This window comes from Chrysemys picta, chromosome 1, assembly GCF_011386835.1.
Source record: "Chrysemys picta bellii isolate R12L10 chromosome 1, ASM1138683v2, whole genome shotgun sequence".
Taxonomy (NCBI): Eukaryota; Metazoa; Chordata; order Testudines; family Emydidae; genus Chrysemys; species Chrysemys picta.
The window spans coordinates 355264152-355336240 of NC_088791.1; the positions used below are offsets into that span (position 1 = coordinate 355264152).

The 72089-nt window shown below is 45.1% G+C and overlaps 1 protein-coding gene and 2 pseudogenes across 1 annotated transcript; 1 reads left to right on the plus strand and 2 right to left on the minus strand.

Annotated features, from left to right (window-relative positions):
• Positions 1–9965: 9965 nt before the first annotated feature.
• LOC135972438 (olfactory receptor 52E4-like) lies at positions 9966–10964 on the minus strand (annotated as a pseudogene).
• Positions 10965–25761: 14797 nt separating this feature from the next.
• On the minus strand, positions 25762–26760 carry LOC101947914 (olfactory receptor 52R1-like; annotated as a pseudogene).
• Positions 26761–53988: 27228 nt separating this feature from the next.
• On the plus strand, positions 53989–54987 carry LOC135972440 (olfactory receptor 52E4-like). Its single transcript, XM_065550568.1, has one exon. The coding sequence runs from the start codon at positions 53989–53991 to the stop codon at positions 54985–54987; it is 999 nt and encodes a 332-aa protein (XP_065406640.1).
• The last annotated feature ends 17102 nt before the right edge of the window (positions 54988–72089 follow it).

A 72089-nucleotide genomic window follows, 5' to 3' on the forward strand; every position in this document is an offset into this window, starting at 1 on the left:
TTGTGACTTCCTTGCTGTAACCACAGTCTGTCCACCATGCCAGAAGGGAAATGGACTCCTCCTCTGGCAGGGACTGGTCATTTTGTGGGATGCACGGGAAAGGCTGGATGAGCACAGCCTGTGTCTGCACAATCCTCTCATGGTGAATCTGAGGTTTTCTGAACTTGCTGAAGTTTGTGAGCTCCCCACTCTTGGGATGGATGAACTACAGGTGTCCATTTCGGCTCCCACTCAAAGACCTGCTCACAAATCACAGTCACTGGGATTACTTCAGGTGAACAGACTTAGTAAAAGCAACACTAATTCAATGTTCCTGGGGATAGTGGCCTTGTCTTCTCCCCAAAGATGCCATGGAAAAAGAGTCAACCTATAGACAGGATGGAGACTGGATTAGTGTTTGCACTGGATTTGTTCTTGCCCTCTCTCTTCATTTCCTCCCAGCCTCTCCCCAGTGGAACTGAAATTTAATGTTTTAGGTTCAGTCAGACTTCCCAGGACTGTCCCAGCTTTGGGGCACTTTGATTCCCATAGCTGAACACTTTGCCTGCTTATCGGGTGAATCTGGGGTATTTTTCCTATACAGAGCACTTGAGCTTTTAAGTACTGGAAAGACATTGAACAAATTTTCCCATCTGTACTGAACAGGGGTGCTGTATCCACCGTCATTCAAGTTACTAACACTCTGTAGCTGGCAACCATAGTTTGACCTTCATCTGTAGCTATGGGAAAAGGGGCATAGGACCTGATTTATTTTCTGTATCAATACAGTCATAGGATTGAAGGTCAGAAGGGACCGTTAGATCATCCAGAATGACATCCTGTATAAATGCGCCATTACATTTCACCCATGTACTCCTGTATTAAGCTCCATAACTATAGTATGATTAAGACCTGGTCTACACAAGGATTTTACATCATCATCTAGTGTGACCCCTGCCAGGATGCAGGATTTTTTGCATCTAAACCATCCTAGACAGTTGACTATCCAGCTTTTTTTGAAAAGCCTCCAGTGAAGGTGCTTCTACGACCTCCCGAGGCATCTGTTCCATTGTCACCTAATTTCAATGTATAGAAACATGTTAGAAAAGTATGTATATGGTAATTGGGGCCATTCCATGTTAGGTAGTCTTCCAGTAGCTCCAATTGGCCTGGAGCAGCGAACCGAGGCCAGTGAGAGCCGCAATCGGCCAGTCTTATGGACGCAAGATGTAAACAAACCGGCCCGAACCCACCAGGGTCTTTCCCTACACGAGCGGCATCCCTATTTGGGGAACACTGGTCTAGAGCTTTGAAATGTAGACTTGTATAGTTAAAGAATTGGAAGAAGAGAGTGACTCTTGTAGTCTGCTTACATATAGTGAGATAGAGCTGAACCATGTAACCAAATGGTTCCTGTGTAAGGCTGTATTCTGTTAACTCAAAGATCAAAAGGAAATATTATTGGGTAAAAATTGGGTGTAATAATATCATTGTCTATATGTCTCTTTATAGTTGTGGCAAACTGTCTATAAACTGCTTAGTGGATAATTATGTTACGTTAATGCAGGTAGATAAATACTGGTGATGTTTAGGAAATATAATGTTACTTCAAAAGTGTATTGTTCACCTAAGGACTGTTGTGCTGCCCTGGAACTGTATAAAGGGCTCCTGGGACCATATCCTTTTTATTTCAGATCTGCTTAAGCTTCATCAGGGAAAGATAGAGACACAAGATTGTGGTCTCCAGTTACACCCTAGATCTCCCTGATATTTAATACTTTGACATTGGACAATAACCTATGGACTAAATTTAGAAGGAACTCTGTGCAACTCTGGGCACACTCTTGACTTATGTGCAGCTTCTCATCCACTGTAATCCCCAGGTTGTTTTCTGTAGAACTGCCACTTAGTTAGTTGGTTTGCAGCCTGTGGCAATGCATGCAGGACTCTGCATTGTCCTTGTTGAACTACATCAGATTTCTTTTGTCCATATCCTCCAATTTGTCTAGGTCACTCTGGATCCTATCTCTACTCCCAAGGGTATCTACCTCTCCCCCAAGATTAGTGTCATCCACAAACTTGCTGAGGGTGAAATCCATCCCATCGTCCAAATCATTAATGAATATGTTCAACAAAACAAGCCCCATCACCGACCCCGGGGGCACTCCGCTTGATAAAATCATCATCATACTTGAATCGTCTATCTTGGTGGAAACCAAAAGCTGGATTGCTGTAAGTGAACTGCATTTTGTTTTCTGTGTAATCAGTAAATCATTCTGAAAGCTGTTCTGTTGCTGGCTTGGGAAATACAAGTGTTAGAATAACCACCCATTTGGGTCAGCTCCAGTCTTTTCAGTTTGCCCTAATTGGTTAATCTCACTGTGGGCAGCCCTGGAAACCCAGGCACAGGATGTTAAAAGAATGTTTTAATTTAGAGAGCACAAGAGACACCCACATTCAGGTGACCACACCATGTCCCTCCTCAATGACCATGAGAACAATCATACTGGGTCAGACCAAAGATCTTTCTAGTTCAGTATCCTGTCTTCTGACAGTGGCCAATTCCAGGTGACACAGAGGGAAGGAAAATAACACGTAATGTTCACCAGCACCCATTCCCAGCCTCTTGCAAACAGAGGCTAGGGTCAACACCTCTGCCCATCCTGGCTACTATCCATTAATGGACCAATTCTCCATGAATATCTCTAGTTCATTTTGGAACCTCGTTATAGTCTTGGCCTTCACAACATCCTGTGGCAAAGCGCTCCAGAGACTGACTGTGAGTTGTGTGAAAAAATACTTCCATCCATTTGTTTTAAAACTGCTACCTATTAATTTCATTGGGTGACACCTAGTTCTTGTCTTATGAGAAGGACTAAATAACATTTCCTTATTTACTTTCTCCACACCAGTCATGATTTTATGGACCTCTCTCATACCCCCCTCTTAGTCATCTCTTTTCCAAGCTGACAACTCCCAGTCTTTTTCATCTCAAATCATACCGAAATTGTTTGATATCCCTAATCATTTCTCTTGCCCTTCTCTGTACCTTTTCCAATTCAAATATATCTTTTTTTGAAATGAGGCAATCAGATCTGCATGCAGTATTCAATATGTCGGCATAGCATAGGTATAGATAGAGGCAATATATTTTCCCTCCTATTATCTCTCCCTTTCCTAATGATTCCCAACATTCTGTTGGCTTTTTGGACTGCCACTGCATATTGAGTGGATGTTTTGGAGAACTATCCACAATGACTTCAAGATTTTTCTTGAATGGTAAAAGCTAATTTAGACCCCATCATTTTCTACGTTAAAAGAAGAACAGGAGTACTTGTGGCACCTTAGAGACTAACAAATTTATTAGAGCATAAGCTTTCGTGGACTACAGCCCACTTCTTCGGATGCATTCTTCTTCTACGTTGTATATCATCTGCAAATTTTGCCACCTCACTGTTTATTCTAGGGCTGTCAATTAATTTTTTTTCAACATCACCCTGGAGCATACACTGGGATATGGTCAGAGCTCTCTGGGGTGTCCAAGGGCCAACTCCTACAACCCCAGACTTCTCCTCCAGCTGGACTCTCTGCTGTAGCCATCACCCTGCTAGCAGAGTCCCCTCTCCGGCCCTTGTGCCTGTCTCCTACCCCAGCTTTCTCTGGCAGTCTCTGTGGTTTTAAAGGGCTGGACCAACACCTCCTCTCTCTCTTCCTTTTCTGGTGAAGATCCATTCCTTCCATGCCTGCCCCTCTGCAGAGAAATTTGAGAAAACTGTTTTTTATCTAGAATGCAATTACTCCCTTCTTCTGTCCAGGCGAGATCTCGTTAGGGCTGATAGACTTTAATGACTTTTTATATATATACAGATGCCTCCTGCCCCTTAGTACATAGCGATGAGGGAAGAGTCGAGGAAAATCCCAAAGAAATAAGGATACAGATGGTCGATACAATCAAATGTGAATGAATAGGGTTAAAATATCTGCTCAATGTGCAGTGGCAATCAAAAAAGCGAACAGAATATTGGTAATCATGTAGAAAGTGTAGATAAAAGACAGAAAAATATCTTATTGCCTCTATAGAAATCCATGCTATGCCCACATATTGAATATTGAATGCAGATCTGATCACCCCATCCCAAAAAAGATATGTTGGAATTGGAAAAGGTAGGAGAAGAGGTGAAACAGATTGGGACATTTCAGCTTGCAAAACAGATGACTCAGGGGGGTATGAGAGAGATTGATAAAATCATGACAGGTGTGAAGAAATATAATGTAATCCTTAACATAACACAAGAACTAGGTGTCACCCGATGAAATTAAGAAGGAGAAGATCTAAAACAAAGAAAAAGAATTATTTATTCACAGTCAACCTGTGGACCTTTTGCCAGAGGAGGTTATGAAGGCCAAAACAATAACACAGTTGCAGTAAAATTAGGTATGTTCATGGATAGGTCAATTAATGGGTATTAGCCATGATGGGCTGGGATCATGTCGCTAGGATCTGTTTGCCAGAAGCTGTGAGTGAGAGACAGGGCATGAATCACTTAATTATTACCTGTTCTGTTCATTCCCTCTGAAGCACATGGCATTGGTCACGATCAGAAGACAGGACCCTGGGCTGAATGGAATGTTGTCTTCACCCAGTAGAGCTTTCTTATATAGAAACCATATCTATCTACCCCCTGCTGTAAGCCACTGGACTCCACTCTCCCCCCAAAGCTGAGATAGAAACCAGGAAGCTTCCTGGGGTCTCTATCTCCACAGCATTAGTAATAAAGTAAGAATATACTGTGACGTTGCACTTCATATGTTTTATGGAAATATGCTTATGAATGTGAATGTGTTGTAACTGGAATATGCTTTATGCAAAACGTCTCTTGTAAGGTATCATAACAATGTTTATAAGCTACTGAATATATTCCTCCTATTTGTATGCGTGTATCATTCTTGTATCTGAAGCTAAAAATATGAAGTATAACTCTCAGGTCCTATTGTAACTCTGCAAAGTGTGGGCCATTAATGGTTGTTTAGAATCTTGATGGCTCCCAATGACCCAGACAATTGGTTGTAAATGGTTTATTTATCTGCAAACCTTCCTGTGTATGTGTGGGCCAACCCAGGAAAAATGGAGACGAAGGTCTTACAGTGGCATGTGACCATGTTACATGATAGAGGAATCCATCTTAATCCTTTTACTTTTTCATTGTTGAGGCGTGGGTGGGGACCCAGAGAGATGAAAGATTCCCACCTTGTGCCAAAGCAATAAAAGTGGGTGGAGCAGGACAAAGGAGGCAGCCAGTCAGGAGAAAACACCTGGTTACCACTGGAGATGTCTGCTGGATCTATCAAAGAATGTACCAGGGGGAAGTCTTGGCCCAGTCTAGGAAGTAGGCTGGTCTGTGAAAGAAATTTATTGGAACATCTTTGAGGGGGAGATACATCCTGTAATCAGTTTCTTAATATATTAGGCTTAGACTTGAGTGGTTTTGCTTTATTTTGTATTTTTACTTATGTAGTCCTGTCTCTTATTACTTGAAACCATTGAATACTACTTTTTATACTTAATAAAATGGATTTTGTTTATTAATATACCCAGGGTAAGTGATTAATACTTGGGGGAGCAAACAGCTTTGCACATCTCTCTATCAGTGTTATAGAGGGAGGACAATTTATGAATTTACCCTGTATAAGCATTATATATAAGAACATAAGAATGGCCATACTAGGTCAGACCAAAGGTCCATCCAGCCCAGTATCCTGTCTACCAATAGTGGCCAATGCCAGGTGCACCAGAGGGAGTGAACCTAACAAAAAATGTTCAAGTGATCTCTATCCTGCCATCCATTTCCACCCTCTGACAAACAGAGGCTAGGGACCCCATTCATTACCCATCCTGGCTAATAGCCATTAATGGACGTAACCTCCAGGAATTTATCTAGTTCTCTTTTAAACCCTGTTATAGTGCTAGCCTTTACAATCTCCTCAGGCAAAGAGTTCCACAGGTTGACTGTGCACTGTGTGAAGAACTTCCTTTTATTTCTTTTAATCCTGCTGCCCATTGATTTCATTTGGTTGCCCCTAGTTGTTACATTATGGGAACAAGTAAATAATTTTTCCTTATTCACTTTCTCCACACTACTCATGATATTAAATACCTCTATCATATCCCCCCTTAGTCTCCTCTTTTCCAAGCTGAAAAGTTCTAGCCTCTTTCATCTCTCCTCATATGGGACCAGTTCCAACCCCCTAGTCATTTTAGTTGCCCTTCTCTGAACTTTCTCTAATGCCAGTATATTTTTTTTTGAGATGAGAAAAACACATCTGTACAGAGTACTCAAGATGTGGGTGTACCATGGATTTATATAAGGGCAGTAAGATATTCTCCATCTTATTCTCTATTCCTTTGTAATGATTCCTAACATCCTGTTAGCATGCTGCGGTGGTCAAAAAAGCAGAGTGGACGTCTTCAGAGAACTATCCAAGATCTCTTTCCTGATTAGTTGTAGCTAAATTAGCCCCCATCATATTGGGTTATTTTTCCCAATGTGCATTACTTTACATTTATCCACATTAAATTTCATTTGCCATTTTGTTGCCCAATTACTTAGTTTTGTGAGATCTTTTTGAAGTTCTTCACAGTTTGCTTTGGTCTTAACTATCTTGAGCAGTTTAGTATCATCTGCAAACTTTGCCACCTCACTGTTTACCCCTTTCTTCAGATCATTTATGAATAAGTTGAATAGGGTCAGTCCTAGGACTGACCTTGGTGGAACACCACTAGTTACCCTTCTCCATTCAGAAAATTTACAATTTATTCCTATCCTTTGTTCCCTGTGTGACAGTGTACCCCATAAGGCTTTATGGGGAGGGGGTGCTTATAAATGTATGTATGACATAACTGGAATATGTTTTGTGCTGCCTGTGCCATGTAACATATCTCCGTAAGGGTTGTGATCTACTATATCTATTCATCCTATTTGTACGTATATATCATTTTCTACTCGAGCTTAAGAATATGGGCTGTATGCTTGCCTGATTTCTAAGTAAGCTTTGTGAGGCATTTGGTCAGCTTCTTTAGGAAGGAATTTGCCAGGTTAAGTACCTGATCAGGAGACACTTAGGGAACAATGCATCTTGGAATGCTCCAATCCACATGAGAAGTCTTCCTGGAGACATGCAAGATGCCATGTGGACAATGCAAAGACTGAGTCATGCAGGGGCATGTGACTTGCCCAGGTGACTCCAAAACTCCATCTTGGAGCTGGGCTTTGCAGAGGAGGGAGGTCTCCACCCACAAGAGAGAGTCTACTTAAACCTGTGGGAGACCCCTCCATTTGGTCTTCAGCTGGCTAAAGAAGGAGCCTCTCCACCCCCCCCCCCCCCCAGGATACTTGAAGGAGACTGAAACAAAGGACAGTAACTGCAGGGGGTGTGAGTGATTGCTGGACCCAGGCTAAAAGGAGATTAGCCTGTAAAAGGGAGCACTCTGGAACTGGTGAGGAAATTATCTGTATCCAGTTTGATTAGGCATAGATTTGCGCATTTTATTTTATTTTGCTTGTGACTTACTTTGTTCTGTCTGTTACTACTTTGAACCACTTAAATCCTACTGTCTGTATTTAATAAAAATCACTTTTTATTTAGTAATTTACTCAGAGTATGTATTAATACCTGGGGGAGCAAACAACTGTGCATATCTCTCTATCAGTGTTATAGAGGGCGAACAATTTATGAGTTTGCCCTGCATAAGCTTTATGTAGGGTAAAACGGATTTATCTGGGTTTAGACCCCATTGGGAGTTGAGCATCTGAGTGCTAAAGACAAGCGCACTTCTGTACGCTGTTTTCAGGTAACTTGCAGCTTTGGGACAGGAGATTCAGACCCTGGATCTGTGTGTGGAGCCAAACAGGAGTGTCTGGCTCAGCAAGACAGGGTGCTGGAGTCCTGAGCTGGCAGGGAAAACAGAAGCAGGGGTAGTCTTTGCACATCGGGTGGCAGCTCCCAAGGGGGTTTCTGTGATCCAACCCGTCACACCCTGTCTCTTAACCAGTTCTCAGTCCATGAAAGGATCTTCCCTCTTATCCCATGATGACTTATGTTATGTAAGAGCCTTTGGTCAGGGGCCTTGTCAAAGGTTTTCTGGAAATCTAAGTACACTATGCCCACTGGATCCCCCTTGTCCACATGTTTGTTGACCCCTTCAAAGAACTGTAATAGATTAGTAAGACATGATTTCCCTTTACAAAAACCATGTTGACTTTTGCCCAACAATTTATGTTCTTCTATGTGTCTGACAATTTTATTCTTTACTATTGTTTCAACTAATTTGCCCGGTACTGACGTTAGACTTACCAGTCTGTAATTGCTGGGATCACCTCTAGAGGTCTTTTTAAATATTCACATTACGTTAGCTATCTTCCAGTCATTGGGTACAGAAGCCGATTTTAAGGACAGGTTACAAACCATAGTTAATAGTTCTGCAATTTTACATTTGAGTTCTTTCAGAACTCTGGGGTGAATGCCATCTGGTCCTGGTGACTTGTTAATGTTGAGTTTATCAATTAATTCCAAAACCTCCTCTAGTGACACTTCAATCTGTGACAGTTCCTCAGTTTTTTCACCTACAAAGGATGGCTCAGGTTTGGGAATCTCCCTAACATCCTCAGCCGTGAAGACTGAAGCAAAGAATTCATTTAGTTTCTCCGCAATGACTTTATCATCTTTAAGGGCTCCTTTTCTATCCTGATTGTCCAGGGGCCCCATTGGTTGTTTAGGAGGCTTCCTGCTTCTGATGTCCTTAAAAACATTTTATTACCTTTGGAGTTTTGGGCTAACTGTTCTTTAAACTCCTTTTTGGCATTTCTTATTACATTTTTACACTTAATTTGGCAGTGTTTATCCTTCTTTCTATTTACCTCACTAAGATTTGACTTCCACTTTTTAAAAGATGTCTTTTTATCTCTCACTGCTTCTTTTACATGGGTGTTAAGCCACGGTGGCTCCTTTTTAGTTCTTTTACTTTTTTTTTTTTAATTTGGGGAATACATTTAAGTTGGGCCTATGTTATGGGGTCTTTGAAAAGTGTCCATGCCGCTTGCAGAAATTTCACTCTTGTCACTGTACCTTTTAATTTCTGTTTCACAGAGTGAAATAGATTTATTTGTGGTTTGGATCCCACTGGGAGCTCGGTGTCTGGGTGCTGGAAACAGGTAACTTGTTCAGCTGTTTTCATTTAAGGCTGCAGCGTTGGGGGCATGGCCCTGGCCTTTGGTCTACGTTGCAGAAGGCTAGCATGTCTTTCTCAACAAGACAGGGTTCTGAAAATCCCAAGCTGTCAGGGAAGACTGGCTCAGAGGTAATTTCAACACATCAGATGACAGTCCCAGGGGGATCTCTGTGACCGATCCTGTAACATATACATTAAAATTTTAATCCTAAACTGTGTTCCTTAAGTGACTTTCCACAAGTTGTCTATACGTGTTTGTATTAGAGCTGAGTGGGTTTAATATTCATTTACTTTTCTTTCTTTTATATAGAAATTATATACTTTTCTTCTGCCAGAAAATTAGAAGGTTAAAGTGGCAATGCCTAAAAAAATCTGAAATGGCTTCCATCACCTGGGGTGGGGAGAGTGGAGGAATACAGTGACTGACAAGGGGAGGGGAAGAGAGGAACAAGCAACAGAAGTGGGGCCTTTGTGAGGAAGAGGCACAACAGGGAAGGAGTCTTGTTGGAAGAGCCAGGGCAGGGGGCGGGCCTGCGGGGGTCCAGTTTTCAGTAATTAAAAAGGTTTCAAACCAGTGAATTGTACATAGACTGATTCCCCAGTTTGTCATACTGACACAGCACAATAAGGTCATAAAAGGATTTAATGTCTCTCTGACTGTCCAGGAAGTGATTCAGGAAAGGGGGCCCATCAACATGTTACCAACCATCTCTACACACCAGCCATCTCTATACAGAGCCAGGGCACCAGAATAAAACATTTAGGTCCCTTTACGAGTAAAGAGCTTGAGCAGCCTGTCCCGGATCTGTTTTGTCCTTACCCCATAGATGATGGGGTGAAGCAAGGGGGGCACCAGAAGATACACATTGGCAATGAGAACAAGGACATGTAGGGGCACTTTGTCGCCAAACCGGTGCATGAGGGAGTAGAAGAATTCTGGAAGGTAGAAAGATAATATGCAACAAAGGTGGGAGCCGCAGGTCCCAAAAGTCTTGAGCCGGGCGTCCTTTGTGGGAAGGCTGAAGATGGCTCTGAGGATCTGGATATAGGAAACGGTGATAAAAAACAGATCCAGACCTGCTACAGAGAAGAGCACAAGGAGGCCGTAGTAACTACTGATGCGCGTGTCGGCACAGGCCAGATTTACCACAGCTATGTGCTTGCAGTATGTGTGGGGGATGATGTTGGTTCTGCAATATGGCCACTGCCTCACTAGTAAGGGAAAGGGCAATGCAATTATGCCACAGCGCAGCACCACGGCTAGTCCAACCTTGGCCACAGCACAATTTGTCAGGATGGTGGAATGTCTCAGGGGATCACAGATGGCCACGTAGCGATCCAAAGCCATGGCCATGAGGATCCCAGACTCCATCATTAAGAAGAAGTGAATGAAGTACATCTGGGTGAGGCAGGCATTGAAATCTATCTCCCTGGAATTGAACCAGAAGTTACTCAGCATTTTGGGCACGGTGGCCGTGGACAGGACCAGGTCGGTGATGGCCAGCATGCAGAGGAAATAGTACATGGGCCCATGGAGGCTCTGCTCTATCTTTACGATGAACAGGATAGTGACGTTCCCCAAGATGGCTATGATGTACATGGTGCAGAAGGGGATGGAAATCCAGACATGGGATGCCTCAAGACCAGGAATGCCCTGCAGGATGAAGGTGGAGGGGTTGGTGATGTCGGTTGTGTTGGAGTCTGACATGGAGTAGGGGTGAAGGTGTCAAACTCTGAGGCACAAGGGTGTCACCTTCATGTACTGTACGTTCCCCTGACTTTCTGTACGTGCCCAGGGTCTAGGATGATGGTCGCAGTTCTAATGCCTGAATAGAGAGACGATGTTAATATAAGACAGTACATGCACTACTGGAGGCTGTTCTTATGGGTGAAGCAGATTGGTCACTCTTCACACACTGAAAAATAACATTATCATTATTTAGAGAAATGAACTATGAACAACAAACCCATCTAACGCCAATTAAATATTTTATGATACTCCATGCATCAATAATTCCTACGTTTCAGCGTGGAGTAACCTCAAGAGGCAGCAGCAGGAAACACGAGTGTGGGACTTTAAAGACATCACTTAAATAATGTGGTTGGTAAAGGTAAGGATCACCAGGAATGAGGATATTAAGTAGCTGAAGAAGAAAAGGAATTCTAGAAATAAATTAGGGCAATTCCTGTGTTTTAAATGTAAACTATTAAAAAACTGAAGGTAAAGATTAAAAAAAAGATTTGAAAGGATTAGGAAACAATGGAAAAGCTGGTATCGGATTAGTTCAAGAATAAAATTCCAAGAATATAAATAATGCTAGTCAATGACAAGGTTTATGCAAAACCGGTCTTGTGAAGAAACCTGAATCCATTCTTTTGTTAGGGTAAACATTTGGTTTGTCAATAGAACTGTGCATATGCAATACGCTTTGATTTTTCTGTCATTTTAATTTATTCAGGGAAAACGGTGAGGTAAAATAAATAACACTCTACAATATCATTGGAGCACACACAAAATGGACCAAAGACTAGCTGACAGAGAGACCTCAGAAAGCACTTGCAGTGACTGGGGCTTTTTCTAGTGGGGTTCTGCAGGGATCAGTCCTGGGCCTGATGTTTCATCACTGACCTGAAAGGAAATAGAAAATCACTGCAGATTTGGGACAACCCAAAGACTGGCAGAGTGCTGAAAATGAGGAGGACAGGTAAGGTGACCAGATAGAAAGTGTAAAAAATCAAGACTAGGTGGGGGGAAATAGGCTCCTATACAAGAAGAAGCCCCAAATATTGGGACTGTCCCTAAAAATTTGGACACCTTGTCACCCTAAGGAGATGGCAGCCTTATCAGTTGATCTGGAGCATTGGTAAGAGTATTTACATTAGTGAATGTATTAATACAGTCAAATGCAAACATATTCTCTCAGAACAGGGAATGCAGGCCTGACCCACAGTCTGGGGTACTGTATTATGCAGTGCAATGACCCTGAAAAGGATGTAGAGGTCAATGTTTAAAATCAACTCAAAAGGCCAATCCTCGGAGGCATAAAAAAGGGAGTGATGAGTTGCAGCACAAGATGGATTTTGCCTCTGTACATGGGGAAACCAAATTCATCCAGTTCTGGGATCCACATTTTAAAAGGATGTTGGAAAATTGGAGATGGTGCTGAAAGGAGCCACAAAAATGATTGGAGGCTGGAGACAATGTCGGACCATGAGAGATTTGAAGGGTTTCATCTTTTTAACTTATCAAAAAAATTATGAAGCTGACACTTTCATGGGGAGAAACCTGTGCGTGGTGATGGCCTCTGTAATCTAGAGGAGAAAGGCAAAGCAAGGTCCAATGGGTGGAAGCGGAACGTGGACAAATTCCAGCTGGAAATAGTGGCAAATGTTCAGCACTGAGGATGCTTAACAGGTTGGAACAAACTGATAGGGGAAGTGGTGGATTCTCTAGCTATCTGTGTCAGTAGATCCACACTGAATGCTTTATTGCAAAATCTGCCTGAACCCTTGTCTGAATTAAAACGCTATAGCAGCACTGCCTTAGTGCTTCTGTGTAGACACTACTTACACCACAGGCAGGGTTTCTTCCATCAGCTCCCCAAGAGGTGATATCTAGGTGAACGCAAGATTTTTTTCATCTACCTTATCATGAGAAAGATCACAAAGTGGTGAAATACAAAGCCACATGATCAAAGAAACTGGGAATGTTTGGATTGGAAAAGAGGAGATTAAGGGGGGAACATGATAGCAGTCCTCAAATACTTCAAAAGGCTGCCATAAAGAGCTGGAAGAAAGTTGTTCTGTCTTTCCACAAAGGGCAGGAGAAGAGGCAATGTGTTCAAACTCCAGCACAGCAGATTTCAATTAAATCTCATGAAAAACTTCCTAACTGTAAGAACAGGAGGACAATGGAACAGATGGCCAGGGTAATCATGGCAGCTCCTTGAATAGAGGTTTTCCAAGGAAGTATGGGCAGCCATCAATCTTCGATGACTAAGACACAACAAATCCTACATCTTGGCAGAGGGATAGACTAGCTGACCCTTGAGGTCTCTTCTAACCCTGTGGTCCTATGATTCTATGATGTAAAATCCTAGGATAGATCCGGCCTTAGTCACACACAGTCTTTGCGTCAGTATAGGGGTAGCTGGGTGAAAATTAATGGGCTTCTGTTACAGAGAAGGTATGACTGGATAATCTAGTGGTCCCATCTGACATTAAACCATATGGATCTATCAATAAAGAGAGTAGAACAGTAGAGCAGGCATTTATATTTACTGTGTCTCATAACACACGGACAAGGGAACATTCAGTTATATTTCAAGTCTAACATATAACACCAATAAAAGGAACTTGTTAATATAATGCATATTTGACCTGTGGAACTTCTTGCCACTGACATTATTGGAGCGAAGAGCTGAGCTGAATGAGATACACAAGTGGTTTGGCCATTGTACCCGGTGCTCATGGCACAACCTTTAGTTAAGACTGTCTGACACCTTCAAGAAGAAGACTGCATTTTCAGTTGCTAATAAGTTTGCCAAATTTTAGGCCTTTTGGACTGAAATTTCCCTAACTGCATGTCTGCTTTCTGCAGAATTGTTTTATGACAGTTTCCAGAATAACAGTTCAGCTGACTTCTCAAAGGAGCCTAGGAGAAAATACATCTTGCCCATGCTGAAATGTTTCTGGTTGCTCCAGTGAGGAGGCCCCCTAGCACCTCCATGCAGTCCAGCAGATAAAAGTGAGGTAACAGTTCCCCAATTAAAAGCCACAGCTCTGAAATGCAAGAGGAGGAGGTGACAGTGTCTCTGCATTAACACACAACTGGCTCCTGAGGTCTTATTACTCAGTTCTGACTCCAAGGGGAGATTTGCCTCACTGGGACCTGAACTATGTACGGGCCACGGTCTCAGAATTTGGCCTTGTACTGTACATTTACTAACACCTTTCAGCCAGAAGGATCCACCGTGCCACTGAAACGCAGTCACTTTGGAGCTGCAGGCCATGAGCCAGGATGGGATGGGGTGCACAGAGAAGAATGAAATTTTGGCCAGTGATACTGCAGGAAACTCACCACCTCTGGCAAGGACCCTAAGATGTTTAATGGCTGCACAGATTGGAAAAGACCACAGACTTACTCTCTATCCCGTCACACCCATGTTGCACTCAGTTTTTCTTGCAGACGACTTCCTGAGCAAGTGATGGGTAGCAGTGAATTCTTAAACAGAAGTCTCTTCCCTGGGAATCCCCCTCAGGTAGCCGTGTCCCACACCTATCTCACCCCAGCATCTGCAGCAGGATCCCACACCGAGAGCCAACACAGGGGTTTGCACCATTCATAATATAGTTCTATGCATTTCCCAGTGGGGTTTGCTCAGCCTCTAAGGGGGAAGAGGCAATCTGTATGTAAACAGGCTGGAGACAAGACTGTCTCCGCTTCTGTGCTAATTATCCAGCTTCAGGAGTAAACAGTAATGAAGGGACCTTCTTTGGCTCTGGGCAGAGTCAGAGGGGAATTGGCTGTTTTGTGTATTTGTGTATATTTAAAAATTATAGTTAATTAGGAAGAAAACAAGGGCTAATGCGTGGAGCGCCATAGGGTATGAAACCCTGTAAATGCTTAGTGGGGATAGATATTTAGTAGACAGACAGATCTGTAGAGAGATGACTGTGGGGGGACAAAAACATTTTCTGTAAATACACAGGGCTATTGTTTTGGTATCACCAATCAGTAATTCTCATCAGTAACTACCATTATATTGTGCAGCACCTTTCATTGAAGAATCTTGAAAACACCTAGCAAAAGAAAGTCACTTTGAACGTATCCCCGTTATACAGATAGGTAAACTGGGGCACAGGGAGTCAGGATTTGGCCAAGGTCACGCAGAGATTGAGTCTCAGGATGGCAGGCAAACCACGGAATCGTGACTTCCTTGCTGTAACCACAGTCTGTCCACCACGCCAGAAGGGAAATGGACTCCTCCTCTGGCAGGGACTGTTCATTTTGTGGGATGGAGCAGAAAGGGTCGATGAGCACCACCTGTGTCTGCACAATCCTCTCATAGTGAATCTGAGGTTTTCTGAACTTGCTGAGCTCCCCACTCTTGGGAAGATGAACTACAGGTGTCCATTTCAGCTCCCACTCAGAGACCTGCTCACAAATCACAGTCACTGGGATTACTTCAGGGGAACAGACTTAGTAAAAGCAACACTAATTAAATGTTCCTGGAGATAGTGGCCTTGTCTTCTCCCCAAAGATGCCATGGAAAAAGGGTCAACCTATAGACAGGATGGAGACTGGATTAGTGTTTGCACTTGATTTGTTCTTGCCCTCTCTCTTCATTTCCTCCCAGCCTCTCGCCAGTGGAACTGAAATTTAATGTTTTAGGTTCAGTCAGACTTCCCAGGACTGTCCCAGCTTTGGGGCACTTTGATTCCCATAGCTGAACACTTTGCCTGCTTATCGGGTGAATCTGGGGTATTTTTCCTATACAGAGCACTTGAGCTTTTAAGTACTGGAAAGACATTGAAGAAATTTTCCCATCTGTACTGAACAGGGGTGCTGTATCCACCGTCATTCAAGTTACTAACACTCTGTAGCTGGCAACCATAGTTTGACCTTCATCTGTAGCTATGGGAAAAGGGGCATAGGACCTGATTTATTTTCTGTATCAATACAGTCATAGGATTGAAGGTCAGAAGGGACCGTTAGATCATCCAGAATGACATCCTGTATAAATGCGCCATTACATTTCACCCATGTACTCCTGTATTAAGCTCCATAACTATAGTATGATTAAGACCTGGTCTACAAAAGGATTTTACATCATCATCTAGTGTGACCCCTGCCAGGATGCAGGATTTTTTGCATCTAAACCATCCTAGACAGTTGACTATCCAGCTTTTTTTGAAAAGCCTCCAGTGAAGGTGCTTCTACGACCTCCCGAGGCATCTGTTCCATTGTCACCTAATTTCAATGTATAGAAACATGTTAGAAAAATATGTATATGGTAATTGGGGCCATTCCATGTTAGGTAGTCTTCCAGCAGCTCCAATTGGCCTGGAGCAGCGAACCAAGGCCAGTGAGAGCCGCAATCGGCCAGTCTTATGGACGCAAGATGTAAACAAACCGGCCCGAACCCACCAGGGTCTTTCCCTACACGAGCGGCATCCCTATTTGGGGAACACTGGTCTAGAGCTTTGAAATGTAGACTTGTATAGTTAAAAAATTGGAAGAAGGGAGTGACTCTTGTAGTCTGCTTACATATAGTGAGATAGAGCTGAACCATGTAACCAAATGGTTCCTGTGTAAGGCTGTATTCTGTTAACTCAAAGATCAAAAGGAAATATTATTGGGTAAAAATTGGGTGTAATAATATCATTGTCTATATGTCTCTTTAAAGTTGTGGCAAACTGTCTATAAACTGCTTAGTGGATAATTATGTTACGTTAATGCAGGTAGATAAATACTGGTGATGTTTAGGAAATATAATGTTACTTCAAAAGTGTATTGTTCACCTAAGGACTGTTGTGCTGCCCTGGAACTGTATAAAGGGCTCCTGGGACCATATCCTTTTTATTTCAGATCTGCTTAAGCTTCATCAGGGAAAGCTAGAGACACAAGATTATGGTCTCCAGTTACACCCTAGATCTCCCTGATATTGAATACTTTGACATTGGACAATAACCTATGGACTAAATTTAGAAGGAACTCTGTGCAACTCTGGGCACACCCTTGACTTATGTGCAGCTTCTCATCCACTGTAATCCCCAGGTTGTTTTCTGTAGAACTGCCACTTAGTTAGTTGGTTTGCAGCCTGTGGCAATGCATGCAGGACTCTGCATTGTCCTTGTTGAACTACATCAGATTTCTTTTGTCCATATCCTTCAATTTGTCTAGGTCACTCTGGATCCTATCTCTACTCCCAAGGGTATCTACCTCTCCCCCAAGATTAGTGTCATCCACAAACTTGCTGAGGGTGAAATCCATCCCATCGTCCAAATCATTAATGAATATGTTCAACAAAACAAGCCCCATCACCGACCCCGGGGGCACTCTGCTTGATAAAAACATCATCATACTTGAATCGTCTATCTTGGTGGAAACCAAAAGCTGCATTTCTGTAAGTGAACTGAATTTTGTTTTCTGTGTAATCAGTAAATCATTGTGAAAGCTGTTCTGTTGCTGGCTTGGGAAATACAAGTATTAGAATAACCACACAGCTCCAGTCTTTTCAGTTTGCCCTAATTGGTTAATCTCACTGTGGGCCGCCCTGGAAACCCAGGCACAGGATGTTAAAAGAATGTCTTAATTTAGAGAGTACAAGAGACACCCACATTCAGGTGACCACACCATGTCCTACTTCAATGACCATGAGAACAATCATACTGGGTCAGACCAAAGATCTTTCTAGTTCAGTATCCTGTCTTCTGACAGTGGCCAATTCCAGGTGACACAGAGGGAAGGAAAATAACACGTAATGTTCACCAGCACCCATTCCCAGCCTCTTGCAAACAGAGGCTAGGGTCAACACCTCTGCCCATCCTGGCTACTATCCATTAATGGACCAATCGTCCATGAATATCTCTAGTTCATTTTGGAACCTCGTTATAGTCTTGGCCTTCACAACATCCTGTGGCAAAGCGCTCCAGAGACTGACTGTGAGTTGTGTGAAAAAATACTTCCATCCATTTGTTTTAAACCTGCTACCTATTAATTTCATTGGGTGACACCTAGTTCTTGTTTTATGAGAAGGACTAAATAACATTTCCTTATTTACTTTCTCCACACCAGTCATGATTTTATGGACCTCTCTCATACCCCCCCTTAGTCATCTCTTTTCCAAGCTGACAACTCCCAGTCTTTTTCATCTCAAATCATACCGAAATTGTTTGATATCCCTAATCATTTCTCTTGCCCTTCTCTGTACCTTTTCCAATTAAAATATATCTTTTTTTGAAATGGGGCAATCAGATCTGCATGCAGTATTCAATATGTCGGCATAGCATAGGTATAGATAGAGGCAATATATTTTCCCTCCTATTATCTCTCCCTTTCCTAATGATTCCCAACATTCTGTTGGCTTTTTGGACAGCCGCTGCATATTGAGTGGATTTTTTGGAGAACTATCCACAATGACTTCAAGATTTTTCTTGAATGGTAAAAGCTAATTTAGACACCATCATTTTCTACGTTGTATATCATCTGCAAATTTTGCCACCTCACTGTTTATTCTAGGGCTGTCAATTAATTTTTTTTCAACATCACCCTGGAGCATACACTGGGATATGGTCAGAGCTCTCTGGGGTGTCCAAGTGCCAACTCCTGGAACCCCTGATTTCTCCTCCAGCTGGACTCTCTGCTGCAGCCATCGCCCTGCTAGCAGAGTCCCATCTCCGGCCCTTGTGCCTGTCTCCTACCCCAGCTTTCTCTGGCAGTCTCTGTGGTTTTAAAGGGCTGGACCAAGAGCTCCTCTCTCTGTTCCTTTTCTGGTGAGGATCCATTCCTTCCATGCCTGCCCCTCTGCAGAGAAATTTGAGAAAACTGTTTTTTTATCTAGAATGCAGTTACTCCCTTCTTCTGTCCAGGCGAGATCTCGTTAGGGCTGATAGACTTTATCCCAAAGAAATAAGGATACAGATGGTCGATACAATCAAATGTGAATTAATAGGGTTAAAATATCTGCTCAATATGCAGTGGCAATCAAAAAAGCAAATAGAATGTTGGTAATCATGTAGAAAGTGTAGATAATAAGACAGAAAATATCTTATTGCCTCTATAGAAATCCATGCTATGCCCACATATTGAATACTGAATGCAGATCTGATCACCCCATCCCAAAAAAGATATGTTGGAATTGGAAAACATAGGAGAAGAGGTGAAACAGATTGGGACATTTCAGCTTGCAAAACAGATGACACAGGGGGGTATGAGAGAGATTGATAAAATCATGACAGGTGTGGAGAAATTGAATGGAGAAATATAATGTAATCCTTAACATAACACAAGAACTAGGTGTCACCCAATGAAATTAAGAAGGAGAAGATCTAAAACAAAGAAAAATAATTATTTATTCACAGTCAACCTGTGGACCTCTTGCCTGAGGAGGTTATGAAGGCCAAAACAATAACACAGTTGCAGTAAAATTAGGTATGTTCATGGATAGGTCAATTAATGGTTATTAGCCATGATGGGCTGGGATCATGTCCCTAGGATCTGTTTGCCAGAAGCTGTGAGTGAGAGACAGGGCATGAATCACTTAATTATTACCTGTTCTGTTCATTCACTCTGAAGCACATGCCATTGGTCACGATCAGAAGACAGGACCCTGGGCTGGATGGAATGTTGTCTTCACCCAGTAGAGCTTTCTTATATAGAAACCATATCTATCTACCCCCTGCTGTAACCCACTAGACTCCACTCTCCCCCCAAAGCTGAGATAGAAACCAGGAAGCTTCCTGGGGTCTCTATCTCCACAGCATTAGTAATAAAGTAAGAATATACTGTGACGTTGCACTTCATATGTTTTATGGAAATATGCTTATGAATGTGAATGTGTTGTAACTGGAATATGCTTTATGCAAAAGGTCTCTTGTAAGGTATCATAACAATGTTTATAAGCTACTGAATACATTCCTCCTATTTGTATGCGTGTATCGTTCTTGTGTCTGAAGCTAGAAATATGAAGTATAACTCTCAGGTCCTATTGTAACTCTGCAAAGTGTGGGCCATTAATGGTTGTTTAGAATCTTGATGGCTCCCAATGACCCAGACAATTGGTTGTAAATGGTTTATTTATCTGCAAACAATCCTGTGTATGTGTGGGCCAACCCAGGAAAAATGGAGACAAGGGTCTTACAGTGATATGTGACCATGTTACACGATAGAGGAATCCATCTTTATCCTTTTACTTTTTCATTGGTGAGGTGGGGGGAGGAGCAGAGACAAAAGATTCCCACCTTGTGCCAAAGCAATAAAAGTGGGTGGAGCAGGACAAAGGAGTCAGCCAGTCACGAGAAAACACCTGGTTACCACTGGAGATGTCTGCTGGATCTATTAAAGAATGTACCAGGGGGAAGTCTTGGCCCAGTCTAGGAAGTAGGCTGGTCTGTGAAAGTAATTTATTGGAACATCTTTGAGGGTGAGATATATTGTGTAATCAGTTTCTTAATATATTAGGCTTAGACTTGAGTGGTTTTGCTTTATTTTGTATTTTTTACTTATGTAGTCCTGTCTCTTATTACTTGAAACCATTGAATACTACTTTTTATACTTAATAAAATGGCTTTTATTTATTAATAAACCCAGGGTAAGTGATTAATACTTGGGGGAGCAAACAGCTTTGCACATCTCTCTATCAGTGTTATAGAGGGAGGACAATTTATGAATTTTCCCTGTATAAGTATTATACATAAGAACATAAGAACGGCCATACTGGGTCAGACCAAAGGTCCATCCAGCCCAGTATTCTGTCTGCCAACAGTGGCCAATGCCAGGTGCCCCAGATGGAGTGAACCTAACAAAAAATGTTCAAGTGATCTCTATCCTGCCATCCATTTCCACCCTCTGACAAACAGAAGCTAGGGACACCATTTTTACCCATCCTGGCTAATAGCCATTAATGGACTTAAGCTGAAAAGGCCTAGCCTCTTTAATCTATCCTCATCTGGGACCCATTCCAAACCCCTAATCATTTTAGTTGCCCTTCTCTGAACTTTCTCTAATGCCAGTATATCTTTTTTGAGATGAGGAGATCACATCTGTACGCAGTACTCAAGATGTGGGTGTACCATGGATTTATATGAGGACAATAATCTATTCTCCATCTTATTCTCTATCCCCTTTTTAATGATTCCTAACATCCTGTTTGCTTTTTTGACCACCGCTGCACACTGCATGGACGTCTTCTGAGAACTATCCACGATGACTCTAAGATCTCTTTTCTGATTACTTGTAGCTGAATTAGCCCCCATCATACTGGGTTATTTTTCCCAATGTGCATTACTTTACATTCATTCACATTAAATTTCATTTGCCATTTTGTTGCCCAATTACTTAGTTTTGTGAGATCTTTTTGAAGTTCTTCACAGTTTGCTTTGGACTTAACTATCTTGAGCAGTTTACTATTATCTGCAAACTTTGCCACCTCACTGTTTACCCCTTTCTTAAGATCATTTATGAAGAAATTGAACAGGATTGGTCCTAGTACTGACCCTGGTGGAACACCACTAGTTACCCCTCTCCATTCTGAAAATTTACCATTTATTCCTATTTTTTGTTCCCTGTCCCTTAACCAGTTCTCAATCCATGAAAGGATCTTCCCTCTTATGCCATGACAACTTATTTTACGTGAGAGCCTTTAGCGAGGGGCCTTGTCAAAGGCTTTCTGGAAATCTAAGTACACTATGCCCACTGTATCCCCCTTTTCCACGTTTGTTGACCCTTTCAAAGAAGTCTAATAGATTAGTAAGACACGATTTCCCTTTACAGAAACCATGTTGACTTTTGCCCAACAATTTTTGTTCTTCTATGTGTCTGACAATTTTATTCTTTACTATTGTTTCAACTAATTTGCCCGGTACTAATGTTAGACTTACCGGTCTGTAATTGCTGGGATCACCTCTAGAGCTGTTTTTAAATATTGGTGTTACATTAGCTATCTTCTAGTCATTGGGTACAGTAGGTAATTTAAAGGACAAATTACAAACCCATAGTTAATAGTTCCACAAATTCACATTTGAGTTCTTTCAGAACATAAGAATGGCCGTACTGGGTCAGACCAAAGGCCCATCTAGCCCAGTATCCTGTCTACCGACAGTGGCCAATGCCAGATGCCTCAGAGGGAGTGAACCTAACAGGTAATAATCAAGTGATCTCTCTCCTGCCATCCATCTCTACCGTCAGACAAACAGTAACCGTCCTGGTTAATAGCCTTTAATGGATTTAACCTCCATGAATTTATCCAGTTCTCTTTGAAAACCCTGTTATAGTCCTAGCCTTCACAACATCCTCAGGCAAGGAGTTCCACAAGTTGACTGTGCGCTGTGTGAAGAAGAACTTCCTTTTATTTGTTTTAAACCTGCTGCCGATTAATTTCATTTGGTGGCCCCTAGTTCTTGTATTATGGGAATAAGTAAATTACGTTTCCTTATTTGCTTTCTCCACACCACTCATGATCTTAAATACCTCTATCATATCCCCCCTTAGTCTCCTCTTTTCCAAGCTGTCAAGTCCTAGCCTCTTTAATCTCTCCTCCTATGAACCCGTTCCAAACCCCTAATCATTTTAGTTGCCCTTCTCTGAACCTTTTCTAGTGCCAGTATTTTTTTTTTTTTGAGATGTGTGACTTGTTATCGTTAAGTTTATCAATTAATTCCAAAGCCTTCTTGTCAAGGCTCCTTACCCACTCTAAACTTTAGGGTACAAATGTGGGGGCCTGCATGAAACTTCTAAGCTTAACTACCAGCTTAGATCTGGTCTCCTGCCACCACTCCCAAATGGGTTAACTCCCTTCCCTGGGTAGCCTTGAGAGACTCTTGCACCAACTCCCTGGTGAACACAGATCCAACGCCTTGGATCTTAAAATAAGGAGAAATTAACCATCCCCCCTCCTTTCTCCCACCAACTCCTGGTGGGTCCAGATCCAACCCCCTTGGATCTAAAAACAAGGAAAAATCAATCAGGTTTTAAAAATAAGGCTTTTAATTAAAGAAAAAGGTAAAAATCATCTGAAAAATCAGGATGGAAAATAACTTTACAGGGTAATCAAACTTAAAGAGCCCAGAGAAACCCCCTCTATCCTTAGATTCAAAGTTACAGCAAACAGAGATAAACACTCTAGCAAAAGGTACATTTACAAGTTGAGAAAACAAAGATAAATCTAACACCCCTTGCCTGGCTGTACTTAGAATATTGAAATATAAGAGACTTGTGCAGAAAGATTTGGAGAGCATGGATTGATGTCTGGTCCCTCTTAGTCCCAAGAGCGAACTCCCCCAAAACAAAGAGCACAAATAAAAGCCTTCCCCCCACCAAGATTTGAAAATATCTTGCCCCGTTATTGGTCCTTTGGGTCAGGTATCAGCCAGGTTACCTGAGCTTCTTAACCCTTTACAGGTAAAAGGATTTTGGAGTCTCTGGCCAGGAGGGAATTTATAGTATTGTACACAGGAGGGCTGTTACCCTTCCCTTTATAGTTAGGTCACTCTGTGACGGGTTGGATCACAGAAACCCCCTTGGGAGCTGCCACCCGATGTGCAAAGACTACCCCTGCTTCTGTTTTCCCTGCCAGCTCAGGACTCCAGCACCCTGTCTTGCTGAGCCAGACACTCCTGTCTGGCTCCAGACACAGACCCAGGGTCTGAATCACTTGTCCCAAAGCTGCAAGTTTACCTGAAAACAGCTCGCAGTAGTGCGCTTGTCTTTAGCACTCAGATGCCCAACTCCCAATGGGGTCTAAACCCAAATAAATCCGTTTTGCCCTGCATAAAGCTTATGCAGGGCAAACTCATAAATTGTTCGCCCTCTATAACACTGATAGAGAGATATGCACAGTTGTTTGCTCCCCCAGGTATTAATACATACTCTGAGTAAATTACTAAATAGAAAGTGATTTTATTAAGTACAGACAGTAGGATTTAAGTGGTTCAAAGTAGTAACAGACAGAACAAAGTAAGTCACCAAGCAAAATAAAATAAAATGCGCAGATCTATGCCTAATCAAACTGAATACAGATAATTTCCTCACCAGTTCCAGAGTGCTCCCTTTTACAGGCTAAGCTCCTTTTAGCCTGGGTCCAGCAATCACTCACACCCCCTGTGGTTACTGTCCTTTGTTTCAGTCTCCTTCAAGTATCCTGGGGGGGGGGTGGAGAGGCTCCTTCTTTAGCCAGCTGAAGACAAAATGGAGGGGTCTCCCACAGGTTTAAGTAGACTCTCTCTTGTGGGTGGAGACCTCCCTCCTATGCAAAGCCCAGCTCCAAGATGGAGTTTTGGAGTCACCTGGGCAAGTCACATGCCCCTGCATGACTCAGTCTTTGCATTGTCCACATGGCATCTTGCATGTCTCCAGGAAGACTTCTCATGTGGATTGGAGCATTCCAAGATGCATTGTTCCCTAAGTGTCTCCTGATCAGGTACTTAACCTGGCAAATTCCTTCCTAAAGAAGCTGACCAAATGCCTCACAAAGCTTACTTAGAAATCAGGCAAGCATACAGCCCATATTCTTAAGCTCGAGTGGAAAATGATATATACGTACAAATAGGATGAATAGATATAGTAGATCACAACCCTTACGGAGATATGTTACATGGCACAGGCAGCACAAAACATATTCCAGTTATGTCATACATACATTTATAAGCACCCCCTCCCCATAAAGCCTTATGGGGTACACTGTCACACACTCCTCTAGTGATACTTCAATCTGTGACAATTCCTCAGATATTTCACCTACAAAGGATGGCTCATGTTTGGGAATCTCCCTAATAGCCTCAGCCGTGAAGACTGAAGCAAAGAATTAATTTAGTGTCTCCACAATGACTTTACCATCTTTAAGTGCTCCTTTTCTATCTCAATTGTCCAGGGGCCACACTGGTTGTTTAGCAGGCTTCCTGCTTCTGATGTATTTAAAAAAAAAAACATTTTCTTATTATCTTTGGAGTTTTGGGCTAGCTGTTCTTCAAGCTCTTTCTTGGCATTTCTTATTACATTTTTACACTTAATTTGGCAGTGTTTATGCTCCTTTCTATTTACCTCACTAGGATTTGACTTCCACTTTTTAAAAGATGCCTTGTTATCTCTCACTGCTTCTCTTACATTGTTGTTAAGCCATGGTGGCTCCGTTTCCATTCGTGTACTGTTTTTGTTTTGTTTTGTTTTTTTTAATGTGGGGTATACATTTAACTTGGGCCTCTATTATGGTGTCTTTGAAATGTGTCCATGCAGTTTGCAGGGATTTCACGCTAGTCACTGTACTTTTTAATTTCTGTTTCACAGAGTGAAATAGATTTATTTGGGGTTTGGATCCCATTGGGAACTGGGTGTCTGGGTGCTGGAAACAGGCAACTTGTTGAGCTGTTTTCATTTACTTTTCTTTCTTTTATATAGAAATTATATACTTTTCTTCTGCCAGAAAACTAGACCGTTAAAGTGGCAATGCCTAACAAAATCTGAAATGGCTCCCGTACATCTAGGGGTGGGAACAGTGGAGGTGAAAAGGATACAGTGACTGACAAGGGGAGGGGAAGAGAGGAACGAGCAACAGAAGTGGGGCCTTTGTGGGGAAGATGCACAACAGGGAAGGAGTCTTGTTGGAAGAGCCAAGGCAGGGGGCGGGCCTGCAGGGGTCCAGTTTTCAGTAATTAAAAAGGTTTCAAACCAGTGAATTGTACATAGACTGATTCCCCAATTTGTCATACTGACACAGCACAATAAGGTCATAAAAGGTTTTAATGTCTCTCTGACTGTCCAGGAAGTGATTCAGGAAAGGGGGCCCATCACCATGTTACCAGCCATCTCTACACAGAGCCAGGGCACCAGAATAAAACATTTACGTCCCTTTGCGAGTAAAGAGCTTGAGCAGCCTGTCCCGGATCTGTTTTGTCCTTACCCCATAGATGATGGGGTGAAGCAAGGGGGGCACAAGCAGGTACACATTGGCAATGAGAACAAGGACATGTAGGGGCACTTCATGGACAAACCGGTGCGTGAGGGAGGAGAAGAATTCTGGAAGGTAGAAAGATAATATGCAACAAAGGTGGGAGCCACAGGTCCCAAAAGTCTTGAGCCGGGCATCCTTTGTGGGAAGGCTGAAGATGGCCCTGAGGATCTGGATATAGGACACGATGATAAAAAGCGCATCCAAACCTATCACAGAGAAGAGCACAAAGAGGCCGTAGTAACTACTGATGCGCGTGTCGGCACAGGCCAGATTTACCACAGCTATGTGCTCACAGAAGGAGTGGGGGATGATGTTGGTTCTGCAATATGGCCACCGCCTAACTAGGAAAGGATAGGGCAATGCACTTATGCCACAGCGCAGCACCACGGCTAGTCCAACCTTGACCACAAAAGAATTTGTCAGGATGGTGGAATGTCTCAGAGGATCACAGATGGCCACGTAGCGATCCAAAGCCAAGGCCAGTAATATCCCAGATTCCATAGCTGAGAAGCAATGAATGAAGTACATCTGGGTGAGACAGGAATTGAAATCTATCTCCCTGGAATTGAACCAGAAGTTACTCAGCATTTTGGGCACGGTGGCCGTGGACAGGACCAGGTCGGTGACAGCCAGCATGCAGAGGAAATAGTACATCGGCCCATGGAGGCTCTGCTCCAACTTTACGATGAACAGTATAGTGAAGTTCCCCAAGATGGCTATGATGTACATGGTGCAGAAGGGGATGGAGATCCAGACATGGGCTGCCTCAAGACCAGGAATGCCCATCAGGATGAAGGTGGAGGGGTTGGTGATGTCGGTTGTGTTGGAGTCCGACATGGAGTAGGGGTGAAGGTGTCAAACTCTGAGGCACAAGGGTGTCACCTTCATGTACCGTACGTTCCCCTGACTTCCTGTACGTGCCCAGGGTCTAGGATGATGGTCGCAGTTCTAATGCCTGAATAGAGAGACAATGTTAATATAAGACAGTACATGCACTACTGGAGGCTGTTCTTATGGGTGAAGCAGATTGGTCGCTCTTCACACACTGAAAAATAACGTCATCATTATTTAGAGAAATGATCTATGAACAACAAACCCACCTAATGCCAATTCAATATTTTATGATACTGTTGCCGGCACAGGGGCCCGAGGACAGCAACTGTGGGGTTCGGTGCCCGGAGTGCTTCACGCCAATAAACATACCAGGGTGGAGAAACAATCAAAGTTTATTTGAGATCCCAAAATGGTGCAAGGAGACAGGCAAGTCTCAAATCGAGCACACCAGCAAAAACAGTTTCTCTCTTCTTTATACATTTTACAACTAAGCCCCCCCTCTCTCCCTTTCTCTACCACCCCTCCTCTACTCTCCCTCCCCTCTCTACCGAAGTCATGTTTATACATTTAAGCAACTAAATCATTCTAGGGCTATAAATCTAGCTTGTTAATAACTTCTCCCTAAACAGTTATTTGGTCCTGTTTACCCTTAGTTTATTACCCCTTCCCCAGCTAGAAACATGCAAACCTCATCATTATTGTTTGGTACCTGGTATGAACAAGGTCTTAATTGCTAACTAGCTGTTTACACATTCCAATTCCTGTCCTTGGTTGTTAAGGCCGATTAGAGTTAAACATGGAAGAACAGAGTTTAAACATGGAAGAACTCTGGCTCAGGCAGGCATAGTAACCCCAACAGTTCCCTCCTTTGAGAATACTCAACAAGCTTTTGGCTGAGTTTTCTCATATTCTGTAGACAAGATACGATTGAGTGCCATGGAGCTGGGGTTCTCAATGAGAGAGAATGCTGGGATTTCTGGGGAACCACCCTCCAGGGTAACCCTGCAGCATGGTGCGGGATTTGGGAGCATACCCAGCAGTTGGAGAGGTTAAACTCTTGGGCAAAGCAAACCTTCAGGGACTCATATGTGTTTGTCTCTAAGATAGTAGGGATTCCTTTCCATCCCGCATGTGCCTGGGGGGAAATGGAAGTTAACAAGAGGAGTGTCCCTATGGCGAAGAGCACCACTATGGCAGACCTTGGATCTGAACTCATATTGGGCAGGTGACCCTAGGCCTAACAATCACAATTCCCCAAATACCCACAAAATAACAATTACCAGTAGTAAGAAGATTAAAAACAAAAGGGACCAGGCCACCAGGTTAGGCCGGTCCTGTGAAAACAAACACAACCAACGCTCAGAGGTCTCGCGGGGAGTGCGCTGTGACTGTCCAAAGAGATCACAGGGCATTCCCCGCAGACACTATTGTCGTCTGAATAACAGCTTAAGTCTCAAATCGTCGCTGGCAGTTTTCTCTGCAGGCTGGACCGTCCACCGTTCAGGAGCAGGCACTGCTTTCAGACAAGAGTGATGAATCCAGTTTTTGTGTCCCTCAACCTTTGCTGCTGTATGGGAGACCAGCAGGACGGTGTGGGGTCCCTTCCACTTCTCTTGGAGAGGCTCGTCCTTCCAGGTCCGGACGAGTACAGAATCGCCTGGCTGCAAGGAGTGGATCGGGGCATCCAGCGGGAGAGGTTGCAAATCTTTGGTATACCTGTGGAGAGAACAGAGAACAGCAGACAGAGAGCACATGTACTGAGATAAGAAGCCACACCCCATTTCCCACTCCTCTGCCAGAACCGATGTACCATTCATAGGCCATGCCCTTCCAAACATAATCTCGAAGGGACTGAGCCCTAACCTGCCCTTTGGGAGAGCGCGAATGCGGAGCAGAACAAGGGGCAAAGCATCAGGCCACTTAAGGGAAGCCTCTTGGCAAACCTTTGAGAGGTGCCGCTTAAGTGTGTGATTCGTACGCTCCACTACCCCACTGGCCTGCGGTCGCCATGGCGTGTGAAGCTTCCAGGGGATCTGTAGGGCATCCGATATCTTTTGAGCGACTTGGGATGTGAAGTGTGTTCCGTTGTCAGATTCCATCCACTGGGGGAGTCCGAAGCGAGGAATGATCTCTTTAACAAATTTAAGAGCCACAGTTTTGGCAGTGTTATTACGGCATGGGAAGGCTTCAGGCCATCCGCTGAATCGATCTACCAAGACGAGGAGGTATCTGAATCCTTGGGTCCGGGGAAACTCAGTAAAATCTATTTGCCCCACCAGTCCTGGGCCTGGGGTAGGCTCCAGAGTGGCTGGCAGTACTGACACTCCCGGTCGAGGGTTGTTCTTTTGGCAGACTAAACATTCAGCCTGCACCTGGGAGGCCAGAGGCCTAAGTCCAGAGGTTAAAAAATATTTACCCATTAGCTGAGAGAGAGCCTCTCTCCCTGCATGAGTGGTTCGATGTAGTTTCTGCAGCACTGACCGAATTAGGCTCTTTGGTAGTAGGATCTTTCCTTCCAGGGAGTGGAACCACCCCCCTTTCTCCTGGAGACTGAGTCTGTCGGCCAGATCCCTTTCTTCGCCAGAGTACTGAGGCGTCGGGAGCTCCCCCACTGATGGGATGAGGGCATGCATATGGGCATCTTCAGCTTCCTGTGGTTCCAGGGTAGCAGCTCGCCTAGCTTCCCTATCCGCCCTGGCATTACCTCTGGCCACATCTTGATCTCCCTTTTGATGAGCCTTGCAATGTACCACTGCTACCACTGAGGGGAGCTGTACCGCATCTAAAAGCCGGAGAACCTGGGGTCCATGTTTGACAGGAGAGTTTTGCGCTGTCAACATTCCTCCTTGCTTCCATAGACCAGCATGGGCATGTAGTACTCCAAAGGCATATCTGGAATCAGTAAAAATGTTAACTCTTTTCCCTTTTGACAGTTCAAGTGCACGAGTTAAGGCTACCAATTCAGCCAGCTGGGCTGATGTCCCAGCAGGTAAACTCTCTGCTTCCACAGTTTCATGGAGAGATACAATAGCATAGCCTGCCCTCCTTTGCCCGTTTACAACTGTACTACTGCCGTCCGTATACCACTCATAATCAGCATTCAGGAGAGGTTGATCTTTCAAGTCTGGGCGGCTAGAATATTGGGCATCTATGACCTCCAAACAGTCATGTTCCTGCTCCTCTGTCTCCGGTAACAGGGTGGCTGGATTAAGGGAGGGACAGGTCTGTAAGGTAACTTCAGGATTTTCTACAAGCTTTGCCTGATACCGAGCAACCCGAGCCTGTGTAAGCCAGAGACCACCTTTAGTGTCCAGCAGGGCTTGAACCATGTGGGGAGTATACACTTGCACAGCTCCTCCCAGTGTCAATTTCTCAGCTTCCCCAACATTAGAGCAGTTGCTGCGACCGCTCGCAAACATGCCGGCCATCCCTTAGCAGCTTGATCCAGTTGTTTAGAGAAATATGCCACGAGACGTTTCCAGGTGCCTAATAACTGAGTAAGCACTCCCAGGGCCACTCCTTTCCTTTCATGCACATACAGTTGGAATGGCTTAGAGAGGTCTGGCAGACCCAGGGCTGGAGCTTCCATCAGTTTCCTTTTTAAAACCTTAAATGCCTTGTTGGCTTCTGAGGACCAGTAAAAGGGGTCATGATCCGCTCCCTTAACACATTCGTACAAGGGTTTAGCCCACAGTCCAAACTCTGGGATCCATATCCTACAGAAGCCTGCCATACCCAGAAATGCCCTGAGCCGTTTACGATTGCTTGGGATAGGAATTTGACAGATAGCTTCCTTTCTTTCATTTGACAGCTGACGTTCCCCCTGCCTTATATAAAATCCTAAGTAATGAACTTCTGGAAGGGCAATCTGAGCCTTACTCTGTGCTACTCGATATCCTCAGAGTCCAACAAAGTTCAGGAGGCTCACAGTGGCTTTAAGGCAAGAAGTTAGATCCACTGCAGCAATTAATAAGTCATCCACATATTGCAGGAGGAGGACTTTGTCCTCATTGTCCCACTCCTCCAAGTCTCTAGTCAGGGCCTGGCTGAAAAGGGTGGGGGAATTTTTAAATCCCTGTGCCAGCACTGTCCAGCAAAGCTGCTTTCTAACCCTCCTTTCGGCATATGGCACACTGGTTGTGACCCAGACGCCTTTCCTGTGAGCCAGGGCACCCACGCCCACGTCCTCTCATTCCCCGGCCCCTTCCACCTTCCTGGAATCTTCCCCTGCCACCAGCCTGTACTGCTGCGACCATCATTTTCACTTGCCTCTTTTCCTTTTCTCCCTCCCTAAGGCTATAAGCCATGTTTGCAGTTTCCAAAATCTATGCCATTATCATGCCCATCAAATCCTCCTTTTTCTGCAGTTTCCTTTTAATATCAGGGGTGGCAGGGCTGGTAAAGATACCCTTCATAATTGCCTCAGTAGCCTGATCATCGGGGTTGGCATTAGTAGTTTGCCTGATGGTATCCCGAATACGCTGCAGAAAAGCAACCGGACTCTCTTTTGGCTCCTGTACTAGCTCATACGGCTTAGCCCAATTGTTATGTCGGATAGCTGAGTGTCGGAGACCATGTAATAGGAGCTCCTTGTATACAGTGAGACGGGTGAGATCCGCCGGCACGTTGGGATTCCACCGGGGGTCTGCTGTAGGGACCTGAACTGCAGCGTTTGCTGCCTTTGCCTCATGTCTAAGCTGTGCCTCCTCTCGTGCCTTAGACACAACCTGATTACGCTCCACCTCAGACAGCAGGGTCCGCATAAGGACATTACAGTCATCCCAGTCAGGCTTATGGCTAGCCAGGCACCCTTCAAAGACCGAGATAAACTTGCTTGGATTCGTAGAGAATTCCCCTGCCTGTGCCTTAAAAGCTGCTCGGTCCACTGGGTTAAGAGGCACATGAGTGTAAACCTGCATTGTAGTGGCCTGGCGATTTTCTGATCCAGGACAGGCTATCCGAGTCTCAGTAATCAATGGATAGAATCCCACCAAGGGGGCAACCTCTGGGACCTGAGGCACCCTGTCTTTATATGGTTGGGGTGTTGGAGCCGAAGGGGACACCGACTCTGCCATCACAACCGGGCGGTTCTGAGGACTAACAATAGTTACTACCGAACCTGTCGGAGTCAAATTACACCTTTGCAAAAGATCTGACCTATCTCTTAGCAACATAAACAACTGTACATACATATGTTCATTCCATTTACCTATTCGCTGACAAAACAGAAGCAATTGAAGGATTGTATTATAATTAAGTGATCCCTCCGGTGTCCACCTTTCCTGGTCCTCTAGCTGATATTGAGGCCAGTCTACTGTACAGAATCTTTTCAAAAGCAACAGAGGGTCCTGTGGCACCTTTGAGACTAACAGAAGTATTGGGAGCATAAGCTTTCGTGAGGTAAGAACCTCACTTCTTCGTGAGGTTCTTACCCACGAAAGCTTATGCTCCCAATACTTCTGTTAGTCTCAAAGGTGCCACAGGACCCTCTGTTGCTTTTTACAGATTCAGACTAACACGGCTACCCCTCTGATAATAGAATCTTTTCAGTTTACTTTTAATCAACGGATCCGATCCAAACACTTTCCAGTTCACCAGAATGCATTCTAAGGGCGTACACCTTGCCCTGCCTGCAGTACTCTGTCCCTGCCCCATATTCTAGGGAGACACTGGGCGTCCCCAGGTAAAAACAGGTAGACACTGGGCATCCCCAGGTCAAGACAGATAAAGTCCCCACTGGACTGTTCCTACCTTATCCAAGGGTCCAGTTCTGCACCGTCGCCCGCAGCTGCTTCTCCACTAATCAAGCGCGTTGCACCGTTGTGCCCTCCGGGGTCGACCAAATCACGTCTCCACCGAGGCCCCCGATGAAGTCACAGGTGCGCGCTGGGCGTCGGTTGTTGCCGTAATCCGTCGGCCGCCAGGAGGGATCCGGGCAAGGCTAAATTTCAGCCTCGAGCCCACCCAGGGATGCCAAGACTGTCGCCGGCACAGGGGCCCGAGGACAGCAACAGTGGGGTTCGGTGCCCAGAGTGCTTCACGCCAATAAACATACCGGGGTGGAGAAACAATCAAAGTTTATTTGAGATCCCAAAGTGGGGCAAGGAGACAGGCAAGTCTCAAATCGAGCACACCAGCAAAAACAGTTTCTCTCTTCTTTATACATTTTACAACTAAGCCCCCCCTCACTCCCCCTCTCTACCGAAGGCATGTTTATACATTTAAACAACTAAATCATTCTAGGGCTATAAATCTAGCTTGTTAGTAGCTTCTCCCTAAACAGTTATTTGGTCCTGTTTACCCTTAGTTTATTACCCCTTCCCCAGCTAGAAACATGCAAACCTCATCATTATTGTTTGGTACCTGAAATGAACAAGGTTGTAATTGCTAACGGGCTATTTACACATTCCAATTCCTGTCCTTGGTTGTTAAGGTCGATTAGAGTTAAACATGGAAGGACAGAGTTTAAACATGGAAGAACTCTGGCTCAGGCAGGCATAGTAACCCCAACAATACTCCATGCGTCAATAATTGCTACACGTCAGGGTGGAGTAACCTCAAGAGGCAGCAGCGGGAAACACGAGTGTGGGACTTTAAACACATCACTTAAATATCCATGGCTGGTAAAGCTAAGGATCACCAGGAATGAGGTTATTAAGGATCTGAAGAAAAGGAATTCTAGAAAAAAAGTAGGACAATTCCTGTGTTTTAAATGTAAACTGTTAAAAAACTGAAGGTAAAGATTAAAAAAAGATTTGAAAGGATTAGGAAACAATGGAAAAGCTGGTATCGGATTAGTTTAAAAATAAATTTCCAAGAATATAAATAATGCTAGTCAATGACAAGGTTTATGCAAAACCGGTCTTGTCAAGTAAACCTGAATCCATTCTTTTGTTAGGGTAAACAGTTGGTTTCTCAACGGAACTGTGCACATGCAATAAGCTTTGATTTTTCTATGTCATTTTAATTTATTAAGGGAACACAGTGAGGTAAAATAAATAACACTCTACAATATCATTGGAACACACAGAAAACGGAGCAAAGACTAGCTGACTGAGAGACCTCAGAAAGCACTTGCAGTGACTGGGGCTTTTTTTAGTGTGGTTCTGCAGGGATCAGTTCTGGGCCTGATGTTATTCAATATTTTCATCACTGACCAGAAAGGAAATAGAAAATCACTGCAGATTTGCGACAACCCAAAGATTGGCAGAGTGCTGAAAATGAGGACGACAGTTAGGGTGATGAGATAGAAAGTGTGAAAAATCGAGACTGGGTTGGGGGAAATAGACTCCTATACAAGAAGAAGTCCCGAATATTGGGACTATCCCTAAAAAAATTGGGACATCTGGTCACACTAAGAACAGGGCAGCCATATCAATTGATATGGGGCATTGAAGTGTCTGATGCAAACAACATATATTAATACAGTCAGATGCAGGCGCAATCCACAGTCTGAGGTACTGTATTATGCAGTGCAAGGACCCTGACAAGGATTTAGAGGTCATTGTTTAAAACCAACTCAAAAGGCCAAAAGGACTGATGCAATCCTCGGAGGCATAAAAAAGGGAGTGGAGAGTTGCAGCAGGAGATGGATTTTACCTCTGTACATGGAGAAACCAAATGCTTCCAGTTCTGATGTCCACATTTTAAAAGGATGTTGGAAAATTGGAGAGGGTGCCGAAAAGAGCCACATAAATGACTGGAGGCTGGAGAAAAAGCCGGACCGTGAGAAACTTGAAGGGTTTCATTTATTTAACTTATCAAAAAATTATCAAGTAGACACTTTCATGGGGAGAAATCCAGGGGTAGTGATGGTATCTATAATCGAGAGGAGAAAGACAAAGCAAGGCCCAACTGGTGGAAGCTGAACTTGGACAAATTCCAGCTGGAAATAATGGCCAAATGTTGAGCACTGAGGGTGGTTAACCATTGGAACGAACTGAGAAGAGAAGTGGTGGATTCTCCAGCTCTCCATGTCAGCAGATGGAGACTGAATGCTTTATTGCAAAATCTTCCTGAAGGCTTGTCTACAATTAAAACTCTATAGCAGCGCTGCCTTAGTGCTTCTGTGTAGACCAGTGGTCGGCAACCTTTCAGAAGTGGTGTGCCCAGACTTCATTTATTCACTCTGATTTAAGGTTTTGAGTGTTTTTAGAAGGTTTCTTTCTATAAGTCTATAATATATAAGTAAACTATTGTTGTATGTAAAGTAAACTAAGTTTTTAAAAAGTTTAAGAAGCTTCATTTAAAATTAAATTAAAATGCAGAGCCCCCCGGACCGGTGGCCAGGACGCGGGCAGTGAGAGTGCCACTGAAAATCAGCTTGTGTGCCGCCTTCGGCACGTGTACCATAAGTTGCCCACCCCTGGTGTAGACACTACTTACACCACAGGCCAGGGTTTCTTGCATCAGCATAGGTAATCCACTTCTCCAAGAGGTGATATATAGGTGGATGTAAGAATTATTCCATCTACCTTCTCATGACAAAGATGACAAAGTGGTGCAATACAAGCATTATGATCAAAGACAGAAAGAACTGCGTATGTTTAGTTTGGAATAGAGGAGATTAAGAGAGGACGTGATAGGAGTCTTCAAATACTTCAAAAGGCTGCCATAAAGAGCTGGAAGAAAGTTGTTCTGTCTTACCACTGAGAGAAGGAGAAGAGGCAATGTGTTCAATCTCCAGCACAGCAGATTTAAATTAAATCTCATGAAAAACTTCCTAACTGTAAGAACAGGAGGACAATGGAACAGATGGCCAGGGTAATCATGGCAGCTCCTTGAATAGAGGTTTTCCAAGGAAGTATGGGCAGCCATCAATCTTCGATGACTAAGACACAACAAATCCTGCATCTTGGCAGGGGGATAGACTAGCTGACCCTTGAGGTCCCTTCTAACCCTGTGGTCCTATGATTCTATGATGTAAAATCCTAGTGTAGACCCGGCCTTAATCACACACAAGTCTTTGCGTCAATACAGGGGTAGCTGGGTGAAAATTAATGGGCTTGTGTTACAGAGAAGGTATAACTGGATAATCTAATGGTCCCGTCTGACATTAAACCATATGGATCTATCAATAAAGAGAGTAGAACAGTAGAGCAGACATTTATATTTACTGTGTCTCATAACACACGGACAAAGGAACATTCAGTTACATTTCAAGTCTAACATATAACATCGATAAAAGGAACTTGTTAACATAATGCAAATTTGACCTGTGGAACTTCTTGCCACTGACATTATTGGAGCGAAGAGCTGAGCTGAATGAGATACACAAGTGGTTTGGCCATTGTACATGGTGCTGGTGGCATGACCTTTTGTTAAGACTGTCTGACACCTTCAATAAGAAGACCTCATTTTCAGTTGCTTATAAGTTTGCCAAATTTTAGGCATTTGGACTGAAATTTCCCTAACTGCATGTCTGCTTTCCACAGAATTGTTTTTTGACAGTTTCCAGAATAACAGTTCAGCTGACTTCTCAAGGGAGCCTAGGAGAAAAAATGTCTTGCCCATGCTGAAATGTGTTTCTGATTGCTCCAGTGAGGAGACCCCCTAGCACCTCCATTCATTCCAGCAGATAAAAGTCAGGTAACATTTCTTTGATTAAAAGCCACAACTCTGAAATGCAAGAGGAGGAGGTGACAGTGTCTCTGCATTAACACACAACTGGCTCCTGAGGTCTTTATTCAGTTCTGACTCCAAGGGGAGATTTGCCTCACTGGGACCTGAACTATGTACGGGCCACGGTCTCAGAATTTGGCCTTGTACTGTACATTTACTAACACCTTTCAGCCTGAAGGATCCACCGTGCCACTGAAATGCAGACACTTCGGAGCTCTAAGCCATGAGCCGGGATGGGCAGAGGTACATAGAGAAGAGTGACATTTTGGCCAGTGATGCTGGAGCAAACTCACCACCTCTGGCAAGGACCCTGAGATGTTTAATGGCTGCACAGATTGAAAAATACCACTTACTCTCTATCCCGTCACACCCATGTTGCACTCAGTTTTTCTTGCAGACAACTTCCTGAGCAAGAGATGGGTACCTGTGAATTCTTAAACAGAAATGTCTTCCCTGGGAATCCCCCTCAGGTAGCCGTGTCACACACCTATCTCACCCCAGCATCTGCAGCAGCATCCCACACCGAGAGCCGACACAGGGGTTTGCACCATTCATAATATAGTTCTATGCATTTCCCAGTGGGCTTTGCTTGGCCTCTAGGGGAGAAGCGGGAAATCTGTATGTAAACAGGCTGGAGACAAGACTGTCTCCGCTTCTGTGCTAATTATCCAGTTTTAGGAGTAACAGTAATTAAGGGACTTTCTTTGGCTCTGTGCAGAGTCAGAGGGGAATTGGTTGTTTTGTGTATTTGTGTATATTTAAAAATTATAATTAATTAGGAAGAAAATTGGGGATAATGCCTAGAGCACCATAGGGTCTGAAACAGTGTAAATGCTCAGGAGGGATAGATAGATAGTAGACAGATGGATCTGGAGAGAGATGACTGTGGGGGGACAAGAACACTTTCTGCAAATGCATAGGGTTATTGCTTTGGTATCACCAATCAGTAATTCTCAACAGTAACTATCATCATATTGTGCAGCACCTTTCATTGAAGAATCTTGAAAACACCTAGCAAAGAAAGTCACTTGAACATATCCCTGTTATACAGATAGGTAAATTGAGGCACAGTGAGTCAGGATTTGGCCAAGGTCACATATAGATTGAGTGGCAGGATGACAGGCAAAACCCGGAATCCTGACTTCCCTGCTGTAACCACAGTCTGTCCACTGCGCCGAAAGGGAAATGAACTCCCGCTCTGGCAGGGACTGTTCATTTTGTGGGATGTGGTGGAAAGGCTGGATGAGCACAGCCTGTGTGTGCACAATCCTCTCATGGTGAATCTGAAGTTTTCTGAACTTGCTGGAGTTTGTGAGCTCCCCACTCCTGGGAAGGATGAACTACAGGTGTCCACTTCTGCTCCCACCATATACCTGCTGACAAATCTCAGTCACTGGGATTACTTCACAGGAACAGACTTAGTAAAAGCAACACCCATAAAATGTTCCTGGAGACAGTGGCCTCATCTTCCCCCAAAAGGTGCCATGGAAAAAGGGGCAACCTATAGACAGGATGGAGACTGGATTAGTGTTTGCACTGGATTTGTTCTTGCCCTCTCTCTTCAATTCCTCCCAGCCTCTCCGTGGTGGAATTGAAATTTAATGTTTCAGGGTCAGTCAGACTCCCCAGGATTGCCCCAGCTTCAGGGCGCTTGGATTCCCATAGCTGAACACTTTGCCTTCTCGTCAGGCTAATCTGGGGTATTTCTCCTATGCAGAGCACCTGGGCTTTTAAGTACTGAAATGAGACTGAACAAATTTTCCTGTCTGAACTGAAAAGGGGTGCTGTGTTTACCTGTATTCAAGTTACTAACACTTTGTAGCTGGAAACCATAGTTTGACCTTCATCTGTAGCTATGGCAAAGGGGGGCTAGGATCTGATTTACTTTCTTTATCAATAGACTCATGTGGTTCAAGGTCAGAAGGGATCATTATATCATCCAGTCTGACATCCTGTATAACATGTGCCATTCCATTTTACCCATTTACCCCTGGATTAAGGCCTGGTCTACATGGGGATTGTATATCATCATTTAGTATGATTCCCTACCAGGATGCAGGATTTTTTGCATCTAAACCATCCTAGACAAATGACTATCCAGCTTTCTTTGGAAAACCTCCAGGGAAGGAGCTTCCACAACCTTCCGAGGCATCTGTTCCATTGTCCTCCTGTTCTTACAGTTAGGAAGTTTTTCTTGAGATTTCATCTGAATCTGCTATGGTGTAATTTGACCATATCGACTCTTGTTCCATTCACTGCGGTAAGACAGAACAACTTTTCTCCATTTTTATAGCAGCCTTTCCAATATCTGAAGACCACTTTGTCATGCCCTCCCTCAATCTGCTCTTTTCCAAATTAAACATATCCATTTCCTTCAGGCTTTGCTCATATGGTTTGTATTCCATCCCTTGGATTATCTTTGTCTCTCAGCTCTAGACCATTTTCAGTTTTTCTACATCCTTCTCCAGCTGAGGCCTAACCAGTGCCGAGTGGAGGAATACTATTGCCCCCCATTACTTCCATGCTATGCCTTTGTTAATGCAACCCATAATTGCATTTTATTTTTTTCCAGTAGCAAAAAAATCCACACCCTGAGAGATGTAGCTCTATCAACCTAACCCCAGTGTAGACAGCATTAAGTCAATGGAAGAATTCTTCCATCAACCTTTCAGGGAGGTGGATTCCCTACGCTGACAGGAGAACCCCGGCCATTGGTTTAAGTGGTGACTACACTGTAGTGCTATGGCAACACCGCTGGAGCATTTTACGTGTAGAGAAATCAGAGTTTATTGCGCTTCCCTTGACCATCCAAATGTGGACTCTTATTGAAGGATAAAATTGGGTTTATTTGACAAGACTAGTTTTCCATAAACCATATTGTTTCCTGACATTAATTATATTCCTAGATTTTTTCTGAACTAATTCCATACCGGCTTTTTCATTATTTCCTAACCTTGTCAAATCATTTTTTAAAACTTTCACTTTATTTTTTTAAATTCTTTTCATTTAACACAGAACTGTCCTTTATTTGTTCTTTTCTTTTTGGCTCTGCTGCCTGATTACATACTTCTGGTTCCAAATGAAACATGTGATTGATCCGTCAGTTCGTAACTCTGGTGTTCATAACTCCAAGTTTCTACTGTAGATTCTAGTTAACAGCTTGACAGCTAATGGACTTGAAAGGATTACATTAACTCATGTGATATGAGTCCCTCAAACTGCTTCTTCCAAATGCAGAACCATTTCTACCTTTTTTGCAACATTAGAAAGCTTCCTTTCTCCCTCTAGGAATGGGCCTTGACCTTTTGTAGGATTTCTTTTATTCTTTAGATTCTTAATAACCTCCTTTTTATGATCCTTAGCCCTGGCATGATCAGGTCAGAATTGAAAACTTGATTTTGCTATGACCATAATCAGTACAAGTGCCTGAGGTGTGTCGTGGAACTCTTGATGGAGGAAATGCCATCAAAAGGCAGATGAGCAAATTAATTCAGTGCTTTTGCCAACGACTTCCATAGAGGTCAGATTGGGTCCTGCAGGTATGGCTGATAACTAATCTCGGAGTGGAGCCCTGAAAGGCAGTCAGATGGAAGACCCCCTCTGCACTGGCAACTCCTGCAGCATAGCTGGTTCAAAATGTATCAACTCTGTCCTTCCTTTGATCCAAACCAGTGAAGTCAAGAGGGGTATGCTGACACATGGGCAACGTAGTGCCTCCGTATTAACTGCCCAGGATAGTGTGGCCACATCACATGGAGAGGACACTCCATCCTTGCTGGCAGCGTGGACACAACACGGAAGGTGGCAGTTACGGGTTATAAACTCACTGAACTCCCTTTGTCGGCCATTGCCCACCACAAAATTGAGCAGCCCCTAGACAGTTAGGTGCTGAACCACCACAACCTCATGGGGTATGTGGGGCTAAACCAAAACCTTGCACCTGGCAAAAATAAGAAACCAAGAACTTTCCAGCTTGGCAGCTGGAATGTCAGGACCATGTGTCTGGCATTGACAGAGAATGATGACATACAATACACAAGCAGCATACGGAAGTCAGCTTTGATAGAACGTGAGCTGTACAGATTCAATGTTGACATTGCAGCACTTCAGGAAATAAGACTTAAATATGCGCTTTCTTTCTAAGAGGCTAATTACACCTTCTTTTGGCAGGGTAAAAGCAGTGAAGAAAATCATCTGCACAGTGTGGGTTTCGCTGTGAGAAACAAGTGGGTAAAGCTCATAGAAACACCCACTGGGAAATAGAGCGTATCATCTCAATTCAGATGACCACAGGCTCTGTGAACATCATTCGTGTCTATGCACCATCACTCAAATCTAGCCCCAAGGAGAAGGATAAACTGTATGACTCTGCATCAAGTTGTCGAAAGAAATCATCCCTGCCCCCTTTTCAGTTGCTCACCATTCACTTCACCTCTCCATGATACTGTAATTTCCCCCTTCCCAGTGCAGCCAGAGGAGCCACCCTCCACCAACCCTAGACCACCCCTACACCAACACCCCATTGGCACCCTCCTTCGGTGCTCGCAGCCTAGCGGGGAGCAGTGGTTGGCCTTCTCCCCTCCCCCCATGCCTTCCTTTGGCACCCCCCGTCATCCTTTCTCCATTCTGTTCCCATCTCCCCCTCCCACTGGTGTTGCCTCGTGCCCCTTGTAAACATGGTGGGGGGAAACTGTGGGTGGGACGTGGGACACCAAACCTATGCCCACCCCACCATCTCCCCCATCTCTCCCTGTGGCTCACCTCTTGAACACTGGTTCAGACTCTGCCAGTGACCCCTCAGCTGGCCTCAGAGGCAAAGGGAAGAAAAAGGGCAAGAGCCCAGCCCAGGAGGCTAAGCCTCCCGCGGTTTAGGCTGCCCTCCCCACTGTGGCTCAGTCACCTATCTACCACGCCCCCCCCTTCCTCTGCTGTTCCCTCCACAAGTTCTGAGGGCGTTCCACCCTTCACCCAGGTGGCCGCAGCCCCTCCACATGGCACCACATCATTTCCCCCAACTGCTGCCTCCAGTTCCATCCCTGGCAGTCAGGGTCCCTTCCCCCCACTGATCAGAAAGCATGGCACCTATTGCCTCCTGGTGCACATCTCACCCCATCTGGAGACCTATGCGTAGGTGTTGGGCATGGGTTGTGGGAACCACGACCATGGTGGTGGCCTCCAAAATGTACGGGAAAGTTGTCTTCTTCCTGGCATCACAGGCCCCACCCATGAGGCAGTGGAGAATGGCCTGGCATTGGGTGGGCGTGTTTGTCCCTGTTGAGCCCCTGGAGGACCTGGGCATAGAGGTGGCGTTTACCTCTGTCCTGCCCTTCCTTCCCAATTCTGCCCTTCTACCCTTTGTCTCCATCCTGGACAAGCCGATATCTGTTATCAGCCCTCTCCCACTGAGCTGTAAGGACCCCACCATCCATTACATCCTATCCTTCTATTGGCAGATGCAGATCTAGCGACTGCTGGCGGTGCATGATGGGGTGACATTAGAGGTGCCCTTTTTGGTGCCCTACTGGGGGCCCACTACTCCTCAGGGGATGCTTGGTGTTACCTCTGCTGGGTAGTGGGACACTTCTGGAGGGACTGCCCTCTATCCCAGCACAGAGGGGCATCTGGGACTCCCGAGACCAGAGAGGGCACTGGCCCTGCCATCACTGGAGACCTTGGTGGCCTGGCTACTGCAGCTTCTCTTCCTCCTTCTGCCATCTTGTCTATCTATCTATCTGCCTCCACAGCCAGGTCCATGTCTTCTGCCTCCAGGCATTGCTGAGACTCCTTTACAATGCAGGTAATCCAGCGTGGAGCACATTGGCACATGCTTTCCTCCACTGCCTCTGAGGGCTCCGATATGACCAGGAGCTCTTTTTTCTGCATCCGAGTGGTCTTCCATGAGACTTCTCCAAGTTGCCAGTCTTCTACCAGGACCTCCTCCAGACATGACAGCTGCTATCAGGGATCAGGTCTGATGTGGCCACCGAGGTGGCAGACCTCCTCTCAGATCCCTTGCTATATAACCCCCATCTTCACGTGCAGATGACAGAGTCCCCCTCAGTGTGCCAGAGGCTGGTCCTGGAAGAAACCACCAGAATCAGAGACCATCTGGACTACGACACAAGGATCTGGGTGGATACTCGAGTGCTTGCTCAGTGCATGAGGCTCTCTACCCTTCAGGCCTCCCTGTGCATACTCCAGGAGATGGGGCATATCACCCATATCTTGGGTTTTCCTTGAGTGGGTCATGTGAGAGGGTGCTCCCCATCTACCCCTCACTCCAGGCCCTCCGGACCTTGTCATCAGGCCCCAGCCCCACGAGACCTCCCACCCCTCTGTTTCATAACCCAAGGAAGTTTCATGCCCTGCAGCCACTTTGTTTCTGAACCACACCAAGAGAAAAAAACTTTACAAGTGTGCTCTACATGTTTCACTTCCTCACCCTCATGTCCCACCCTGATACTAAGTGGCAGCACCTAATACCACCTAAGGAGGGTGAGGAACCCCAGTAGGCCAGCCGATACTCCACCCTGGTCCCACAGCCTACCAAGGATAGCAGTTGGTGGTTCCTTCATGGATCTGTGAGCATGGGCTTGTATCTGGTGTGGTTCAGTGCCAAATGCCAATGCAAATGGAGCAGGTGGTCCCCTCCAGCCAACACACTTAACATATCTCTTAAATTCTCTACACCAGTCTACGAAGTGCCAATCTCGCTCAGAACAATAAGCTGCACATTTCACCCTTCTTGCAGCACCACTGTGACGGACTTCCCTGGGGTGCAGCCTGGAACTAGGGTACCGCTCTGCAATCACATTCACCAAGTCCTTTTTCATCCTCAGATGCAATCATAGAATCATAGAATCATAGAATATCAGGGTTGGAAGGGACCTCAGGAGGTCATCTAGTCCAACCCCCTGCTCAAAGCAGGACCAATCCCCAACTAAATCATCCCAGCCAGGGCTTTGTCAAGCTAGGCTTTAAAAAAACCTCCAAGGATGGAGATTCCACCACTTCCCTAGGTAACGCATTCCAGTGCTTCACCACCCTCCTAGTGAAAGATTGTTTCCTAATATCCAACGTGGACCTCCCTCACTGCAACTTGAGAACATTGCTCCTTGTTCTGTCATCTGCCACCACTGAGAACAGCCGAGCTCAATCCTCCATCCTCCATCCTCTTTGGAACTCGCCTTCAGGTATTTGAAGGCTGCTACCTAGCCATTCGGTCCCTAGTCTGTAGCAGTGCATGGGATTCTTCCGTCCTAAGTGCAGGACTCTGCACTTGTCCTTGTTGAAACTCAACAGGGTTTTTTCGGCCCAATCCTCTAATTTGTCTAGGTCCCTCTGTATCCGATCTCTACCCTCTAGTGTATCTACCACGCCTCCTAGTTTACTGTCATCTGCAAACTTGCTGAGAGTGCAGTCCACACCATCCTCCAGATCATTAATAAAGATATTAAACAAAACTGGCCCCAGGACCGACCCTTTGGGCACTCCTCTTGAAACCGGCTGCCAACTAGACATGGAGCCATTGATCACTACCCGTTGAGCCTGACAATCTAGCCAGCTTTCTATCCACCTTACAGTCCACTCATCCAGCCCATACTTCTTTAACTTGGCGGCAAGAATACTGTGGGAGACCATATCAAAAGCTTTGCTAAATTCAAGGAATAACACATCCCCTGCTTTCCCCTCATCCACAGAGCCATTTATCTCATCATAGAAGGCAATTAGGTTAGTCAGGCATGACTTCCCCTTCGTGAATCCATGCTGACTGTTCCTGATCACTTTCCTCTCCTCTAAATGTTTCATAATTGATTCCTTGAGGACCTGCTCCATGATTTTTCCAGGGACTGAGGTGAGGCTGACTGGCCTGTAGTTCCCTGCATCCTCCTTCTTCCCTTTTTTAAAGATGGGCACTACATTAGCCTTTTTCCAGTCTTCCCGGACTTCCCCCGATTGCCACGAGTTTTCAAAAATAATGGCTAATGGCTCTGCAATCAAATCTGCCAACTCTTTTAGAACCTTTGGATGCAGCGCATCTGGCCCCATAGACTTGTGCACGTCCAGTTTTTCTAAATAGTCCCGAACTACTTCTTTCTCCACTGAGGGCTGGTCACCTTCTCCCCATATTGTGCTGCCCAAAGGATCCATTAAAAGTTAGCAGGGGAGAAAGAGCTATGGAGCAAAACCACAAAGAGATGGAGCTGAAAGAAAAAGAGATGGAGGAGAGAGAAAGAGAGAGGAAGCATGAACTGGAGTTAGCAAGGGCTAGGCCAGATATACCAGCCAACCCTAACAACCCCTCTCCAGGTACCGCATCCCATCCCAGAAAATTCCCCACCTACAAGGCAGGCGATGATACTGAGGCCTTCTTGGAAAATTTTGAAAGGGCCTGCCTTGGGTACAGCATCACTACAGACCAGTACCAGGTAGAGCTGAGGCCGCAGCTCAGTGGACCTTTAGCAGAGGTGGCGGCTGAAATGCCTAAGGAACACATGAACAGTTATGAACTTTTTAAAAACAAGGCCAGAATCAGAATGGGGCTATCACCTGAGCATGCCCGTCAGCGGTTCAGGGCCCTAAGGTGGAAACCAGATGTGTCATTTACCCGACATGACTACCACACTGGGAAAAATTGTGATGCCTGGATATCAGGAGCAAATGTTAAATCTACAGAAGAGTTGCCCTTCCTAATGCAAATGGAGCAGTTTTTAGAGGGTGTTCCTGAGGAAATAGAAAGGTACATCCTAGATGGGAAGACCAAAAATGTAACCCAGGTGGCGGAGTTGGAGCCAAATGTGTGGAGGGGGTAGAAAAGAAAAAAACTAGTAGCAGTTGGAGCGAATATCAGATGGGGCAACCTGAAACAAAACCTTACCACCGGGGACAACCCAAGGCCCCACCCACATCCCAAGGGAAACCCCAGACGCCTTCTCACTCCACCACACCAGTCTCCACCATCCAACATCGCCCCGGTGATACCTTAGCAGGGCAATGTTTTAAATGTAATGAAGTGGGACATATAAAGGCTTATTGTCCCAAGAACCCCAACCGAATACAATTCATTACACCACACTCACACCAAAGATCCCCAGACCCAGATGCCTCTCTCATACTCTCGGAGCGAAGGAAAACCTTGAGAGTGGGCGGAAACAAGGTTATCCCATGGAGGGACACTGGGGCACCAAGTGTCGACTATCCACGAATCCCTAGTGGACCCCAAACTCATCAACCCGGAGGTTCCAGTGATAATCCAACCCTTCATGTCACCGTCTGTAACCTTGCCTACAGCCACATTGCATGTCCAGTACAAGGGCGGTCAGAAATGTGAACTTTTGCAGTCTATGACAATTATCCCATTCCCATACTGCTGGGGGAAGATTTGGCCAACCATGTGAAGTTAGCCAAGAGGGTAGGAATAGTCACCCGCAGCAAGGCTAAGCAAGCTTTCACCCCCATCCCTGTTCCTGAGCCGTCCACCAGGGCCCGGTCTGTGTTACCAGAGACCCAAACAAAGGTGGTGGAACCGGATCCCCTGCCAACGACTGCAACAGCCATAGTGGATCCAATCCCAGAGACCCAGCCAAAGCCAGTCCCAGAACCGGAACTGGCAACGCAACCAGCACCAGAACCATTGCGAGCCCTGAGTCCAGCGCTTGCAAACCCATCTACAACACCAATACCAGGGGGAACCAGCGAGCCTGACCTGGCAGAAGCAGCAGATAACCCTACCCAAGAGGCTCAGCCAGAGCCTGAAATACCAGATAGTGCACCAGCGGACAGCGGGTCACAGTCAACGGAAACAGCCCCAGCACCTGCATCGCTTCCAGAGAGACCAAGCCCAAGTCCACAGTCCAAGGAGGAACTGATGTCTCCAGCATCAAGGGAAGAGTTCTAGGCCGAGTAGGAAGCAGATGACAGCCTTCAGAAAGCTTGGGCACTGGCACGGAGCACCCCACCGCCTCTCAGCTCTTCTAACCGATCCTGGTTTGTTGTAGAACAAGGGCTTTTATACAAGGAGACTCTTTCTGGTGGGCACCAGGAAGACTGGCATCCTCAAAGACAGTTGGTAGTTCCCACTAAGTATCAGGTAAAGCTCTTGAGCTTAGCCCATGATCATCCCAGTGGCCACTCTGAGGTGAACAGAACCAAAGACAGGTTGGGGAAGTCCTTCCACTGGGAGGGAATGGGCAAGGACATTGCTAATTATGTCCGGTCTTGTGAGGTGTGCCAACGAGTGGGAAAGCCCCAAGACCAGGTCAAAGCCCTTCTCCAGCCACTACCCATAATTGAGGTGCCATTTCAGCGAGTAGCTGTAGATATTCTAGGTCCTTTCCCAATGAAGATACCCAGAGGAAAGCAGTACATACCGACTTTCATGGATTTTGCTACCCGATGGCCGGAAGCAGTACCCTTAAGCATCACCAGGGCTAAAAGTGTGTGCCAGGCATTAGCAGACATTTTGGCCAGGGTAGGTTGGCCCTCCAACATCCTTACAGATTCGGGAACTAATTTCCTGGCAGGGACCATGAAAAACCTGTGGGATGCTCATGGGGTGAATCACTTGGTTGCCACCCCTTAACACCAGCAAACCAATGGCCTGGTGGAGAGGTTTAATGGAACTTTGGGGACCATGCTACATAAATTCGTAAATGAACACTACAATGATTGGGACCTAGTGTTACAGCAGTTGCTTTTTGCCTACAGGACTGTACCACATCCCAGTTTAGGGTTTTCAACATTTGAACTTGTGTATGGCCGTGAGGTTAAGGGGCCATTACAGTTGGTGAAGCAGCAATGGGAGGGGTTTAAGCCTTCTTCAGGAACTAACATTCTAGACTTTGTAAGCAACCTACAAAGCACCCTCCAACACTCTTTTTTTAAGGGAAAGTTTAAAAAAAAATGATTTGACAAGGTTAGGAAACAATGGAAAACCTGGTATGGGATTAGTTTTAAAAAAGTCTAGGAATATAATTAATGCCAGTCAACAACTTGGAATATGGAAAACAGATGTTGTCAAAAAAAACAACTTAATCCTTTAATGAGAGTACACATTCAGTTCATCAAGGGAACTGCGCAGATGCAGTAAAACTGATTTTTTCTGAGGCATTTGATTTAGTAGGGGAAAACATTTGGATAATAAAATGAACACTCTACAATATTCAGGGCAGATGTAATGTTTGTTCTGGAACATTTGGTGAGCAGGGCCCATGCAAAAAAAATGTTTTAAGAAAGTCAAATGCAAAATTAACCTTTTGGAACAGGGAATGCAGCCCTACCCACAGACTAGGGCACTGTAATATGGAACGCAGGGACCCTGAAATGGATTAAGTGATCACTGTGGAGAAGAAAGTCATCGTGAGCTCCCAGTGTGATGCTGTAGCCAAAAGGGCTGCTGTGATCCTTGGATGCATAGACAGGTTAGTGGTGAGTTGGATCAGGGGAAGGAGTTTACCTGTGCACATGAGATTTACTGATCTCTCATCCCATAACAACTGCAGAAAGTTCTCATGTCTCCCCTCAGTCATCTTTTTCCAGCTCTGTCTGTCTCCTATCTATCTATCCATCTGGGCAACTATCCTTTATTTTCTTTCTAATCAATTATAATTTATAAATATACACAAATACACAAAACAGCCAATTCTCCTCTCACTCAGCACAGAGCCCAGGAGTTCTCATCTCCCTTTGGGAAGGTTCCTTAATTACTGTTTACTCCTAAAGTTGGATAATTAGCACAGAAGCAGAGACATGCTTCTCTGTAGCCTGTTTACATTCTGATGCTCTCTTCTCCTCTAGAGGCTGAGCAAACCCCACTGGGTTTACACAGAGCTATATTATAAATGGTGCACACCCATGGGTCAGCTCTCGGCGTGGGATGCTGCTGTAGATGCTGGGCTGAGAGAGGTGTGGGACACGGCTACCTGAGGGAGATTCCCAGGGCAGACACTTCCATCTCAGAATTCACAGGTACCTATCTCTTGCTGAGGAGATCACCTGCTCTACAAACCCTGATCAACAAACCCTGTGCAATGTAGGTGTGATGGGATAGAGAGTAAGTCTGTGGTTCTTTCCGCTCTGCACAACCATGACACATCCCAGGGCCCTTGCCATAGGTAATGAGTTTGCTAAAGAATGTCACTCTTTTTTGTGCACCCCTGCTCTTCCTGCCTGATGGACTACCACACCGAGGTGGCTGCATTTCAGTGGCAGAGGGGATCCTTCAGGATGAAAGGTGTAAGTAAATGTGCAATAGAATGTTAAATTCTGAATCAGTGGCCCCTACTTTACTCAGGTCCCAGATAGGCAAAACTCCCCTTAGAGCAAGAAATGAGTACAGAGGTTAGGAGTCAGCTGTGTGTTAATGCACAGACACTGTCACCCCCTCCTCTTGCATTTCAGGACTCCGTCTGTTACCAGGGCAGGGGGACAGGGGCTGAAGCTTGGAGGTGTTAGGGCTCCTCACTAGAACAATAATTTTTCAACGTGGGTAACACATACTTTCTCCTAGCTTCATTCGAGAAGCCAGCTGAACTTTTATGCCTGAAACTTTCAAAAAAAACAATTCTGCTGGAAGCAGACACCCAGCATGGGAAATTTCAGTCCAAACGCCTGAAATCTGACAAATTCATAAGCAACTGAAAATGAGGTCTTTTAATGGAAGGTGTCAGACAGCCTTAACTACAGGGGATGCCACCAGCACCACCTACGATGGCCAATCCATTTGTGAATCCCATTCAGCTAAACTGTTCGCTCTAATAATGTCAGTAGTAAGGAGTTCTACAGGCCAAATAGGGATTATGTTTGCAATTTTCTTTTCTCAATGCTATATGTTCAGACTTTCAGTTTAACTAAATGTTCCCTTGTTCATGTTATGAGACACATTAAATATAAATGCCTGATCTACTTTCTTTATCAATAGATCCATAGGGTTTAAGGTCAGAAGGGACCATCTGATCATCCAGTCTGTCCTCCTGTAAAACACAGGCCCATTAAATTTCATTCAGTTACATCTGTATTGAGCTGAAAGACTTGTGTGTGACTAAGGCCTGGTCTACACTAGGATTTTACATCATAGAATGATAGAGCCATAGAGTTATAAGGGAACGCAAAGGTCAGCTATTCTATCCCCCTCACAAGATGCAGGATTTGTTTTGTCTTAATCCTTGAAGACTGATGGCTATTCACAAGTCTTTGGAAAATGTCCACGGAAGGAACTTCCATGACTTCCCTGGGAGTCTGTTCCATTGGCCTCCTGTAGTTAAAGTTAGGAAGATTTTCCTGAAATTGAATTTAAATCTGTTAGGCTGAAATTTGAACCCATTGCCTCTTGTCCTCCCCCTCTGTGGTAAGACAGAATAACTTCCCTCCACCTTTTTATGGCAGCCTTACAAGTATTTGAAGATGACGATCATATTCTCCATTAATCTCCTTTCTTCCAAATAAACATACTGGTGCCTTCAGCTTCTTCACATGGCTTGCATTCCATACCTTTCATAACATTTGTCTCTTGCCTATGGATCCTTTCCAGTTTCTTTACATTATTTCTATATATTGGTGAGCAAAATTGGACACATTACTCCAACTGAGACTTAACCTGTGCCAAAAAAAGGAATACCCTAATGTACCATGACTTGCATGTTATACTTCTGCTAATATAACCTAACATTGCATTTCCCTGTTTTGAAAAAGCAAAAAAATCCACACCCCACATAGATGTAGCTATATCATAGAATCACAGAACTGGAAGGGACCTCAATAGGTCAGCAAGTCTAGTCCCCTGAACTCATGGCAGGGCTAAGTATTATCTAGACCGTCTCTGACAGGTGTTTGTCTATCCTGCTCTTAAAAATCTCCAATGATGGAGATTCCACAACCTCCCTAGGCAATTTATTCGAGTTCCTAACCACCCAGACAGTTAGGAAGTTTTTCCTAATGTCCAACCTAAACCACCCTTGCTGTAATTTAAGTCCATAGCTTCTTGACCTATCATCAGAGGTTAAGGAGAATAATTTTTCTCCCTCCTTGTAACAAACTTTTAGGTATTTGAAAACTGTTATCATGTCCCCTCTCAGTCTTCTCTTTTTCAGACTAAACAAACCTAGTTCTTTCAGGCTTCACGCATAGGTCATATTTTCAATACACCTAGTCATCCTTTTCTCCAGTTTTTCCAGATCATTTTGAATTTTTATCCTATTCTCCAAAGGACTTGCAAACCCCTCCCAACTTGGTATCATCTGCAAACTTAATAAGTGTACTTTCTATACCATGATCTAAATCATTCATGAAGACATTGAAAAGAACCGGACCCAGAAGAAATCCCTGAGGGACCCCACACGTTATGCTCTTCCAGCTTCACTGTGAACCATTGATAACTACACTCTGGGATCAGTTTTTGAACCAGTTTAGCACCCACCTTATAGTAGCTCCATCTAGATTATATTTACCTAGTTTCTTAATGAGAAAGTCATGCGAGACTGTATCAAAAGCCTCACTAAAGTCTCGATATACCACCTCTAATGCTTCCCTCCTATCCACAAGGCTTCTTACCCTTTCAAAGAAAGCTATCAGGTTGTTTTGATATGATTTGTTCTTGACAAATCCATGCTGACTATCATTTATCAATTTATTATCTTCTAGATGTTTGCAAATTAATTCCTTAGGTATTTGCTCCATTATCTTACCTGGTACAGAAGTTAAGCTGACTTGTCTATAATTGCTCGGGTTGCCCTTATTTCCCTTTTTATAGATAGGCATGATATGTGCTCTTTTCCAGTGTTCCAGAAGCTCCCCTGACTTCCATGACTTTTCAAAATAGCTAATGGCTCATATACGTCCTCAATCAGTTCCTTCAGAGTATTCTAGGATGCATCCCTGGTCTTCCGCTTTCTTCTAATGTATTTGTAGAATGTTTTCTTGTTACCCTTTTAGTCTCTAGGTAGTTTGATCTCATTTTGTGCCCAATATATTTGTTTATATTCCTCCGTTATAATTTGACCTTTTTTCCACTTCTTGTAGGATCTTTTTTTTTTTTTAGATCATTGAATATCTCCTGGTTAAGCCAGTGTGTTCTCTTGCCATACGTCCTATCTTTCCTACGCAGGGGGATAGCTTGCTCTTCTCCCCTTAATAATGTCTCTTTGAAAAACAGGCAGCTATCTTCTATTGTTTTTCCCCTTAGACTTGCTTCCCATGAGATCTTACCTACCAACTCTCTGAAATTGATTAAATCTGCCTTCTTGAAATCCATAGTCTTTATTTTGCTGTTTTCCCTCCAACCATTTCTTACAATCGTGAACTCTATTGTTTCAATTTTAATTTCCCTCAAGCTGCCTTCCACTTTCAAATTCTCAACCAATTCCTCCTTATGTGTCAAAATCAAGTCTAGAACAGCCTCTCTTCTAGTAGCTTTTTAAGTGTAAACAACCCTTCAAGCAGATTTTCAAGAAAAAACATCCAGTCTGGATCTCCTAACATAGGGAATTGGAGAATCCAACACTTCCCTACTCATTGTGTCGCAATGGTTAATCACCCTACGTGCTAAATATTTGGACCTAATTTCTAGATGGAATTTGCCTGGCTTCAGCTTCCAGCCCTTCGGTCTCTCTTAGCCTTTCTCTGGTTGATTACAGAGCCCATTATTATCAAATGTGGACCCCAGAACTGGATGAAATCCTTTTCAGGGTCCTTGCATTCCATAATACAGTGCTGTAGTCTCTGGTTCGGGACTGCATTCCCTGTTCTGAGAGGATCATTTTGCATTTGACTGTTTTAAAACATATTATTTGCATGGGCCCCACTTTCCAAATGCTCCATATCAATCAGTATGTCTGCTCTGGTCTCATCATTGAAAACACTCTGCCAATCTTTGGGTCATCCACAAATTTTATCTGCAGTGATTTTCTATGTCCTTCCATATAATTAATGAAAATACTGAATAGCATCGGGCCTAGAACTGATCTGTGCAGAACTCCACTACAAACAGCCCCATTTACTCACGAAGGCCTATTGACTTAAACTTTCTGAGATCCATCAGTTAGCCAGTTTTCAGTCCATTTTAATTGTTCTCTACTGATATTGTAGTATGTTAATTTTTTTAACTCAATATTTCCCTTATTAAATCAAATCCCTCTGAGAAATCAAGGTTTGTTATATCTGCGTGGTTCCCTAGATCACCAAATGTGTACCCTTGATCAACCAATGTGCACTCTCATATTAGGATGAAATGAGGTTTATTTCACAAGATCTGTTTTGCTTAAACCTTGTTGGTGACTGGCATTAATTACATTTCTAGACATTTTTTTAACTAATCCCATACCAGCTTTTCCATTATTTCTTAACATTGTCAATTATTTTATATAAAAAAGTTCCCTTTATTTTTTAATACTCTACATTTAACACAGGAATTGACATACAACTTTTCTAGGATTTCTCTTGTTGTTAATATACTTAATAACCTCCTCTTTGTGATCCATAGCCCTGCCAAACATGGAGTTTTCCCTGGCGTCTTAACATCCCTTAACAATTTTCATAACTTCTGATTTCTATTCTTGGCTATCTATTTTCCCTTTTTCCTGTTTGTTACATATTGCTTCCCCCCCCCCCCCTTCAATTGCTGCATTTATTTTGCCACTGAACTGGGTTTTTACCCAAGTTGTTCACTTTGTTGACTGTGGATTCATGATTTTTCCGCTATCTAATAAACTGTTATAAAAAATTACCAATTTTCATTCATATTTTTCTGTCTAACTTTTTCCTCCCAATCAGTTGTGCTGATAATTTTCCTCAGCTTTGGGGAATGAGTCCTCTTGGAGCACTAAGTATCTATCAAGAATACTGGATGGGAACTGTCCATTTGCATGTAAATCAGTTTCATTTTTTTATTTTCCTCTCCTATATCATATGCTCCCTTCTTTGTCTCTTGTGCAAACTAATTAAAGAGTCCCAGACTTTTCTATCTGTCTGTATATGGCAGCCTCCCGCATTATCAAAGCCTATAATGAAAACCCCCTTTATATATGTTATATCCTTAATAGTGACTGGTTGACCAAAAGTGAACACATATCACAAACATGTTATTCTCCATCCCATATCTTAGGGATCTGAACATTGCTTTTGTTTTGTCCACTGGTGGGAATGAGCAGGTGTTCCTCTTGAGCTGCTATCAATGGCTCCCAGGTCTTTTCCCTGAGGTATGTTCTAGTTGGGAGTTTTCTCCCAGCATATGTCTTGGCAAATTTTTTTTTTCCATTCTGAGATTTCGAGCAACTGGATGAATAGAGAACACCCTACAGTATGGACTCTCTATCCTGGCTCACATTGAATTAAGGAACAATGATGGATAACCAATATCCATCCTGCTGTTTCCTGCTGGAGCCTCTTAAGGTTCCTCCACCACAAAGTCTAGGAATTATTGGTGCAGGGAGCACCACAAAATAAGGAATTGAATTTAGTAGGGTCATTGTTCACAGTTATTTTCTCTGAATAATGAAAATGTCGTTTTTCAGTGTGCGAAGAGTTATTGATCTGCTTCTACCATGAGAACAGCCTCCATTACTGCATGCAGTGTCTCATATTAACGTTGTCTCTCCATTCAGGCATTTCAACTGCGACCATCACCCGAGACCCTGGAAACACACAGAAAATCAGGGGAACATACAGTACATGCAGGAGACACTCTTATGCCTCAGTGTAGGACACCTTCTCCACTACACCATGTTAGATTACAATGTAACTAACTTCACCAACCCCTCCACCTTCATCCTACTTGGCATTCCTGGCCTGGAGGCAGCCCATATCTGGATCTCCATCCCCTTCTGTGCTATGTACGCCATAGCCGTGTTGGGGAACTTTACCATTCTGTTCATCGTGAAGAGGGAGCTGAGCCTCCACGAGCCCATGTTCTATTTCCTCTGCATGCTGGCCGTCACCGACCTGGTAATGTCCACAGCCACTGTACCCAAAATGCTGAGCATCTTCTGGTTCAATTCCAGAGAGATCAGTTTCAGTGCCTGCCTCACCCAGATGTACTTTGTTCACTCCTTCACAGCGATGGAGTCTGGAATCCTCGTGGCCATGGCTTTTGATCGCTACATGGCCATCTGCAATCCTCTGAGATATTCCATGACCTTGAAAAACTCTGTTGTGGCCAAGATAGGCCTGGCTGTGGTGCTGCGAAATTGCATATTCACATTACCCTATCCCTTCCTGGCGAGGCGTTGGCCATATTGCAGAACCAACATCATCCCTCACTCCTATTGTGGGCATATAACTGTGGTGAATCTGGCCTGTGCTGACATCCGCATCAGTAGTTACTATGGCCTGTTTGATCTTTTCTCTGTGACTGGAATGGATGTGTTTTTTATCGCCGTGTCCTATACTCTGATCCTCCGGGACATCTTCTGCCTCCCCACAAAGGATGCTCGGCTCAAAACTTTTGGGACCTGCATCTCTCATCTTTGTGCCATCTCAGCTTTGTACGTCCCAGATTTCAGCACCTCTCTCACATACCGGTTTGGCCACAATGTGCCACTGCACTTCCTTGTTCTCTTTGAGAGTTTGTACCTCGTGGTGCCCCCCGTACTACACCCCATCATTTATGGGGTGAGGACGAAGCAGATCCGGGGCAGACTGCTGCAGCTCTTTACTCATAAAAAGACTTAAATGTTTTCTCCTTGTGCTCTGGCTCTCAGATAGAGCTCTGTGCAGAGCTGGCTGGTGCATGGTGCTGGGGCCTCTTCCCTGAATCACTTACTCGACAGACAGACACACATTAAACCCTTTCCTGTTCTTACTGTGCTGTGTCAATGTGATGAATTGGGTATTCAGTCTATGTACACTACACTGGGTTGCCACTTTTCTAATTGCTGGTAGCTGGATCCCTGAAATTGCAATCTTTCCCCATCTCTCCTGTCAACCCTCGACCCTGCTGTGTGTCTTCTCCCCAATGCCCTGACCCTGTCACTTGCTCCTGTCTTCCCCTCCCCTTGTCAGCTGCGACCCAGTCATCGCTAAAACCAATATATTTTCACATCTTGTGGCAATTCACTTAAGGGGCACTGATTAGTGTTAACATTTTAATTTTTATTCTTACTTCATTACTAACGCTGTGGAGAGAGAGACCCCGTCAGGACTCCTGGGATCTATCTCAGCTCTGGGAGGGGGGTGGGGTATAGTGTATTACAGCAAAGGCAGATACATCTGGGGTCTAAATAAGAAGATCAGAATGACCATATTGGGTAAAACCAATGGTCCATGTAGCCCAGTAGCCTGTCTTCTGACAGTGCCCAGTGCCAGGTGCTTCAGAGGGAATGAACAGAACATGGCAGTCCTCATCTGATTCATGTGGATCAGCTCAGCAGAAGGGGGCAGAAGGCCCGAGTCCAGGCTGTCTCAGCTTCAGCTGGCAGGAGTTCAAGCCTCCAGCCCCAGTACGAGCGGCCGGGGGAGGGGAAGAGCCCAGGCTGCCCCGGCTGGACCTGCAGAAGAAGCCGTCAGCTCAGACTGCCTGGGCCATAACCACAGCCACAGAGCAGAGGCAGGAGCTGCGGTGGGAGCAGAGGAGATGGGCAGAGAAGCCCAGAGGAATGAAAACCCCCAAACTGGACGGAGCCACTGAAGGAGGAAGCCCAGAGCTCGGTGCCTGGTTCTGTGGCAGGAGTTGCAGGGGGTGGCGAGGGGAAGGAACAGAAGCTTTGAGCTCAGCTCCTGGGCAGGGGCGGCTCCAGGCACCAGTGCAGCAAGCATGTGCCTGGGGCGGCAAGCCGTGGGGCGTGGCTTGTCGGGCGCTGAGAGGGCATGTCTGCAGGAGGGGTCTGCCAGTCCTGCGGCTTTGGCGGGAATTCGGCGGCGGGTCCGACAGATGATCTGCAGAAACGCCGCCGAATCTGCGTGACCCCCGACTGCCGTGCTTGGGGCAGCAAAAAACATAGAGCTGCCCCGGACAATTGAGCACGTACCAGCCTCATTTGTGTGCTGCTGCTAAAGGTGGGTCTGATCTCCCCACCAAGAGTGGCCATGCAGGGGAAGGACAACTCCCGTCGCTCCACACAACCAACAGAATAGCAGCTAGGCACCCAAGGCTCCCAGCAGCACAGGAGATCAGATTTCCTGGGGGACAGCTGATTTCATGGTCCATGACACATTTTTCTCGGCCATGAGATTGGTAGGGCACTACGCATTTCTGTCCCCTCCATCTTCCATACTACTGCCGCCCTTAGGGTTGTATCTTTTCCCCTGTGCTTGGACAAACTTAAGGGCGTGTTTTTTTCTCTACCTTCGATGACCCTTTAGAGGCTGCTCTCGTCGCTCCACTTTCTTTTCCCTTTCTAGAGATAGAGACGGGTTACATGGCATGACCGGCACCGTCGCCGCACCGGTGGTCTTCTCCTTGTTTGCCCATCTCCGTGGATCACAGGGTCATAACAGGGACCCAGCCAGAGGATCGTTATAGGTCCATGACACCGTCCCCCACTGTGCTGCGGGATGAGCTTCACCGTTTTCTGGTGGACACCTGTGTTTTCAAGGGCAAGGTGAAGTTCCCTCTCCCACGTTGGGGAGACTTCCATATCGTTCTGTGGGCAACGAGGAGTGGAGGGGAAGCGGGAGGCAGGATACCCTGGTCTACCAGTGGGCCTGCAACTTCTGTGACAAGCTGACAAGGCTGCTTCCCCACTTTGAACTTTATTGAACAAATATGGGGGCCTGCATGAAAACTTCTAAGCTTAACTACCAGGTTAGATCTCGTCCGCTGCCACCACTCCCAAAGCTAATTCCCTTCCCTGGGTAGCCTTGAGAGACTCTTCACCAATTCCCTGGTGAATACAGATCCAAACCCCTTGGATCTTAAAACAAAGAGAAATAAACCATCCCCCATCCTACCTCCCACCAACTCGTGGTGGATCAAGATCCAACCCCCTTGGATCTTAAAAAGAAGGAAAAATCAATCAGGTTCTTAAAAAGAAGGCTTTTAATTAAAGAAAAACGTAAAAATCATCTCTGTAAAATCAGGATGGAAAATAACTTTACAGGGTAATCAAACTTAAAGAGCCCAGAGGAATCCTGTCTAGCCTTAGGTTCAAAGTTACAGCAAACAGAGATAAACACTCTAGCAAAAAGGTACATTTACAAGTTGAGAAAACAAAGATAAAAATTAACATGCCTTGCCTGGCTGTTTACTTACAAGTTGGAAATATGAGAGACTTTTTCAGAAAGATTTGGAGAGCCTGGATTGATGTTTGGTCCCTCTCAGTCCCAAGAGCAAACAACCTCCAAACAAAGAGCACAAACAAAAGCCTTCCCCCCCACCAAGATTTGAAAGTATCTTGTCCCCTTATTGGTCCTTTGGGTCAGGTGTCAGCCAGGTTACCTGAGCTTCTTAACCCTTTACAGGGAAAAGAATTTTGGAGTCTATGGCCAGGAGGGATTTTATAGTATTGTACGCAGGAGGTCTGTTACCCTTCCCTTTATAGTTATGACATGCCCCCCAAATCACAGATAGTGTTGGACAGCCGGTTCCACACTGGCTGTGATTTCTTCTTGGAGCTCTAGGAGAAAACAGAGTTAATAAGACACATGCACCTTTAGGCACACTACTGATTATATAAAAACTAACAATATGTTTCACTTTCCAAGAACAATGTTTAACCAGTTGATTCTGAGAAACTTTCCCGGGAATGTGCATCAGCCACTTTGTTAGAAGCTCCTGAAATGTGATGTATTTCAAAATTGAAATCTTGGAGAGCTAAACTCAACCAAAGAAGTTTTTTGTTATTCCCCTTGGCGGTATGAGGCCACTGTAGCGCAGCATGGTCTGTTTGTAGTTGGAAACGCCGTCCCCAAACCTACAGGCGTAGCTTTTCCAGTGCGTACACAATGGCGTAGCATTCCTTTTTGCTGATTGACCAGTGGCTTTCCCTCTCAGACAGTTTCTTGCTGAGAAACACAACAGGATGTAATTCTTGATCCGGTCCTTCCTGCATTAAAACTGCTCCCACGCCCCGCTCGGACGCATCTGTGGTTATTAGGAACCGTTTGTCAAAGTCTGGGGCCCTTAGCACAGGGTCAGACATGAGTGTCGTCTTAAGCTGGTTAAAGGCCTTTTGACACTCATCAGTGCACCGAACTGCATTTGGCTGTTTCTTTCTGGTTAGGTCTGTCAGTGGGGCGGCTATTTGGCTGTAGTGTGGTACAAATCGCCTATAATATCCGGCCAAGCCTAAGAAGGATTGGACCTGTTTCTTTGACTTTGGAACCGGCCACTTTTGGATAGCATCCACTTTGGCCTCTAGGGGATTTATAGTTTCTTGACCCACCTTGTGCCCCAGGTAAGTCACTCTGTTTTGGCCTATTTGACACTTTTTAGCCTTAACAGTTAGTCCTGCCTGCCTGATGCGCTCGAAGACTTTTTCCAGGTGCTCCAGGTGTTCTGCCTATGAATCAGAAAAAATGGCCACATCATCGAGGTAGGCAACTGCAGATTCTCCCAATCCCACTAGTAGACCATCTACAAGTCTTTGGAAGGTGGCGGGTGCATTTTGCAGCCTGAAAGGGAGTACATTAAATTCATACACCCCTGCCTGGGTCATGAAGGCTGACCTTTCCTTGGCGGGGTCATCTAGTGGTACTTGCCAGTACCCTTGGTTAAGTCTAAGGTAGAGATGAATTGGGCATGTCCCAATTTCTCCAATAGCTCATCTGTGCGTGACATTGGATAGTAGTCAGGATGAGTTACAGCATTTAGCTTACAGTAGTCCAAGCAAAAGCGTATTTTCCCATTTGGTTTGGGAACTAGAACCACTGGAGATGCCAATGCACTCTTAGAGGGGCGTATTATACCCATCTGTAGCAAGTCCTGGATCTCCCTGTTTATAGCAGTTTGGGAGTGAGGCGACTCTCGGTAGGATGAGGTTCTAATTGGGTGAGCATTACCTGTTTCAATGCAGTGGTATGCCCGTTCGGTCCGTCCCGGGTTGGCTGAGAACATTGGCACAAAGCTAGTGCACAGCTCCTTGATCTGCTGCCGCTGCAGACGTCCAAGGGTCGCGGAGAAGATCACCTCTTCCACGCCACCATTACTTTTTCCTTCGTAGTAGACACCTTCAGGCCACTCCGCGTTATCTGTTTCTTGGGCTGTAAACTGTGAAACCTTTAATTCTCTGGAATAAAAGGGCTTAAGAGAATTAAGATGGTATACCTTAGGCTTTATGTTGGAGGTGGGGGATGCTATGAGATAGTTAACAGCTCCTAGGCGCTTCTGGATCGTGAATGGTCCTTCCCACTATTCTTCCATTTTATGGGCCTGGAGCACCTTTAAGACCATGACTTGGTCTCCTCCTTGGAAGGACCGTTCTCTGGAATGTTTATCATACCAGGCCTTTTGCTCTTCCTGAGCATCCTTTAGGTTTTCTTTAGCAAGAGCTAAAGAGTATCGGAGGGTGCTTTGTAGGTTGCTTACAAAGTCTAGAATGTTAGTTCCTGGAGAAGGCGTAAACCCCTCCCATTGCTGCTTCACCAACTGTAATGGCCCCTTAACCTGGCGGCCATACACAAATTCAAATGGTGAAAACGCTAAACTGGTATGTGGTACAGCCCTGTAGGCAAAAAGCAACTGCTGCAACTCTAGGTCCCAATCATAGTAGTGTTCATTTACAAATTTACGTAACATGGTTCCCAAAGTTCCATTAAACCTCTCCACCAGGCCATTGGTTTCATGGTGTTAAGGGGTGGCAATCAAGTGATTCACCCCATGAGCTTCCCACAGGTTTTTTATGGTCCCTGCCATGAAATTAGTTCCCGAATCTGTAAGGATGTTGGAGTGCCAACCTACCCTGGCGAAAATGTCTGTTAATGCCTGGCACACACCTTTAGCCCTGGTGTTGCTTAAGGGTACTCCTTCCAGCCATCAGGTAGCAAAATCCATGAAAGTCAGTATGTACTGCTTTCCTCTGTATGTCTTCTGTGGGAAAGGACCCAGAATATCTACAGCTACTTGTTGAAATGGCACCTCAATTATGGGTAGTGGCTGGAGAGGGGCTTTGACCTGGTCTTGGGACTTTCCCACTCATTGGCACACCTCACACGACCGGACATAATTAGCAACTTCCTTGCCCATTCCCTCCCAGTGGAAGGACTTCCCCAACCGGTCTTTGGTTCTGTTCACCCCAGAATGGCCACTGGGATGATCATGGGCTAAGCTCAAGAGCTTTACCCGATACTTAGTGGGAACTACCAACTGTCTTTGAGGATGCCAGTCTTCCTGGTGCCCACCAGATAGAGTCTCCTTGTATAAAAGTCCTTGTTCTACCACAAACTGGGATTGGTTAGAAGAGCTGAGAGGTGGTGGGGTGCTCCGCGCCGCCGCCCAAGCTTTCTGAAGGCTGTCATCTGCTTTCTGCTTGGCCTGGAACTGTTCTCTTTATGCTGGAGACATCAGTTCCTCCTTGGACTGTGGACTTGGGCTTGGTCTCTCTGGAAGCGATGCAGGTGCTGGGGCTGTTTCCGTTGACTGTGAACCCCTGTCTGCTGGTGCACTATGTTATATTTCAGGCTCTGGCTGAGCCTCTTGGGTAGGGTTATCTGCTGCTTCTGCCAGGTCAGGCTCGCTGGTGCCCTCTGGCCTTGGAGTTGTAGACGGGTTTGCAAACGCTGGACTCAGTTCTGGCAATGGTTCTGGCGCTGGTTGCGTTGCCAGTTCCGGTTCTGGGACTTTGGCTGGGTCTCTGGGATTGGATCCACTATGGCTGTTGCAGTCGTTGGCAGGGGATCCAGTTCCACCACCGTTGTTTGGGTCTCTGGTAACACAGACGGGGCCCTGGTGGACGGCTCAGGAACAGGGATGGGGGTGAAAGCTTGCTTAGCCTGGTTGCGGGTGACTATTCCCACCCTCTTGGCTAGCTTCACATGGTTGGCCAAATCTTCCCCCAGCAGCATGGGAATGGGATAATTGTCATAGAGTGCAAAAGTCCACATTCCTGACCAGCCCTTGTACTGGACATGCAACGTGGCTGTAGGCAAGGTTACAGACTGTGACACGAAGGGTTGAATTGTCACTGGAGCCTCAGGGTTGATGAGTTTGGGGTCCACTAGGGATTGTTGGATAGTTGACACTTGTGCCCCAGTGTCCCTCCAAGCGATAACCTTCTTTCCGCCCGCTCTCATGGTTTCTCTTCGCTCCGAGGGTATGAGAGAGGCATCTGGGTCTGGGGATCTTTGGTGTGATTGGGGTGTAATGAACTGTAATCGGTTGGGGTTCTTGGGGCAGTGAGCCTTTATATGTCCCAGTTCATTACATTTAAAACATCGCCCTGCTAAGGTATCACCGGGGCGATGTTGGTTAGTGGAGATTGGTGTGGTGGGGTGAGAAGGTGTCTGGGGTTTCCCTTGGGATGTGGGTGGGGCCTTGGGTTTTCCCCGGTGGTAAGGTTTTGTTTCGGCTTGCCTCTTCTGATATTCGCTCCAACTGCTACTAGTTTTTTTCTTTTCTGCCACCTCCACCCATTTGGCTCCAATCTCCCCCACCTCAGTTACAGTTTTGGGCTTCATATCTAGGATGCACCTTTCTATTTCTTCAGGAAAAAACTGCTCCATTTTTACTAGGAAAACCAGATCTTCCAGAGATTTAACATTTGCTCCTGATACCCAGGCATCACAATTTTTGTCAATGTGGTGGGCATGATGGGTAAATGACACATCGGGTTTCCACTTTAGGGCTCTGAACCGCCGACGGGCATGCTCGGGTGTTAGCCCCATTCTGAGTCTGGCCTTGTTTTTAAAAAGTTCATAACTGTTCATGTGTTCCTTAGGCATTTCAGCCGCCACCTCCGCTAAGGGTCCACTGAGCTGCGGCCTCAGCTCTACCATGTACTGGTCTGCAGCGATGCTATATCCAAGGCAGGCCCTTTCAAAATTTTCTAAGAAGGCCTCAGTATCATCGCCTGCCTTGTAGGTGGGGAATTTTCTGGGATGGGAGGTGGTACCTGGAGAGGGGTAATTGGGATGGGCTGTTGTATCCGGCTTTGCCTTTGCTACTTCCAGTTCATGCTTCCTTTCTTTTTCTCTCTCCTTCATCTCTTTTTCTTTCAGCTCCATCTCTCTCTTGTGGGCCTCCTCTTTGGCTTTTTCTTCTCTTGCTCTCTGCTCTGTCTGGAGTTTTTTTAATTGAAGCAGTCTCTGATGTTTTCTTTCATTTTCTTCTGCTTCTAGTTTGGCCAGTTCTATTTTTTTAGCTACTTCTTTGGTAGTCATTTTCCTGTTTTCTTGTGCTGGGTCACCCCCTCTGCAGTTGAGTGAAACTGGAAAGCTCTCAGCTCTGGCTGCTGCTGAGTTAACAGAGACTTTCTAACTAGCTACTCCGGAGGATGTAAAAAAAAAAAAAAAAACAATTCAGCTTGTAAATTCCCTTTACCCTGTCTTTTGTTTGCTCATTTGAACACTTCTCTTAACAAAGGGCCTTGTTAAAAAAACTTAACACCTCTGTCTTCAGGCAAGGAGAGATAAGATATGCATCTATCTCCACCTCTGCTTTCCAAGCAGCTAGAAGGAAAAAAAATCTAACTGGCTTTTGGGTTTAAAATGATCCCACTGCTCTGCCACCATGTCAAGGCTGTATCCCCACTTTGAACTTTAGGGTACAAATGTAGGGGCCTGCATGAAAACTTCTAAGCTTAACTACCAGCTTAGCTCTGGTCCGCTGCCACCATTTCCCAATTGGATTCCCTCCCTGGGAAGCCTTGAAAAACCTTTCACCAATTCCCTGGTGAATACAGATCCAAACCCCTTGGATCTTAAAACAAAGAGAAATTAACTATTCCCCTCCTTCCTCCCACCAACTCCTGGTGAATACAGTTCCAACCCGCTGGGATCTAAAACAAGGAGAAATTAACCATTCCCCTCCTTCCTCCCACCAACTCCTGGTGAATACAGATCCAACCCGCTGGGATCTAAAACAAGGAGAAATTAACCATTCCCCTCCTTCCTCCCACCAACTCCTGGTGAATACAGATCCAACCCCCTTGGATCTAAAACAAGGAAAAAATCAATCAGGTTCTTAAAAAGAAGGCTTTTAATTAAAGAAAAAGGTAAAAATCATCTCTGTAAAATCAGTATGGAAATTAACCTTACAGGGTAATCAAACTTAAAGAGCTCAGAGGACTCCCCTCTAGTCTTAGGTTCAAAGTACAGCAAACAAAGATAAACACTCTAGTCAAAGGTACATTTACAAGTTGAGAAAACAAAGGAAAACTAACATGCCTTGCCTGGCTATTTACTTACAAGTTTGAAATATGAGAGACTTGTTTAAAAAGATGGGGAGAACCTGGATTGATGTCTGGTCTCTCTCGGTCCCAAGAGCAAACAACCCCCAAAACAAAGAGCACAAACAAAAGCCTTTCCCCCGCCCAAGATTTGAAAGTATCTTGTCCCCTTATTGGTCCTTTAGGTCAGATGCCAGCCAGGTTACCTGAGCTTCTTAACCCTTTACAGGGAAAAGGATTTTGGAGTCTCTGGCCAGGAGGGATTTTATAGTACTGTACACAGGACAGCTGTTACCCTTCCCTTTATAGTTTTGACAACTTGCCCTTGGGGAATCCATGCTGACTGTTCCTGATCACTTTCTTCTTTTCAAAGTACTTCAAAATTGAGGACCTGCTCTATGATCTTTCAGGGGACTGAATGTGAGGCTGACTGGCCTGTAGTTCCCTGGATCCTTTTTCTTCCCTTTTTTAAAGATGGGCACTACATTAGCCTTTTTCCAGTCACCTGGGACCTCCCCCGATCACCATGAGTTTTCAAAGATAATGGCCAATGGCTCTGCAATCACATCCACCAAGTCCTTTTTCATCCTCAGATGCAATCATAGAATCATAGAATATCAGGGTTGGAAGGGACTTCAGGAGGTATCTAGTCCAACCCCCTGCTCAAAGCAGGACCAATTCCCAACTAAATCATCCCAGCTAGGGCTTTGTCAAGCCGGGCCTTAAAAACCTCCAAGGAAGGAAATTCCACCACCTCCCTAGGTAACGCATTCCAGTGCTTCACACCCTCCTAGTGAAATAGTGTTTCCTAATATCCAATCTGGACCTCCCCCACTGCAACTTGAGACCATTACTCCTTGTTTGTCATCTGCCACCACTGAGAACAGCCGAGTTCCATCCTCTTTGGAACCCCCCTTCAGGTAGTTGAAGGCTGCTATCAAATCCCCCCTCATTCTTCTCTTCTGGAGACTAAACAATCCCAGTTCCCTCAGCCTCTCCTCATAAGTCATGTGCTCCAGACCCCTAATCATTTTTGTTGCCCTCCGCTGGACTCTTTCCAGTTTTTCCACATCCTTCTTGTAGTGTGGGGCCCAAAACTGGACACAGTACTCCAGATGAGGCCTCACCAATGTCGAATAAAGGGGAACTATCACATTCCTCGATCTGCTGGCAATGCCCCTACTTATACAGCCCAATATGCCGTTAGACTTCTTGGCAACAAGAGCACACTGTTGACTCATATCCAGCTTCTCGTCCACTGTGACCCCCTAGGTCCTTTTCTGCAGAACTGCTACCTAGCCATTCGGTCCCTAGTCTGTAGCAGTGCATGGGATTCTTCCGTCCTAAGTGCAGGACTCTGCACTTGTCCTTGTTGAACCTCATCAAGTTTTTTTTGGCCCAATCTTCTAATTTGTCTAGGTCCCTCTGTATCCGATCTCTACCCTCTAGTGTATCTACCACGCCTCCTAGTTTAGTGTCATCTTCAAACTTGCTGAGAGTGCAGTCCACACCATCCTCCAGATCATTAATAAAGATATTAAACAAAACCGGCCCCAGGACCGACCCTTGGGGCACTCCGCTTGAAACCGGCTGCCAACTAGACATGGAGCCATTGATCACTACCCGTTGAGCCCGACGATCTAGCCAGCTTTCTATCCACCTTACAGTCCACTCATCCAGCCCATACTTCTTTAACTTGGCGGCAAGAATACTGTGGGAGACCGTATCAAAAGCTTTGCTAAAGTCAAGAAATAACACATCCACTGCTTTCCCCTCATCTACAGAGCCAGTTATCTCATCTTAGAAGGCAATTAGGTTAGTCAGGCACGACTTCCCCTTGGTGAATCCATGCTGACTGTTCCTGATCACTTCCCTCTCCTCTAAGTGTTTCATAATTGATTCCTTGAGGAGCTGCTCCATGATTTTTCCAGGGACTGAGGTGCGGCTGACTGGCTTGTAGTTCCCTGGATCCTCCTTCTTCCATTTTTTAAAGATGGGCACTACATTAGCCTTTTTCCAGTCTTCCGGGACGTCCCCCGATTGCCATGAGTTTTCAAAAATAATGGCTAATGGCTCTGCAATCTCATCTGCCAACTAGACTTGTGCACATCCAGTTTTTCTAAATAGTCCCGAACCACTTCTTTCTCCACAGAGGGCTGATCACCTTCTCCCCGTATTGTGCTCTCCAGTGCAGCAGTCTGGGAGCTGACCTTGTTTGTGAAGACAGAGTACATTAGCTTTTTCCACATCCTCGGTCACTAGGTTGCCTCCCTCATTCAGTAAGGGGCCCACACTTTCCTTGACTTTCTTCTTGTTGCTAATATACCTGAAGAAACCCTTCTTGTTACTCTTAAACATACCTGAAGAAACCCTTCTTGTTACTCTTAATGCATCTAGCCTCATGGACTTGTGTTCGTCCAGCTTTTCTAAATTGTCCTGAACCACTTCTTTCTCCACAGAGGGCTGGTCACCTTCTCCCCATACTGTGCTGTCCAGTGCAGCACAAATCATTTTGGGCAACATCTCTCCATCTGAGAGGAAGGGGATAAAACACTGAAGTGGTGCAATCAATATCTGGAGAAAGTGTATGATTTTGAAACATCAGCTTTCAAACAAATGGCAGTGCTCTTGCTACAGCACTCCACATTGAGATTCACATCAACAAGCTGTTTGATACTGTGACAGGGTCGGTAGCTCACCGTTGTGGCGCCTCCTCCTGGCCGCTTCGGGGAATTAGTTTTGCGCCAGTAGAGCGCCCTCTTTGGGTGGCGTTCCGCCTGTCGTCTCGCCTCTGTGGGGTGCACGGACTTGCGTTGCTCCCGACGTCGGCGTCCTCTTCCGGAGCACTGCCCTCCGACAGTGTCCCTTTGTCCAATCACACCCCCTTCCGGGGGGGCGTAAACAACAGCCCCACACCTTCAAGTCCAATCCTCACAGTCTAGGATCTGGTGTGGTTCTGACCGGCCGCTCCCTGCGGCCCGTGGCTGTGCGTGGGGTAGCACAGCAAACAAAGGGGGAAAAAGGGGGGGGGAGACTCAGGCCCGCCCACTACTCTGAGTCCCGGTCCAGAGGCCCTCGGGTGACAGTCTCACTGTCTTCCTTCTCCTTTCTCCTCTGACTATCCCTCTGGACCACTTCCCCAACAGCCCTTCTCTACGCTAGGCCTTCTCCTCTCAGGCCTGCCGCCTAGCAGGCTATGGAGTAGGGCCTTCTCCCACTCACTCAGGCTGGCCTGCACTGCGCTGTCCGTGGTGCTGGCCTCCCAGCTCTGGAGACAGACCTTCCCCTCTGAAGGCCTGGGACAGACTGACTGCTCCTGCTCTGGGCAGCCTTTTATATGGCTAAGCCGGACCATGATTGGGTGGCTCCAATCTGCCTTCTTATTGGCTCCCAGTAAGCCCTCTCCTGATTGGCCACGCGTCTACGCAGGCGCCTAGGCCTGCCGCAGCCCAGTCTCTCTAGGTGTGGGGTAATCGCCCCACCACAGATACCTATTGAGTTTGTCTCAAAGGAGCAGAGCAGAAAATAGAGCAAAGATGGGTTGAGGTTTTCAGACAAAATGCCAGAAAGTGATGACAGCCAAATGTTGAAATTGGTGTCTTTCGCACTTTCCATTCCTGTATCCACTGCCTATTGTGAGAAAGTTTTCAATTTGATGGCATAACCGTGAAGCAAGGATAGAAACAGACTGAGTGATAGCATTGTGAAAACAGACCTGCGGGTGCAATGGAACTTCAGTATTTCCTATGCAAACTTTCATGAGTTCTTAAAAAAGAACCCGGAGATGCTTAGAGCAGCAAGAGGCCAACTGAATTCGGATTTAAAAGGAAGGAAACGAAAGGTAATGACATTCTGCATGCGACCCAGCTTTGGGGTAAAAACATAACATTAAATTATAATTAAGTATTTAAGTATGAAGGTTTAAAATTTAAAGCTATTCATTGCTTTTGCTCCGTAGCTAGCAAACGAATACTCAAAAAGATGGGTAAATATGTTGAAAAATTATCTTGCTTTGAATTAAAATTATCATATTGATAGAAATACATTATTGAGCTACCTAACCACCAGCCCACAGCCTGAACCCCTCCCGCACCCCAAGCCTCTGCCCTAGCATGCTGAAATTGAGTGAGAGTGGGGAAGAGCGAGCTACGGAGGGAGGGGAGTTGGAGTGAGCAGGGCAGGGCCTTGGAGAACAGGTGGGGTAGGGGTGTGGCCTTGGGAAAAGGGTGGGGTAGGGGTGGGGTCTTTGGGATTGTGCGATTATACAGTTGACAACCCTACTGATCACATGGAGGAGGATGCCAAGGACAGAATGGCTGAGTCATCATCTATGCACCCAGACACCCAACCTGCGGCTCAGGCTTTGAGAGTGAACCATGTAACTGACCTCCTGGGTGGAGCAGTCACACAGCCGACCTCTCGGGGATAGAGAGAGGGGTGACGGAGAGTATCCCAAACCAGGTCCTGATTTTTTAAGAGTTTGTTCAAACGTGCTTGTGAAAACTAACCCTGTCAAGAGATAGTAGTTTGTGAAAATGCTAATGGCCTATCAGACTGAGGGGAGGAGGTAATTCCCTGGGCTGATAAGACACAGAGAGCTGCTGTGAGAGAGCTGCTGGGGGAAGACACATTCATGGAGTGAAAATTACACTGGGCAGATATAAATATATTAACATCTTTTCATGTGTTAGTATATTTATACCTTGGCCAATTCATGTCACCCTGTGCCTTAGTTTATATAATGGGGATATGTTCATAGTCACTTTCCTTTGCTAGGTGTTTTCAAGGTCCTTCAATGAAAGGTTCTGCATAGTATGATGATAGTTACTGATGAGTATTAGTGATCTCCGATCCCTTAGAGACAGCCCTGTGTGCCTGCAGAAACTGCTCATGTCTCCTCTTAGTCATCTTTCTCTAGATCTGCCTGACTACCAACCACCCTGGCATGTACAGGGTGTCAGAACCTATGGAGAACTAACATTAACCCTAGTTTTCTTATTAATCAACTATAAATTTCAGTACACACAAATGCACAGATCAGCCAATTCCTCTCTGACTCAGCACAGAGCCCCAGAGTTCTCATCCCCCTTTGGGAAGGCCTCTTAATTACTGTTTATTCCTAAAGCTGGGTAAATAGCACAGAAATGCAGAAAGGCTTGTCTCCAGCCTGTTTGCATCCAGATGCCTCTTCTTCACTACAGGCTGAGTGAACCCCACTGGGATTGCACAGAGCTATATTATAAATGGTGCTCAGCCCTGTGTCAGTTCTCAGTGTGGAATGTTGCTGCAGATGCCAGGGTGAGACAGGTGTGGGAAACGGCTCTCTAAGGGGGATTTTTTTTTATTTATTTTTTTTTTTTTTGCGAACAGGGGCTGCTAACAGGGAGTTTCTCAAGGGAGTTCTCCAGGTGAAGGAGGAGAAAATACAGGGCCTGTGGGGTAAGTGACTGTCTGTAGTGTGTGTTTGTTTGTGTTTGGGGGTTACTTGCTGTGTGCTGAGCTTGTGTTTGTCAGTCTGTTTGTTTGTTTGGTTGTTTGAAGGACCGTGTGCTGTGGCTGGCAGTTAGAATCTGTGAGCTTCAAAGGAAGGTCTGAAAGCTAGAATCCTCTGGTAATTGGCTGAGCCTTAATCAGTGGGCGGGCCATTCACCCAGCCCAGGGCTTTATAAAGCAGCGCACAAGCGACCAAGGAGGTTTTGCGACCAGGGGCTGCTAACAGGGAGTTTCGCAAGGGAGTTAGGAAGGGAGCGCGGGTCCCTTGCCGGTTCTATCTTATACCCTTTATTCCACTTAAAACCTATAGCCCAAACTACATTCAAATCTTCTTGCTTTAAACAACCCCTTCATTAATTAGGAGACAATGCAGGCAGAAGCCCAGCTGCAGAGTGGGGGCTATCCAGTTTATTGCACTGACTGTAGCATGTATGATTACCTGCCCCGTGAGCGGGTGGCGTATGTGTGCATTCGGTGCAAGGAGCTCCTGGCCCTCAGAGACCACGTACGGACTCTGGAGGCCAGGGTGGCGGAACTGGAGGAGCTAAGGGAGGCAGAGACGTATGTTGATGAGGCTTTCTGGGACACTGTAGAATTCTCCCACCTCCAGTCAGACAGACCCTGTGCTGTTGAGGAGGATGAAAGGCCCAGGGAAGCAGAGCAGTCAACGGGAGCAGAGGGAAAACTTCCCATAGTTGGGACCCTCCTTCCAGATGGTGCTGGGGTTGCCTCTCGCACTGACGTTACCTCTCTGGGGGAGGGAACTCCAGTTGCTAGGAAAAGGCAGGTATTAGTATTGGGAGATTCGATCATTAGAAACATAGATAGCTGGGTTTGTGATGACCGGGAGAACCGTATGGTGACTCGCCTGCCTGGTGCGAAGGCTGCGGATCTCTCCAGGCATCTAGACAGACTTATGTGTAGTGCTGGGGAGGAGCCGGTGGTCGTGGTACATGTAGGTACCAATGACATAGGGAAGGGTAGGAGAGATGTCCTGGAGGCCAAATTTAGGCGGTTAGGGAAGAGACTGAAATCCAGGACTTCTATGGTGGCATTCGCAGAAATGCTTCCAGTTCCACGCATAGGGCCAGGTAGGCAGGCAGAGCTTCAGAGTCTCAATGCATGGATGAGAGGATGGTGTAGAGAGGAGGGGTTTACATTCATTAGGAACTGGGGAAACTTCTGGAATGGGGGGAGCCTATACAGGAAGGATGGGCTCCACCTAAACCAAAGTGGAACCAGACTGCTGGCACTAAACATTAAAAAGGTTGTAGAGCAGTTTTTAAACTAGGAGATGGGGGAAAGCCGACTGCTGCAGAGGAGCATGTGGATCGGACAGAGACTTCTCTTAGGGAAGAGTCTAATGATAGAGATTCTCCAGGTTATAGTCAGGAGCAGAGGATGGAAGAGGATAAAGTAGGGGCCAGATCAGATGAGAAACATTCACATAAAAAAGAATCTGATACATCAGAAAAGGGCAGACAAATAAACAGTGACAAGTTTTTAAAGTGCTTGTACACAAATGCTAGAAGTCTAAATAATAAGTTGGGTGAACTAGAGTGCCTCGTGATAAAGGAGGATATTGATATAATAGGCATCACAGAAACCTGGTGGACTGAGAGCAATCAATGGGACACAATCATTCCGGGGTACAAAATATATCGGAAGGACAGAACAGGTCGTGCAGGGGCGGGGAGGGAGGGAGTGGCACTATATGTGAAAGAAAATGTACAATCAAATGAAATAAAAATCTTAAGCAAATCCGCATGCTCCATAGAATCTCTATGGATAGAAATTTCATGCTCTAATAAGAATATAACATTAGGGATCTATTATCGACCACCTGACCAGGATGGTGATAGTGATGATGAAATGCTAAGGGAAATTAGAGAGGCTATCAAAATTAAGAACTCAATAATAGTGGGGGATTTCAATTATCCCCATATTGACTGGGAACATTTCACTTCAGGACGAAATGCAGAGATAAAATTTCTCGATACTTTAAATGACTGCTTCATGGAGCAGCTGGTACGGGAACCCACAAGTGTAGAGGCAACTCTAGATTTAGTCCTGAGTCCCTGTGGTGGGAAGAACATCTCAATAGCCCAACACTGTGGCATTTAATTTCAAAAGGGGGAACTATGCAAAAATGAGGGGGTTAGTTAAACAGAAGTTAAAAGGTACAGTGACTAATGTGAAATCCCTGCAAGCTGCATGGGCGCTTTTTAAAGACACCATAATAGAGGCCCAACTTCAATGTAGACCCCAAATTAAGAAACACAGTAAAAGAACTAAAAAAGAGCCACCGTGGCTCAACAACCATGTAAAAGAAGCAGTGAGAGATAAAAAGACTTCCTTTAAAAAGTGGAAGTCAAATCCTAGTGAGGCAAATAGAAAGGAGCATAAACGCTGCCAAATTAAGTGCAAGAATGTAATAAGAAAAGCCAAAGAGGAGTTTGAAGAACGGCTAGCCCAAAACTCCAAAGGTAATAACAAAATGTTTTTTAAGTACATCAGAAGCAGGAAGCCTGCTAAACAACCAGTGGGGCCCCTGGATGATCGAGATACAAAAGAAGCGCTTAAAGATGATAAAGTCATTGCGGAGAAACTAAATGGATTCTTTGCTGATTCTTCTCAGTCTTCATGGCTGAGGATGTTAGGGAGATTCCCAAACCTGAGCTGGCTTTTGTAGGTGACAAATCTGAGGAACTGTCATGGATTGAAGTGTCACGAGAGGAGGTTTGGGAATTAATTGATAAACTGAACATTAACAAGTCACCGGGACCAGATGGCATTCACCCAAGAGTTCTGAAAGAACTCAAATGTGAAGTTGCGGAACTGTTAACTAAGGTTTGTAACCTGTCCTTTAAATCGGCTTCTGTACCCAATGACTGGAAGTTAGCTAATGTAACGCCAATATTTAAAAAGGGCTCTAGAGGTGATCCTGGCAATTACAGACCGGTAAGTCTAACGTCTGTACTGGGCAAATTAGTCAAAACAATAGTTAAGAATAAAATTGTC

Excerpts from the sequence above, each read along its gene's own strand:
- LOC135972440 (XM_065550568.1), top strand. The coding sequence starts at position 53,989 with ATGCAGGAGACACTCTTATGCCTCAGTGTAGGACACCTTCTCCACTAC.